The 72,089-nt window shown below is 41.1% G+C and overlaps 2 long non-coding RNA genes across 8 annotated transcripts; both read left to right on the forward strand.

The window, feature by feature from the left end:
- The first annotated feature begins 845 nt into the window (after window positions 1-845).
- On the forward strand, window positions 846-32,050 carry LOC110743564. Of its 6 annotated transcripts, XR_002522844.2 has the most exons (5): window positions 1,625-2,240; window positions 9,901-20,207; window positions 26,323-26,401; window positions 26,948-27,049; window positions 27,900-32,050. It is a non-coding gene; the product is annotated as an uncharacterized LOC110743564 (long non-coding RNA). The 6 variants fall into 6 exon arrangements; XR_002522840.2 differs by adding an exon at window positions 846-1,269 and having other exon boundaries at window positions 2,115-2,240; window positions 26,323-32,050; XR_002522842.2 differs by having other exon boundaries at window positions 26,948-32,050.
- Window positions 32,051-36,406: 4,356 nt separating this feature from the next.
- On the forward strand, window positions 36,407-52,551 carry LOC110743565. 2 transcript variants are annotated; one of them, XR_002522846.2, is made up of 5 exons: window positions 36,407-36,598; window positions 42,493-42,693; window positions 46,742-46,903; window positions 49,178-49,307; window positions 51,322-52,551. It is a non-coding gene; the product is annotated as an uncharacterized LOC110743565 (long non-coding RNA). The 2 variants fall into 2 exon arrangements; XR_002522845.2 differs by lacking the exon at window positions 36,407-36,598 and having other exon boundaries at window positions 41,005-42,693.
- Window positions 52,552-72,089: the final 19,538 nt, after the last annotated feature.

A 72,089-nucleotide genomic window follows, 5' to 3' on the forward strand; every position in this document is an offset into this window, starting at 1 on the left:
TTTTTGTTTTATTATTAATATTATTTTTATTTTATTTTTGAGACAGGATCTGGCTCTGTCACCCAGGCTGGAATACAGTGGCACAATCACAACTCACTCAGCCCCAAATGCCTGACCTCAAGTGTTACTCCCACTTCAGCCTCCTGAGTAGCTGGGACTGCAGGTATGCACCACTGTGCTCAGCTAATCTTCATTTTAATTTCTTTTAGAGACAGGGTCTCACTATGTTGGCTAGTCTGGAGTGCAGTGGTGCAATCATAGCTTACTGCAGCTTCAGCCTCCTGAGTAGCTGGGACTAACGGTATCCACCACTACAATCAGCTATTTTTTTTTAAACTTTTTTTTTTAGAGACAGCGTCCCACTATGTGACCCCGCTTCAACCTCCTGGCCTCAAGTGATCCTCCTGCTTCAGCCTCCTGAGTAGCTGGGATTACAGGCACAGGCCGCTGTGCCTGGCCAGCTTCCAACTTTCAAGGTTTAGAGGGGTCTGTTTTCCCTCCTCTCCTCGTTACAAATGTGGGAACTGATCTTAAAAGCAGAGTCTTTTTTTTTTTTTTTTTTTTGAGATGGAGTCGTGCTCTGTCACCCAGGCTGGAGTGCAGTGGCATGATCTCAGCTCACTGTGACCTCCACCTCCTGGGTTCAAGTGATTCTCCTGCCTCCAGGACTCTCATTCTGTCGCTCAGGCTGGAGTGCAGTGGGAAAATCTCAGCTCACTGCAATCTCCACCTCCCGGGTTCAAGCAATTCTCCTGCCTCAGCCTCCCAAGTAGCTGGGATTATAGGCGCATGCCACCAAGCCTGTCTATTTTTTGTATTTTTAGTTGAGATGGGGTTTCACCATGTTGGCCGGGCTGGTCTCGAACTCCTCACCTAAGTGATCCACCCACCTTGGCCTCCCAAATCGCTGGGATTACAGGCGTGAGCCACCACACCCAGCCACTAAAAGCAGTGTCTTTATAAGTTAGAAGCTCATTTTTAAAATCTCCTATTTTATTCTCAACAGATAGAAAAAGTGAGGTCAATGCATTTTCTATCTTGTGTTTCTCAAAGCGTGATCCTCAGACCACCCACATTAGAACCATTTGGGCTGTTGGTTAAATATAGATTCCTGTGCCTTAGCCCTGAACTACTAAATCACAGCATCTGACGGTGGAACTTCAATAAGTAACTACCTGTTTAATATGGATTGCAGGTGATTCTAGTGGGAACTCATGTTTGAAAACCACTGGACAAGAGAGGAGAGAAAGAACCCCAGCTTTGAGTCAGGTACACTGGAGTAGGGTTCTCAGACTTGAATGTGCACATCAGTCAGTTGAGGATCTTATTAAAATGCAGATTCAGATTCAAGAGGTCTGAGGTGGGGCCTAAGAGTCTGCATTTCTTTTTTTTTGAGGCAGAGTCTCCCTCTGTTGCCCAGGCTGGAGTGCAGTGGCCCGATCTCACCTCACTGCAACCTCTGCCTTCCGGGTTCAAGCAATTGTCCTGCCTGTCATGCCTCAACCTCTTGAGTAGCTGGGATTACAGGCATGCACCAACATGCTCAGCTTTTTTTTCTTTTTTTTTTTTTTTCATATTTTTAGTAGAGACAGGGTTTTGCCACGTTGGCCAGGCTGGCCTCGAACTCCTGACCTCAAGTGATCCACCTGCCTCGGCCTCACAAAATACTGAGATTACAGGTGTGAGCCACTGTGCTCAGCCCAAGAGCCTGCATTTGTAGCAACCTTCCAGGGGATGCCAAACCTGCAGGTCCATACACCATACTTTGAGTAGCAAGATTTTGGAGCCCCACTGATAAGCTGTAGAACCTGGGGGAAAGTATTTAACTTTTCTTATATCCAGTTTGTTTATCTATGAAGAGGAATAAATGTGATGCCTACATCATAGAATTGTTAGTTGGATTAAACCAAATAATGGATGTGAAGCTGCTTGTCCCAGCACCAATCACATGGGAAGCTAAAAAAGGTCCTCTGAATAAATATCACTGTAATAAAAATTCTATTGATTCAGACTCCCATGGGGTAGGATGCTGGGAATGCGCATTTTTAACTGAGATCTGGAGGTGACTCTAATGAACAAGGAAGTCGATAACCCTGCACTCTGTGTCTGTTAAGGACAGGAAAAATCCTCAGCCTGATTCGAGTTCCCTAAATCCCATCAGCATCTGGTTTGAAAATCTTCGATTCAGGAAGCAATGTGGTGATACCTTCAATAAAGCTGCGGCTCCCCAAACAGCACAGGTAATGAGAGCTTTGTGAGGCAGCTTTCATTACTTTCGAGCAAAGGTCCATGGGAAGGTGCCTAGTCCCCTGAGAGTGTCACAGATGAACCCAAATCATCAAATACATGAGCATGAAAACTAAATCCTACTGTGAAGCACACACACTGGGAGATAAACACGAGAGGCACCTGGGACGGAATGCCGAGTCATAGGCTCCAGGCTCTTGACGGACGGAGGTTCCTGTGGGAGAGAAAACCATTTATAAAACAAACCATTTCCCTTTCTATGTACAGCCTCTGGCTATAAACTGACCTGGATTTCGATTCTGAGGCTTTCATTTATTAAGTTTGGGAAATGCAATTCAACAAAGATCTATTGAGCATCTATCGTGCCAGGCATGGCATGCGTTAGGTGCAGGGACACAAGAATACAAGACTGTCCATATTCCCGGTGTGGTGGTGGCAGGTGATAAGTACCTATACTAATGAATGAATGAGACCATTTTAGATTCCGATGAAGGATAGGAAAGGAGTAAGCAAAGATACACAATAGAAAGAGACACAGTAGGACTGTATTTGGAGAGGATGAGAGAAGGCCTCACTGAAGAGGTGATAATTTAGCTAAGGCTCTAGCATGAACATGAATTGGCTCTTCAAAGATGGAATTCCCGAAGAGCATGCCAGGAGGAAGGAACAACATGTGTGAAGACTCTGAAGAGGTAAAGGGCTTGGTTTGTCGGAATAACTGGAAGAAAACTCACATGGCTGGGGATTGTGTGTTGGGGGACAATGGAGGGAATGTGTGGTGGCCTCAAATGAAGTTGAAGGGATGACAGATAATAGCGGGTAACACTTCTTAAGGACTTGTGTGCCAGGCACTGTTCTAAATGCCTTTCTTGTAATACTTCCTCTAATGCTCTAGAGGAAGGACAGGAAAAATCCCCAACCTGGTTCGAGTTGTTGTATCTACAACCCCAATTATATCCATTTTACAGATGATGAAACTGAGGCTCAGAATAGTTAAGCAGGGTCAAAGTCAGGTAAGACCTACTCTACTAGAAGTTACAATGCAATGTCTGTTTCCTGCAAAGGGAGATCAGAAAAGTTAATTTGGGGACCCTTGCCCCAATGCCTTGGTTTTTCTACTTCCCTCTCTTTATGCTTTTGGTGCTTTACCTTCTCATCCCCAATTCTCACTCCCCAGTTCCTACCCCTGTCAGTCATACAGAATATCAGAAAGAAGCTGAAAGAGTGAAAACCATAGAGGTAAGGATTCTTCTCTCCTCATTTGATCTCTATGCACAGCCATTTAAGTTTGGCTAAAACTTTTTATCTTTATTTATAATGACATTTAATAAAGATTGATTCAAGGCAGTGTGGCACAGTGGTTAAAGATAAGAAGTCAGATGGAGCAGGTTTGAAGGTCAGTTCTGCTGTTCTTATGTGTCCTGCAGCCTAAGAAGCTGTCAGGTATAGGATACATTATTAAAGTCATAGGAATGAGTCAGGAGAGAAATACTGCACTAAAAATGTTCTTTTGTTGTGAGGTTATCTTTATTCCAGAAATGTTAAAATGTGAGGGGGACTAAGCATGATGTTTTAAAACTGAGGAACTAGCGTGTGACAGTGGGATGATTCCTCTAAACCTCAGGTGTCTTACCTGTAAAATGGATGCAGTCACACTCACCTCGCTGGGTTATTGTGAGCAGTTCTAGATCTGTGAACACTGGCAGATCAAGTATGTGCTTCAAGCCTTAGCAAGAAAGCGAAGGAAAATGTGAAAAGTTCAGCTTTGATGCGTGAGTTCCGAATTTTGTAATGACACATCAGGAAAGAAGCTATTTTTCAAAACGCTTGTGAATTTTAAATATTTTAATTTAGCATGTATAGTTGTTCTTATGTTGAATATGGTTGAGGGGTACAGTGGAATCTTTTCTGTGCCTTTGTCTTCTAGAAGTCTTATCTGAGCCTTTTTGGGAAGAATAAATGAAATAATGCATGGTGGGTGTTCAACACAGTGCCCAGTATATAGCAAGGGCTGTGCAAATGTAATTTTCATCATTACTACCCCAGATTGGGCCTTGGGTTCTCTGCCGGGGAGACAGGAAGAGCCATAAGTAGGTGACGATCCAATTTATCACCCAAACTGGGGCAGTTTTGAGAATGCAAGAAAATGTTACTATTAATTAAACAACAACGATGGGACTAACTGGGGCTGTCATGGGCAAGCCAGGGTGTGTGGTTTCTATAACCACGAAGTCCATAGATTTACCAGCTAGTGGAGCTTTATTAACAAACCCCACTGACCCTCCCCTCATTTCAAGGGATTCAAAGCCTCTCCAAGGCACGGACAATAATCTTCCCATCTGAGATTTCTCTACTGTAACGTTTCACATAACAAAAGATCTTGCCTTGCCCATTTTATTATAATACAATTTTGTTTTTTCATAAAAATTTCAGCAGCCATGAGGATACTGTTCTCTGTGATGTAACAGTGAAATTCCTCTCCCATTTAGGGAGAAAATACTTACATTCTAAATTATAATGTCACAAGGAGAAAAAAGCCAATTAATTTCAGACTCCACTAACCTGGGATTTATATTAACTTGGACAGAGCCTGGAACTGATACTCTCTTTTGCATTAGCTATTAGTAAAATACATTTTTAAAAAGGCATTTTTTTTTTCTTAATGTGCATTGAAGACGGGGCTAGATACAGTGTTTAGAGGATGTTAAAACTACATTGTAATAATATATTTTGAGTGCTTGCTATGTCTTAAGCTAAGCTTTTTATGTGTATTAATTGATCTAATTCTCTAGACAGCCCTGTAAAGTTGGTACAAAAGCAGAAAGCTGAGGTCTAGAAAGGCTTGCTTCATTTTACACCATTATTAAGAAAACTATGGAGCCAAAAAACAACCTACTATTCTCTACTATATCTCAAGAAAAATAAACTATTTTACTTACAGATAATTGACATCAGAGGTTATCAGACTTACCCAGGGGATGCGGAAGATATAAAACAACATGCAGCTCAAATTTTACCTTTACTATGAAGCCCACAGAACCTTGGACATTTAACTTATGTTCTAATGTCAAATTTTTCATTTTTGCCTTCACCCTTGACTTTGAGCATCTTGTAGTTTTATGCACATTTGCCACACTTGGTATCTCACACATTGCCTGGCACTCATGTCAGTGCTCATTCATTTGCTTATGTTGATTGTGGGCTATGTGGCAGGTGCTATGCTGCACACCAGTGACAAGCAATGAAGAAGACTCACATGGTTCTTGCCCTCACGGAGCTCATCAGCTCACACCCCTAATGTGTCATTGTTCAGTGAATAGTCCTAGGAAGAGCAAACTGAGCCACCAAGTTGGAGGAGCTTTAAGTTCCCTCTAATTTGCCTCATAGTCTCTGTCAGGACAAAGCCTTTAGGTTAGGATAAGAGTGAAAGCAGGGGTCTTGACAAGGCAAGTAAAAATAGTACACTTCTCACCCCCCAGGATGTGTACAAATCATCTGAGGCACTCATGAAAAACACAGATTTCAGAGTCGGGCGCGGTGGCTCACGCCTGTAATCCCAGCACTTTGGGATGCTAAGGCAGGTGGATCATGAGGTCAGGAGTTCAAGACCAGCCTGGCCAACATGGTGAAACCCCGTCTCTACTAAAAATACAAAAATTAACCGGGTGTGTTGGTGGGCGCCTGTAATTCCAGCTACTTGGGAGGTTGAGGTAGGAGAATAGCTTGAATCCGGGAGGGGGAGGTTGTAGTGAGTTAAGATTGCACCATTGCACTCTAGCCTGGGACAGAGCAAGACTCTGTCTCAAACAAACAAACAAACAAACAAAACAACTCCACAGATTTCAGGCTCTACTCTTAGAGAATATGATTTAGTGGGCCTGGGGCACTCCAGAGAGTTGATTTATATATTCAACAAGTATTTCCTGAGATCCTCTTATGTGACAGGCACCATTTGGGACCCTGTGGTTCAGAAGTTTATAAGCTAGATATGTCCTTATTCTCAGGAAATTTACATTCCAGTGGGGAAGTTGAAGAAACAGATGAATAAAGAAGATGATTGCAACTTGGAAAAAGTGTGATGAAGTAGGTGATGTGTTGAAGGATGACCTGAGACTACTTTATGCATGGAGCTGGGAGACTGGGTCAAGGGAGGTCTAAGTGAAGAAAGGACACTTGAGTTGATTCCTGAGCTACAAGAATAGGCAAGTCATGCAAAGAGCTGGGGAAGAGGGTCCCAGGCAAATATTCTGAAAGATTGTCCTGTTCAAAGAATAGAAAGACCAGTTGTCGGGGCTGGGCGTGGTGGCTCACACCTGTAATCTCAACACTTTGGGAGGCCGAGGCGGGTGGATCATGAGGTCAGGAGTTCAAGACTAGCCTGGCTGACATAGTGAAACTCCGTCTCTACTAAAAATACAAAAAAATTAGCTGGGCATGGTGGCAGATGCCTGTAATCCCAGCTACTTGGGAGGCTGAGGCAGGAGAATCGCTTGAACCCAGGAGACTCCATCTCAAAAAAAAAAAAAAAAAAAAAAAAGAGGACCAGCCAGCTTTGGAATAAAGCAAACTGAAAGATGAGGGTAGAAAGGTAGGTGGGGGCTAGATCCTATCTTTCAGGCCATGGAAAACCATGATCTTTGCTCTACACTTTGAGAATGAGAAATATTGACCCAATGGCTCTGCCTCACCCAGAGAAATGGGCTCCCAGGAATTTTACCTTCTCACCTTTCCACCCTTTCCAGCATTAGCTGTCCTCAGAGTAACCGCCATGCAGCCATCTTCCATGCAGTCATCTTTCTCTGTCACTCTCATTACCAGAGGGCTAACAGCAAGTGTTTGGTGAGGAGTTGTGACAGACAGTCAACACAGTCACCTCATAAACAGGTTATGGCTCACTAAGTAAGTGGCATGACACTCTTTTTGAAGACCCAGTGTCCTGAGGAAGAGAGAACAGCTGTTTCCTCTGCTGTCATTAAGGACTTAAGCCTTCTTCATATTGAAGAGCTTCCATAAACAAAGCTAGAGATTACTGGATGTTCCCACAAAAATTGTTTGTGTAACTGAAATGTGTCTGTATAAAGGGGAGCTCTTGGTGTTGGCAAATGGCATAAAAAATGTTCTCTCCTGAGGTCTGGAGGGGGCCAGAGAGCCAGAGCAGGTTCCCAAGCGGCATGGGATTGTCCTTCCTGGATTAACTTAATTCTAGGAGATGAGCCTTGAACTTGTGAAAGTGAGCCTCCACCTCAAACTTCTGATCCACCACTGAGTTTATCCTGCATAGTGTCTTCTCTCTGGGCAGCTCTGGGTCTCTCTTGAATTAGAAATGCGCGCTTGATTTATCTTTCCCAGGTAGCAGCACACTATTCTTCTTGGGTTGTTCTTGCCTTGTAAAACCTGTTTTATATTACCCCCAAATGCAAGATTATGGAGAACCTCTGGAATCTTCCAGAGAATGCAGTTGACACTAGATGGTTCTTCCTAACAAGTCCTTTGTAAACACTGTGTTATATATCTTTTAGGCTCAGGCAAGTCCTCCATCTTTGTCTCTGAGAACAGCCCTGTCCTTTGGCTGCCATGTCTATAAAATGGAATCCTTGCCTTCCAGCTTGCTATGGTGTGAATGTGTCCCCCAAATTTCATGTGTAACGAGTCCTTTGTAAACATTGTGTTATATATCTTTTAGGCTCAGGCAAGTCCTCCCTTATTGTCTCATGTCCTTTGGCTGCCATGTCTATAAAAAGGGATCCTTGCCTTCCAGGTGGCTATGGTGTGAAAGTGTCCCCCAAAAGTCATGTGTTGGAAACTTAATCCCCAGTACAACAGTGCTGGGAGGGGGGATCTGCAAGAAGTGATTCGGTCATGAGGCTCTGCCTTATGAATGGATTAGTGTCGTTATTGTGCCAGTGGGATCCCGATAATAAGTATGAATTTTGCCCATTTTTTCTCTTTCTTTGTCTCTCTTCTCTTTCACCTTCTGCCATGGAATGATGCAGCAAGAAAGTCCTCACTAGATTCGATCCCTTTGACCTTGGACTTCCCAGCCTACAGAACTATAAGAAATTAATCTCTAATCTTTATAAATTACCCAGTCTCAGGTATTCTGTCGTAGCTGCACAAAATAGACAAAGACACTGGCAAAGGCTGATTGGATGAGGTATGAACAAGTGACTCAATATAAGCCAATCAGATTCTGTCCTGAAAGCTTGACAGGGAGATTCAGAGATGCCAGGCCTTTCGCTGCTGGCTGCTAGGAAAAAAAAAAAAAAAAAAAGGACATTGAGCTCTAGATCTGTGCTGTCTGGTTTGGTAGCCACTAGACACTGGCCATCTGAAATGTGACCAATCCAAATTGAAATGTGCTATAAACGTAAACTACACATTGGATTTCAAAGACTTAATATAAAGAAAAAATTCAGAACGCTATCTCATTAAATTTTTTGTATTAAGTTACATGTTAAATTATATTGTAAATATATAGATTAAAATATATTTCTAATATCAATTTTGCTTTATTGGGCTTCTTTTAAATGTGGCTACTAGATACAAAATGTACAATTACATTTGTGACTCACAAATATATTTCCATCGGAATGTGCAACTCTTGATTTTGTCCCGTGTGGCTGCAGAAAGAGAGAAAACCAATCTACAGAGAAAGAAGGCTGTAGCAAATGGTACAAATGAACATGTGTCTCTGGAGAGAATTAGAGGAGAGAGAAAGAAAATAAGGAGAAGGAGTGGGGTAAATGGGGGGACAGAAGAGTTAGAATAAGACAGAAGTTAAGTGACAGAAAGATTCTGCCTGGGTTTCTGATGACATTTCATTTCTTGGTTTCAGTCCATGGAGATGACTGTCAGCACTTCCTATCACTGCGTTTCAAGAGACACCACCATGCTCTTATATAATACATTCTCCTTTTTTTGGTTTAAGTGTATTTGAGCTTACTTGCAACTAAAATACATACTTCTTATACTTCTAAGACACAATGATCGATAGATTGCTGAAATATAAAAAGAAGGTTAAAGAGCCTAGGTATCATGATCCAGTGTAGGGCAGACCCCTTGTGCACAGGCTATCACTTTCTTATCCCATACCTTATTAGACACTACTAATCAATCACAACCCTATGTGTGACCTTAGAATCTTTTTCAATGCTAGATCTTTGGCCAGCCACCACCGATAGATAAGACAAATGGCATATGAGGAAAATCCTATTTGTTGTTCTTGGGAAAAATCATTAAGGTAGATGTCATAGGAGACATAGGTTTTTGGTCTCGCTGAAACATGGACTTGTTTTGCCCCTAGTGAAATCATTTGCCTTCTCTGAACCTCAGTTACCTAGTTCATAAAATGCCAATCATAATCATATCTACCCACAGGGTTGTTACAGATATAGTAATAGAAATGAAAGCCCTTGGGAAACAGAAGCACAGGTGTGAGTTGCTATTCTGACTCAAGCCCTCAGCATTCAGAGCCAAGTTAGGTCACACCTCCTTTGAACTTAGCCTCAAGACTAAGGAGAAGGGCCCTACCTTAAGTACCTAGGCTTTGGAAGCAATTCCCAGTAACTCTAGTAAATGAAATGAGGTTGTTTCTAGAAGCCAGCCAGGCACATCAATTTCATGTCTTCTTGTTTTATTTTATTTTTTGCACAGAGGATGTTGGCACTAAGAGGCAGGACTTGACAAGGAAGATTTTGGGAAATGACTCATTTGGAATTTGTTGGAGGAGTCTGAAACTGGTGAAACTTCAGACTTTGGAACAAAAATATGTGTGTAAGTGTGTGTGTATGTGTGTGTGTGTCCCTAAGTATTCTGCTGTCCCTGCAGCATGTAGAAAGCAGTTCTCAGGGAGCGAGGGCACAATATAACTGGTTCTGGGTGAACATAAGTGATGTTTTTTCTTCGGTGGTTACACTGTTTGTTGAAGGGACAGGACTATGGATTCAGACAAATGAAATGTATCCATAATTACGGCAAGAACATAGAGCAGGTAGGTTTTATTTCAAATAGTCATTTCTGCTTGCCTGATAAGTGTAATCAGACTTATGAAATTATGTAGTCTAATTTAAGTTCTGAAAAAATATGCCCACCACACCCACAATACACTGCTTTCCTTCTTCAAGCCCAAAGGAGACTGTCATTGTGACCATTTCTGAATTATTTATGTGGCCAAAGAAATGTATCTGTCAAATATTGTCCATCTTTCCATGTCCTGGCTTCAACAGCCTCTTATCCAAAGAGAAGTCATAAATTAACTCAGTGAGTAATTCTGATAGTACCTGACAGTTTTGTGGCACTTAAAATTTGCCTCATACTGTCCCAAGCACTTTGCATATATTCATTTAATTTAATCCTCACAACAACTCAAACAGGTAGGGACTATTATTATCCCCATTTTATAGATAAAGAAACTGAGGCAAAGAGAGATTAGGTAATTTGCCCACAATCCCACAGCTGGTAAGCAAAAGAGATCATACTCTTAATGACTCTGTAAAGACCTAGTCCACTAGACAGGGAGAAGTAAATTCCAGAGCTGCTATGAAGGAAGGATCAGTTATTCTCAGATCAGAAATAGGAGTGCAGAATGTCAGATGGAAAAGGAAGTCAGTGACCATGCAACCCTCCTGACTTATTTTAGAAATGAGGAAACTGAGGTTCAGAAAGGTTAAGTGAATTGCCCAAGGTCCTGTAGAGGGTAAGTCACAGAGCCAAGGAGATAACTCAAGTTTCCTGACTCCTGTTCTATTGTCAATCCAATGATTTCCTCACAGCCTGTGGGCCTGAGGACAGCCTTTGGGCTGTCCAAAGGCTGCCTACAAACTTGCATCTTAGGTCTGATAGAATGCTTCCTGTTCCTTTGCTTTGGCTGATCTTTCCTGAAAAGGGTGAACTGAGGTTCCCTCTCAGAGTTCAAATGCCATTTTAGACTTCCCTGTTTTGTCTGGCATTGCCCTCAGTCCACCCTTCACATGCCCATCAGATTGCTTTTCTCACAGCACTATTTGACAACTCACCCCTTCTCTATCTCCTCTAAGATGTACTTCTAGGTACAGAGGGCCACATTCCTGGGCCACAGTGATTGGTGCAGGGTTATGTATATGACTTCAGCTGAGTCAATAACATTTGACCCTGGACCTTAGCAAAGAGTAAGGGGTTGCTAAGTTCATAGGACAGAAGCCTGGCGGGACACCTGAGACCCTGTCTAGGAATAAGCAACACAGTGCCAAGCAAGCAGTACCAACAGAGAGAAAAAAAGGGATTCCCAATGACATGGAACTACCTAGGGGCTTCTCAATTATGTTGCCAATATATTCCATTGTTTTTGCTGAAGCCAAATTGAGTTGAACTTTTAAGAACTTACAACCAAACAACTCTGAGAATATTTCCTGTTTTAAAACAGAGGAATATATTGGTATTTTCTCAAGTTTGTTTCCAGGCTTTCCACCAATTGAATAAATATTGAGCATGCACCATAAGTAGGTATAGGTAACGAAGACCAATAAAGATTAATAGGGAGCAGTCCTTTCTCTTAAGGGCTTAGTGGTCTTGTAGTGAAGCCAAGACTCACATATATTGTCTGTCACACAAAGTAGAACATAAGGAGTGGCCTGAGAAAGATGCAGACTGTACACTGTGAAGATATAAACGAGGAAGAATCCACACTCAGTTGGAGAGCCGAGTGGAACATTTCTTATAGTATACAGGATTTGAGATAGATTTGAAGATTGGGGAGGAACAAGGAGACTTTCAGACAAAGAAGCCAACATAAATTAAAATGTAGAAATGGAAACTTTCTGCAAACAAAAAGGGAATAAATTGATAGTCTAGTTTATTTGGAGTGTATATTTCAAGAAAAAGAGAAGCAGGAAATTAAATTTGCTGTGTCCAGTAAGGCACAATATGGACGTATTAATGTTATATTGATTAAAACCTTCCCATCTAGAATGGGCAGTTGTATGCGCAACACATTAAATATTTTTTGAATGAATGAGTGAATGTTTCCCTTTTCCCCACTATACAGAAGCTCTGTGAAGGCAGGAAGCTTGTTCATCTTGGTTTCTGTTTTATCCCCAGTTCCTAGCACAATGTCTGGCACAGAGTGGATGCTCAATAAATATTTATTGAACAAACAAATGAATATTATAGACATCTGTCAATCTCAGACCAAGGACTTTGTCCCTAACCAAACAGATAAAGGAGAGTCCTCAAAGATTTTCAGGTAAACCCGACCTTTGGAGAGCACCTACTATGTGTCATCCCCTCTGCAGATGTGTGAAGGATCAGGAGTTGCTTTAGGAAGAAAGACTGGGTAGCAGTGAAGAGGAAAGAAGAGAAATTGGAGTGAGAGTCAGCTAATACCACCACTAACCCACACTGAAAGTTTTTGAACCTGCTCTTAAAGCGGCTGTTATGATAATGGAAAGGAAAGAACAACTGTGGAAGTAAAATGTCAGGATTTGGTCCCAGTCAGAAAAGAAGCAGGTAGGAGGATCTGATGGATGGTGTGGCAAATTGTATTGTCCACAGATAACTACAACAGGATCTTCTTTCCCATCACATCATAAAGTCAGGTTCCACTGCTCTTGGTTCTGAGAGGGCTAATCATTTGTGGGTAACCAAGAGTGATATTACATGACTTCTGATGGAAAATCACAGGAAGTAACTTAGCTTCTGTCTTGCTGTCTGGAATAATTTCATCCTTGAACCTTCAGTCACCATGTAAACAGCCTGACAGTCCAGAGGCTACCATGCTGCAAGGAAGCCCAAATTTTCCATTCATGGAGAGGCCACAAAGGGAGGCCCTGTTACCACACTTAGAGATAGAGACAGAGAGAGAGACAGAGAGGGAGAGAGAGAAAGAGAGAGATAGAGAGAGAATGCCTCGAACAGACCCAACATGTGCAGCCCTCTCACTGTTTCAGCACCAGCCTCAGTAATAGACCCCAGGGAGGAACCATCCAGCTGAGCACTTCCTGAATTTCTGACCCACAGAAACCATAAGAGATAATAGATGTATTTAGTTCTGGTCGTGGTGAGTTCAGGTTTACAAATGGTCCTGCAGACATGATATCCAGCTGTCTGTTGGAAATATGGATCTGGCATGTGTACAACAATAGCAACAATTTCCCTAGAGAATGTGCCCAGAAATTGAATTGCTAGGTAATAAGATATGCATAGCCTTATCTTTTTATGATAATGCCAATTTGTTGTCCAGAGCAGCTGTTCCAATTGTCACTCCCAGCAGCCAAATATGAGTGTTCCTGTTGCTCTACTTCCTTGGCAACATTTGATTTGATCAGATTTTTTAACATTTGCTAATCTTGTGGATGCAAAATGGTGTGGTTTTAATTTTTCACAAGTCTAGTCTGTTTAGGCCAGAGGTTGTAAGCCAGCTGTGCCTGGCTGGATGAGGTCTTCTGTTTGGATATCATCCATAAAAGTAGATTTGTGGGGCATTTGAAGAGAGGTGTTTCTGGAAGCTATAGGAATAGATGGAGTTGTCAATTCAGAGAATGTGGCCAGAAGAAAGCAGGCTCAGGGCAAAATGTGGTTGAATGAGGAAGAGAAGTTGGTATAAACGGAAGAGATGTTACATAATTAGATGTTGCCTAATGTAAAAAAAAAAAAAAAGTAGTTTCAATAATTATTACTTGGCTCATATGTTTATTGTGTGCCTCCCCTGGCTAGACCATCAGGTCCATAAGAGAAGGGATCAAATCTGTTTTGCTGCATTAATAAGTGCATTAATCAGGCTTGCTAACCTAATAAACTACCCAATCATCTCAGAGGCTTTCAGCAACAACCGTTTATTTTTTCATCCCTGTAACACTCATACTTCCCAGCAGGTCAGCAGTGGTTCTGTTCTGGGCAGCATTCTGCTCCATGTGCCTTCTCATTCTAGGTCTGGTGGAGAGAACAGCCTTTGTCTGGGACATGCAGTTCTCAAGAAAGAGGGGGAGAAGCAAAACATCTACAGAAACTTGCGATGCCTCTTAAAGCTTCTGCCTTGATGTGGTTGATATCATGCCTATTCTAATTGTACTGGCCAAAGCTTGACACGTGACCAAGCCCAGAGTAATCCCCAGAAAGCACAGCAAGTTACACGGCAATGGGTAAATGTGGGTGGTGAATAACTGCAAGCAATAACTCACCTCTTCATTCAGAGTAACACCAATGCCTAGCACAATCCGTTGCACTTAGATCATAAAAGCACACTATGCAGTATTTTCAGCCCTTTTTTCATGGAAAATTTTGCAGATACCTGTCTCAGTTGTGGATCCTGCAAGATAATTCCTTTGCCATAGTTCCAGGACGCTTTCATTCTGCATGCATCTCCTGAACTCCACCCCTCTTTGCTTGCTAGTTTCATTTAGAGCTCTTAAAGTGGGAGCTGTTTGGTATGAGGTTATGCTCCTTGCTGAGCTCCTGGCAAATCAAAAAGCTGCAAAGATGACAGCAACTATAAAAACCAAGTGCCTGTGTGGTAAGGAACAAGCCATTCTCCACATCTTTTGCTGGGAGCAAGGTCAGGCCGCATTCTTTCAGGGCACAGAGATGGCATTGCCAAACTGACTGTGGATATTAAGGGGTTTCAGATGATGAGAAAAGGGAGTGAGGTCACCTCTGAAAATGCTGGTTTGGTGTAATTTGGAAATATTCATGCAAGCCATGTTTGTTAGCTTTTTTATTTGTAATCCAAACTAATGAAAAACTGAAGGGAAACGAGATGTTCCATGAGATTTAGCCAAACACTAAATAGGTCTTGTGGACTCTGACTGCAAAATTAGTTATAGATGGCTTGTGGCAAAAACCATTATTGAAATTAAAATACTGCTTGCCTGTTCCTAAAAAGTGTTGGTGCCAATTGTGAAGCCTCTGGTGGGCTATTGCAGGAGCCCCTGATGCTGTCCCATTTATAATTATCTAAGAGATGAAAATTTTAAAAAGTTTAATTCTAGCATATGAGCTGTGTTTAGTTGGGGTTTCTGGCCAAGGCACCAAGGATCAAACAGCAAGGACAGAAAACTTTTAAGTTAGATTCTGAAATATTTGTGTATCTATGCAGTATATGTGTATGTGTGAGTATATATACACACACATACACCCATATATAGATATATGGAAATGGGATAGAGAGGAAACTATTTGTGAATTGGAAACCACAAGAAAAGTAATCATTGAATGGTAATTACTTTCTTCCATGAAGCTAAGTAGCTCAGATGAATTTGTCTAGCTTTGATATATGAAAATATTTTGGGTAATGAACTCTGATCCTCTGAGTGTCTGGACTTAACCTCCGGTCCTTCAGCGTGGGCAGAAGGGGAACGTTTGAGCTTAATATTCTCTTCCTTCTAACTGATTGGTAGTTTAGTAGAATGTCATGTTAATACATGATAGAGCCTGTGGGTTAAATCCAGTTCATTTTGTTTTGACATTTAAATTTCATACACCATTCTGGCTTGCTTGCCAACCATCTTGAAAATTGGGTGGAAAGATGAACTCAGACTTTTCCCTCATTGCAAACGAGCTTTCCAGTGTGAATGCACCATGCTCCAGCCACACTGAGCTCCTCTCCATCCCTCTGAGCAGGTTAAGCTGTTTGCATGCTCGGGGTCCTTGCAGGGCTTTCTCTCTACCTGGTATGTTATTTTCTTCTTTCCTGGCTAACTTCACAGACCTCAACTTAATTGTCCCTTCTACAGAGAGGACTTTTGTAACCCTTTATATTCCTCCCTATTCCATCTAAGCTATGTTCCTCCTCCATGGTGTTTTTGTAGCATCCTGTTCTTTTCACCATTTATGTATCTCTATTTGTTTATTTGATTGTTTAACATTGTCTCTTCTACCACACTGTAAGGACAGGGGCAATATCTGGTTTGTCACAGCATCCTCAGCATCTAGCAGAATATCTGGCGTATGGATGGTCTGTAAGTAGTTGCTGAATGAATAAAGGTTACACTAACAATGGGTTAGTAATATCTAGGATTATTTCACATTAGAGATGAGATATTAGAGACCTTAGAGGAAAGATCTTACTTAGAAGGGTATACCTGACCCTTCAAGACACCAGATCCATGTTAATTGATAGCACTTTAGTTATTTTTATTCTGTTCTATGATTATGCCAAAGCTTATTTATTCTTTTAATAGGCATTTGATTTGTTTCCAGTTTCTTGCCATAATAAACAATGCAGCTATGAACATTCTTGTATGTTCTTTATATGTTATATGTTTCTTTGTGCACATTTGCAACAATTTCCCTAGAGAATATGCCAAAAATGGACTTGCTAGGTAATGAGATATGCATGTCCTTATCTTTACAAGATAATGCCAATTTGCGTTCCAGAGCAGCTGTTCCAATCATCATTCCTAGGAGCTGAATATGAGCATTCCTGTTGCTCCACTTCCTTGGCAACATCTGATTTGATCAGATTTGTTAATGTTTGCTAATCATCTGGCTGCAAAATGGTGGCTTTAATTTTTCACAGGTCTAATGTGTTTAGGCCAGAGGTTGTAAGCCAGCTGTTCATGACTGGATTAGATCTGCAGTCTGGATGCCATCCACAGACCTAAAAAGTGTTTTTAGAGCCTAAAAATTGAATTAGTTACCAACATTTTAAAACTGGAAGATTTAATTTAAGAATCTGGATCTCCTTATTTTCTTGGGGAATAAAAATCACTACATAGGACTGGTATTCACACAGGACAACAACGGACAGTAGTTGAGTAACAGCTGCCTCTGCTTGTCAGACAGGAAATGTGCTTTGGAATTGGCCACAGTAAACCTGCACCTTTTGGTTATCTTAGTTTCTTGGCCCCTGAAGAGTTTTAAATTGTCTGCCCTGCTTTGAGTCTTCATGAAACAGAGAAAGGCTTCAAAAGTGGAGTGGTGGTAGGTGGGCACCTCCCCTACTCATGTTTGACCCAGGAATAGTCCTGCCCAACAGACCACTGGACACACGGCTTCCAGATAAAGACTAGAACAGCTGCTGGGCTCAGGGCTTCCTCCCTAAAACCTGTCCGTACCCTTTCTCAGATGTGATCTCCCTTCCTCTGAACTTCTTTAGCCCCTTTGTCTGTACTCCTTCTGTGCCCTTTTTTCTTTTCACTGTTATGATTATCTTGTACTCGTCCCCTTTCCTGTATTTTGCTGAAAACTCTCTGAAGTTTGGGACCATATGTTTATGTACTTGGCTTTTTGTTGTTCATGTAACTTTTTATTTGTGGTCCTTCACAGTACTTTAAAGTGGAGACTTGCACATGGAAGTTTCACATTCAACAAACATTTACTAAGTGCTCATATGCCATGACTTTTATATGTCATTAATAAGTTCAACAAATATTAATATTAATACGTTCAACAGAACCCTGAGAGAAAGGACCACATTTGTTCATTTATTCAAACCATAAACACATACTGAGTGCTTGCTTCAGGCCAGGCACCATGCTAGTTGCTGGGAAGCAAAATCAGACAAGATCCCTTGCCTCATTGTACTTACAGACTACACATGTTCAGTTGCCTAGGATTTAAAAAGTTGGCCTAGCCTGGGAGTTGGGCTTGGGAGGGTGGGGTAAGACTTGAGATTGAAGGGTGAGTAGAAGCTAATTAGATGAAGGAGGAAGGTGGAAAAGAATATTTGTTCCATGCCCATGCAGAAGAGTCCGCATATGTGAATGCCTTACGGTGGGAGAGAGAAGGCCCAGCTCACTGTCTAGGAAGAAGGGTCAATGCGGCTGAACCTTACAGTGTTAGGCACTGGGTAGTGGGAGATGAGGCTGGAGATGTAGATAAGGGCCAGATTCCAATAGAAATAAGTACAATGAAGTGTATGGGTGCTAAAATAGAGGTCAGTACATTGAGCCACTCAGTTATTGATTGGATCAATGCACAGGTAAGTGATTGTATGGATAACATTCTAGAAGCTTAACATCTAATAGAGAAGATGGGTAGGATAATAGACACATTATTATTGTTGTTGTGTAATCAGGAAGGGGCAGAATGGGTGTTGAACATTTCAGAAACCTGCAAACTCTACACTTTCTAGCACTAGCTACAGTAAGAAGAATCCTGTGAGCTTGGAGATTTAATAAAGAAGGAAGGCTCTTCCCCCTCAAGCCAAACTGGAAAAGGAATGGATTTTCCCCAGGCTTCCACAGTCCCAGAAAATAGGAGGATTGTTGCCTGTGGAGGATTAGCTGAAATAGGTCCATAATGAGCCAGTCCTGAGTCATTCACAGCACTTGGCACTTAACTGTGAGGAGCAAGACTTATTTTCTAAGCTCCTACCTCGCTGGTATACCTCAAAGCTTCCCAGGCCAACAATCCTAATAAGTATGTTTTTTCTTCCTCACCCTCTGCTGCACTGAGGCTAACTGAAAGCTTCCTGCCCCTGTGTTGATATTTTAGGCCATGCCAGTTGCAGGGCTTTCTCAGACATACAATTGAAACCTAAGGCATCTTTGGTGAAAGCTCCCCTTCTACCCAATGTCACTCTTAAGAGTGGAGGAACTTGTGCCTCACAGGGTTTATTATCATTGATCTCTGAAAATCATAGCTAAGAAATGTGAGACCCTGCTGCCCTTTGGGTGGGTGTTTTGTTTGTTTTAGTGTTGTTGCCAATTGATCAGGTATTAAAAAGAGGAGTCTCTGTCACTCAATGCTGCCTGTCTCCTCTGTCACTTTGCTTGCTTTGTACTTTTGCCTGCAATGTCCTCCCTCCTTTCAAGGGTCATGTCTTCCAGGAAGCCTTCTCCAGTAATGCTAGACCACAGCACTCCATCTCCTTCCTGACCTGCTCATAACTCTTACCAATTGCTCTGTACATTTTGGTATTTTATTATATTGTTTTTTGTGCACTTTTTTTCAGATGCATATCTCTCAGTTCTTTATCAAGATTACAACTTAGTAATAGGCCAATAAATATTTGTTGAACGTATTAATGACATATAAAAGTCAAGGACAAGGACTAAGTTATATCACTCTTTGCTTGTTCCTATATGCTGAGTCCATTGATGGGATCATATGAAATATTCGGTAAATATTTTTGAAGCAAATTATTAATGAATCAACTGAAGCTAGACTATAAAGTGTTGTATCACAGTGATTAAGAGCATAGAGTACGGAATCAGGCAATTCCAAGCTACCAGCTGAAGACATAGACAAGTTCAGTAATTTCTTCGTGTGTCAGTCCTCACATGGAGATTGCAGTGGTTTCCACTTAAAAAGGTGTTGTTGAGATTAAATAAGATAACGCCTATGCACAAAGCTAAATGACAGCTAAGATTATTTGCAAATGAAACTGAACAACTTTACTTGTGAAGGTTGAGGGTTTAAACAGAGCTTTGAGAGTGCAAAAGGAAGCAAAGAAGTGAAAAGTTTTGTGGGATCCTAGAATCAACCTCAAAACACAAAGTTTCAGAAACTATTCCCTGGTGGGTGACAGGTAAGAGATGGTGTAGGAGAGACAGGATGTCACAGGTTAGTACTTCCCAAATTCACATCTATCCTACAAGCCAATGCAGTTATTCCTTTTTCATTCCTTTTCCATCCTCTTAAAGACAACTTTGATGGACTTTTTGTTTGATGGAATCTTAGACTGCTGGTTTCTATCCTTGTTCAGCCCCTCTTGAACCCTTGCTAATTTCTTTTTTTGTGGATGAGAGCGTTTGCTTCCATCTCTGATCCTTTGATAGATCATTGCATTTCAACCAGAATTTAATTATAGCTCTGCTGTTTATTTTATGGCTACCTTTTATTTCATTTAATTAGTAATACTATTTTTTATCTATTAATGTTTAGTTTTATAATATTTCTTTTTACATTTATTTTTAGTAAAAAAAAAAAAAAGAAAGATCAAGTAAATGGGAGTCTAGAAGATTCATGGATCAGTAAAATATCATGAAGGTGAAACACAAATGACCGATTAGAAAATCTGTGTGTTGATGGTTAGAAGTGACCAGGTTTGTACATACCAGTTCTGCCCTTAAGTAGATATGCAATCTTGGAAATTCATTTCCCCTGCCTAAGCCTCCCATTTTCTGATCTATAAAGCAAATGAATTGGACAAGAGAGAATTACCATGGTTCTGTCTAGCTTACATGTTCAGACAATTGGCTGGGGAAGGTGTCAGAAAATTCTCCTTGATGGTGGTGGTGGTGGAGGGCTGACTTGGTGTGGAAGGACCTGCTTTGCAGAAAGGTGGGCAGTGTTGAGGCTAAACAGAGGCATCATGCCAGAGACATGTAGAGTGTATTTATTCTCTGAATATATTTATTCATGTTCACAAGCCCCAGGATGCCATCCTCATTTTAGGACCGAAAATGTTCATTTCAGAGACCCAAATTTGGAATTGGCAAGTAAATTGACAACAACATGTGGTCAATTTAGATACTTCCTTATTTCCCCCTGATTTCCTTTCTTTATAACCTTGGAAAAATAACGTTTTCACCCCTTTTAAAGAAAATGCCTTAGGTGGGTCCAACTCTCTATTTCCTGTCTATTATGCCAAGAACTATCATTTACCAAGCTTTTAGCATGTACCAAGCCCTCTGCAAAGCACTTTAAGCATATTATATTGCTTAATCTTGCAACAATTTGGAGAGGAAGATATTGCTATTATCCCTGTTTTACAATAAGGAAACTAGGGCTCAGACAGCTTGAGTGATTTGCTCAAGGTCAAATAACTTCTAAGAGGTAGAAATGGGATTCAAGTACATGTCTGTTGGATTCCAAAGCCTATCCTCTGAAACCCTTAAGTCATGCATTGCTAGCATTTTTCAAATCAGTTTTTTCAAATGCTAAAGCAAAAATCAAAGTGTCAAAGATCAAAAACTGAGTTTCTTTTTTTAACTTAAATGCATTCAAGAAATGTTAACAGAATGGAATACTATCGGGTTATTAAAATAACAAGAACCTAGGCCATGCTGGTGCACAAGAATGTTTATGTGAAATATCATTTGTGAAAACCAGTGTGAAGGGGAAGGTACGTACTAATTGCAATTCTGCGATAGCATTTTCTTTTCTTTTTTTTTTTTTTTTTTTTTTTTGTGCTTTTTAATAGAGACGGGGTTTCACCATGTTAGCCAGGATGGTCTCGATCTCCTGACCTTGTGATCCGCCCGTCTCGGCCTCCCAAAGTGCTGGGATTACAGGCTTGAGCCACCGCGCCCGGCCTGCGATAGCATTTTCAATATACATTGGCGAAGGCTGCACAGAACCTGAAGGATACAGATTGTTCAGAGTTTAATGTGTTTTAGACTTTTTTCCTGCAAGTTATTTAATTCCTAAATGTACAAAGGAGGAGTAAGGAAGTTGTTTTTCATTTTGTTTTGTTTTGAGTAAACCTGAAATAATTTTTAAAGGATTCCAGCTGTGGCTGGACCTCTGGACTGACACATCATGGACCCACCTAAAGTATTTAGTGAGCAAGTGACTCCTTTTTGAGACCAGACTGAATTACAAATCTCTCCTGAACTTCCCAGTCCCTTATTGTTTTGAGTCAACTCTATTGAATCAGAATTTTGGGAGAAGATTCCTCTTCCCAGAAGCTCATAAACATTTTGGGTAACCAACCTCAAGAAAAAATGCACGCGTGCACATACATATGGTACTTTGGCAGCAATTACAGTGGACGCGTGGGTCCCTGGGCAGGTGAAGCAGCCTACTAAGGAATCTCCTTCTGAAGACCCAGATTGGATAGTTGGAATGAAGTCAGAGTGAACCTGAAAGGGTCTGGTCTCACGGCAAGAAGGCAGAGCTGTTTATTCTGGCGGCCTCTGCTGGTGAGGCCTTGAGGGTTTTACAAAGGTCTTCTGTGACTGTTTCATCTTCAGAACCACTTTCTGGCTGGACAGAGCAAATGATGCTGTAATTTTTAGAACGTAGACTCTGGAGGCAGTGGCTGGGATTCAGGTCCTAAGTTTGTTATGTATTACACATGTAAAAGTGGGCATGCCACTTAATTTTTTGAAGCCTCTGTCTCTTCTGTGAAGTGGAGATGATAATAATGATGATGATAAAGAGGACTTTGGGTAGCTCACTGGCTGGCTGCAAAAATTCAATGATACGTGTTGGGTAAGCACTTAGCACAGTGCCTGTCACAGAGAAAACTCTGAGTAAATGATAACACATTTGCTTAACATAATATAGCCAGTAGTGATCAGGGTTGAGACTCTATCTCAGATCATTTGTCAACTCCAAGTCTACTTCTCCTTGTTACAAATTATAATGCATTCATTTATTCATTTCCTACCTATCTACTACATATAATTACATAGCTATATATAATTATATATTTTTTCCTTTTTTCTCCTTTCACGTAAATTAAGCATCTTTTCAGAGAAATCAGTGACCTGATCAGGAAGTATTTCTGTCAAGTCTTATTTCATAGCAAGATTAAAAGTTTTTTCTTAAGATATATTTGGAGACTTTTGTCATTTAATCAAGGACTTCACTGTATGCCTACGTGGGATAAAGCTTGCCAACAACTTATGGGAAATTGCTGGTGATTAATCCAACCCCATTTCTGCCATGCTGCCCCTTGCTGTCTCCAAGGGCCTCTATCCCTGATCCTGCCCTTCCCAGTGTCTACAATGTGGATTCCTCCCCACCCTCTTATCTCTCAGAGCTCGGTTCAAATGTTGCTTCCTCCATCTTCCTCCCCGCTTCCCTGATCTCAGTCTTTCTCCAATCTTCACCAAGCTAGCAGTTGCTCTGCTGAAATTCTCACCAAATTGCATTCCTTCCCTTTATTGTGCTTATCTCTGTTTCTAAATAATTGGGGGGATTATTTGATTCATATCTGTTTTCCCCATCAGATTATAATGGACAGGAAAACAGGGCCGGGATATTGCATGTCCACTCTTGTGCCTAACTTTTGGTTGAAGAAACAAGCGATTTTTTTGGGCACTGACTCTGTGCCTGGCCCCTAGAGTAACACATGCTCTCATCCTTACAGTAAATTTTCAGGCGGGCAGCATTTTCTTCATTCTATACTCCAAGGAAGAGGAGGGTCAGAGAGGATAAATAACCTGCCTTGGATTTCAGAGTAGGTAAATGGCAGAGACTCCACTGCCTCTATCATTTCTCTCGAGGCCCAGGGACCCTCAGATGGTGAAAGGCAAGAGTCTGCAAACCCCTGGAGGCCTGGAAGCAGGATTCATGGAGTTCTTTCCCCAGAGAGGAGCAGTCAGCTCCGAGTCAATTAGCAGAGCAATCATCGGCAATCAAGTCCCTGACTAATGAGGTGCCTGAAATTGAGATGTCACTTGTAATCTCTTTTCTTCTAAACTATCTGGATTAAGATTCCAGGGTATTAAGAAATCATTTTTATTTTTCTCAGGGAAATCTAAACACTTCAATGTTACAAAAAATCTTGTTATGGGGAGATAAGTAAAATGGGCTTCGGTATTAACTTCTTAATGATTTTTGAAATATGCAGATCTTGCTGGAGCAGACATGCAAAAATGGATGGTTTCCAGTGTCCCTTTAAAATCTGGGATGCCTTGGAGGCTATAAAAATAAAATTCTAAACACAAATTCATCCTGGCAAAGGCTGGGTAGCCATTCTAGATTGAACCAAAATATCTAATTGGCTCAGGCACAGAGGATCAATGCTGTTCTTCAATTGGTGAACTTCTTATGTGGAGATTAAATGGAATCATAAGATTGTAATTAGTTGTAATTATATAAATAGTGTCTTCTGGTTTTGTCTCTTTGCTGAGACAATTGCTTGGGATGGCTTTGGAAAAAACTTGCTCCTGAGGCCAGGAAGGGCTCTGAAAAGGAAGTTTTCCAGTCAGCTCTCAAATACCCCACTTATGCCCTCAAACAAAAAATGAGTTGCTTTTAGGATGATTTATTTCAAAGGCTTTTTATTTCTTCTCCCTTAAACTGCAGCCGTTTGACCTTGCAGGGGTTTGGGAAGGCAAGGAGGCCAGCTACAGGTGCAAAGCAGCTTCATCGCTGGAGGGACACCATGCCCAAGGTGGGAATGGTAATAATGATGAAATAGACCAGAGAAACATCCATTCACTTGGAAAAGCCAGGAGTAAGAACCTACTGCTCTTGCACTAGGCCCATGTCATGCCCACTTCTGCGCTCTTTTCCAGTTATGGGGTTTTAATTTGAGGGTAAATTACCCTACCAGGACGTCTGGAGCACATCCGCTATGGGAGACTGATTTCACTCTTTCATTTCCCATCCAATTGCTGAGTTTCATTATTCCATTATTTCACCCAAGAGAATTCTTGGGTGAAAATATCCACCGGGTCACTCTTTTTGTAAGCCCATTCTCTAAAGAGATATAAAGTAACATCAGCCCTGCCAGGTCTGCACATGAAAAAATCTAGAAATCCGTTACCCAAAGCAAAAGTATACTCTTTGTCTGATTCGAGGCCCTATTGAGGTTTAGAAACATAGAAGACAGGGTAAGAGTGTATTTGCAGTTTATCTTGGAGCCCTTTGGAAGGAAGCTCTGTCTTGTGGAGTTTCTATTCCTCAGAAGTAATAATAACAAGCAACAATTATATAGCAGTGACTCTGTGCCAGTCACTCAACAGATTTTCATTGCGTGCACACTTGTCAACACCATTGAAGCCACTGGGAAGAAGGCAAGGAAACCATTACTGACCCTATCCCTACCCTCATGATGCTTATACTGCATTGGGGAGCTGGGCTTAAGTGTTTGAAGTTCTGCACACTGGAAAGGGAATTAGATTTTCTGGGTCCTTCTGGGAATTATAGGGAGGAGGGAATGGAAATTACAGGGAGATGGATGGGATTAAGTCACCTATGCAAATTCTCAGACCTCACCCTACATCTACTGAGTCAGAAACTCTGTGGGTAAGACCAAGCAAGGCAAGTTTCACAAACTCTACTCTGATTCTTATGTGCACTGAAGTTTGAGAACCACCTGCATTTGACATAAGGAGAATACTCTACCCAGTGAAGTTTTCCAACAGCAAAATGAGCTGCCGCTGCTGGTGGCATAGCATTCTCCATTGTGTGCAAACAAGACCACTCGAAACAGAAGGAATGAGGGTATGGATTTCAGCGTTTCCCAAGCACATTTAATGATGAAATACTGTTATAATTATGAGTTGTTGACAGGACATCAATAGGAGCTTGACAATTATGCATTAAAGTCTATTGCAAAAAATACTCCCAAATGAAATAATTGCTGCCGGAAATTGTCAAAAGTTGTTCTTATACTTTATAACATACAAACAAAACAAATTAGAGAAATAAGGTCATTTTAATTTATTAATACATTAATGTGAAGATTACTAAAATAAACAGCCTCTTCCATTCCCCCTGCCCCCCATCCCCCGCCCCAGAAATACCTATGACCGTATCAAAGATGGAAAAATCAAATGCTCTGATGTTCCTTCCAATCTGGGACAACATACTTTAGAAAAAATACTGGAGGGGAGCAAACATTGTATTTGAAATCACCTTGCCCTTTTCTGTGACTTCTCCGGCTCTCCATCACTTTCTTTTCCTCTTTTCTGGGCAATACTCCATCCTTGCCTCCAAGCCCCCTAGGACCTAGGTGCCATGTCTTCATCTCTCTCTCCCACCCGAACCTTCCCAATTTCCTTTGTATTTGCTCCCAGGAGGCTCATGTTCAGTGCTGTAGTCTATCCGCCCTTCTCAGCCCAGTGCTCTTCCCTCAGAGTGCAGTGCAGCCATCTGCTCAGGAACCTGTGCTGATAGGATAGCAGTTGCTAATGAGTTACTTGTTCATCTCCTGGGTAACCTGTTTGCTTTTTAACTGGAGGCTTCTAGGGCCAGCGCCTGTGAGGGGAAGAGCTTTAGAATGTCAGCCTGAGAGAGGGGCACCGTGGGGAGGGAATTTCTCAGTCAAGTCCAAACTTGATGTGTCTAGTGTTTTCCAGGTCTCTGGAGTTCCATCTGCGTCCAGAACTGAAATTAAAGGTGAAACATAACCACGAGCTTGGCCTGAATTTGATAGGGGCTGCAGAGGAGAGGATGTTCTTGCCACCCTTCTGTGACTCAGGCAGTCTCAATCAGCTACCTCCTTGGGGTTATAATTCTGTTGGCTTTTTTTCCCAGTTGGTCCAGAAAGGGGAATGACAAGATGAAGACAGGAAGACAGGAACACTTTTCTCGGCTTTTCCCATAATCTCTGCGTGTGAGTGGAGACCTGTTTATGATCATTTGTTACCATCCCCTGTCTCCCCCCGATATTTTGGCCTCATTTACAGTAGGGATTAACATGATCTAGGGCAGCCTTCTGGGTTCCTTTGTGATCATCTAAAAATGAACAAAACCCAAAGGATCCATTTCTTCTTCCCATTAATTTGAAGAAAGGCAGATGGTGCCCAATAACCTGATTTGAATTGCCAATAAAGTGCATCATCTTTTTACTAACTTGCCATTAAATTTTAACGGACAGTGTCCATGGTGCAGAATGAGCTCCGAGAGAGGTTATTCAAAGCCTGTGGGGTGGGAGAGTGAGCAGTCAGTCTGTGTCCACACAACCTCCCTGAGGAGGAGGAGATTTGGAGCAATGAGAGAGGCTGCGGAGGGGTCTGAACTGTTGAGACTCTAGGGAAAAATGTGGCAGAAAGGGGTGAGCTGGCAGGAAAGTGGTAGTTTCCAAGAAGCTTGAGACTCATGTTGTAAATTTGAGGGCACCAACTGTATGTCACCTATTGCTACTTCTCCACTACATTAGGTGTTTGGAGGGCAGTCACTAAAAGCTGGCTGAAGGAGTGATGAAAACTTTTGATGGATGGAAAGCATAATTTTAGTGAAGAGGGAGGAAAATACAACCAAGGTAAGAAAAGGAGATACCTCCCACAAGGTACTGCAGAGTTGAAAGAAAGAGTCCTAGGCTTGGGGACTTGGGTTCTACTCCTGACTCTAATAGTACATCACTGAGAAAAGTCTTATAAGTCTCCAGATGGAGGAAGATAGGTACCAAATTGCTGAAGGGACTTGCCTCCTTCATCTGCAACCGGAAACCAAGACTCCAAAACCTTCTAGTGATACTTCCACAAACGAACATGCTCTCTCTTTGCTTATGTGCTCAGTGAATGGTTTATTGAATTTCCTGACTCAAAATGGTTAATTCTGTTGATTTTTTAAAATGTCAAAATTAAATGACTGGACTGGAAGATCGATAAGATCCTTTTCAACCCTAAAATTCCATGGTGTGTTCTACAATGTTTGTAAAAAGTCAAGTTTTCTTTTGTTTCACTAGTGCAGAGCGTCAGGGTCCTCAAGCCAGCATAATTCAGTTATGGTATGGGAATAAGGATATTCCATCATCTGGGAGGAGAATAAATTGTAGCATGGCCATCTCTGCTCTACGAGTTAGACATGTTGCTCCAATATGCTGGACTTAGGTAGTTTTCCCTGCTTGTTATCCTTTCCTTCTATTCTTTTCAGCTCTCCCCTTTGGAGAACCACCTCCCTGCCATTCTCATTCCATGTAGTGATGGAGTGGCTGACCTTCTCACCCATTAGTCAAGTGGACACTTGACTAATATTCAGCCAACCAGCATATTCTACACCCTCTAGCCACAGTGTTTGGTTCGAGAGTGAGAGCTTAAGAAAGCCTAATGAAAATCAGCCTCAGGATTTTTGCCAGAACAATTGAGAATGAGACTGTCTCTTTCCTTTAGACTCACTAAACTACATGGATATAAGCTTGAAGCTGGAGGTGGCCATCAACTCTTCAGGGCATTCTGGGCCTGAAAATGAAGCTAACATAAAGGGAAACAAAACTGAGGCACAGAGAGAGATGAATTCCTTGAACATGGCGCCTGAAGGTAGATTTGGCCCTGGATGTTTCAGTCCAATGAGCCAGTAAATTCCCTCTTTTACTTAAGTTGATTTTAATTGGGTTTTGTCACTTGCAATGAGAAATGTCCCAACGAACACAGTCACCTTGATACTCAGGGTGATATGTAGGGAGAGGAGAAAAAGACACCTGCAATGTAGTGAGCAAATTCAGTGAGCAATAGCATAAATACAGCTAAAATACAACTGATCAGTTAATGCTTGACCCGTTATAGTCACAGTGATAATGTGGTGGGGAGGGTTTGGTAAAGTAGAATCCTCAAGCAGTTGGCATCAGGGTCATCCAGGGAGGTTGTTTTGTTTTGTTTTGTTTTTTTCTTTCTTAAGAATTTAGATTCCAGGGCTTTACCCAGACCTGCTATTTAGAATCTGTGAATAGAGGCCTGGAATTTGTTTTCCTAAAAGATTCCCAGAGTGTAAAGTTTGAGATTCACTGTCACAGTAATGAGAGCTCAGACTTTGAAATTAGAAGGTTTGGGTTTAAATCTAGTCTGCCATTTACTACTTGTATGACCTTGGGCTAATAACCTTCAATCTCAGCTTTTTCAGCAGTTAATAATGCCTCATAGGGTTGTGAGAATAAATAAGAAAATGTATTCATGTAAAGTATTTACCCTGCTACGTTTTTATATAGGGAAATTTACAAATTATTGTTATTAGTAAAACCTACACCTATAAGAGAAGGGAGCAGACTTATGAAATGCAAAAGGAACATATAAGCATTACGTTTGAATTACGGTGCTCCTTGGAATCTATGACATAGCAGGCATAGTGGTTAAGACTGAAGTCTCTAGAGTAGGAATGTCTGAATCAAACTCTGATTCTGCCACTTACCAGCTATGTGACCTCCTATTGAGCTGTTTGTGCCTTTGTTTTTTCATCTGTAAAATGGGATTAATATTGGTACTTAACTCACAGCTTTTTCGGGGGTAATGATGAAATAAGATAATGAATGAGAAGGGCATAGACGATATTGACTAGTTTTATTACGACCATCTTCTTCTTTTCCAATTACATTAATGCTTTTCCCTTGTGGTTAATCCCCACATAGCCTTATTCCTCTGAGATCCTCTTCCACTGGCCCTTGCTCTTTTTATTAAATAAAAAAATTAGATTCACAGACAGCCTCCCACTCCCAGCCTTGAACTTGAGTTCAATCTCCCTAGAGAGGGCCCCAGGCTGGGGAATGGTGGAGACGCCTGCTTTGTGCTATGGGGCCCTGGTTTTTATGCTGACAGCCTACGTGCTTGGAGAAGTGTCTGAACTTCAAGCTGACATTTGCAATGTGTCAAAGCCCTGAGCATTTCCTTTCTAACTGAGCCCTAGGAAACCTCAGGGCCCAATATATTAAGCAAATGAAGAACTCAGGGCCCAATGTATTGAGCAAATGAAGAAAAAGCAGCCGTCTTTGGGCTGTAAGTTATGCTGATGGATATAGCACTCCAGTCCTGCCTACTGTATCTGTGTAGGTATTGAACATCCAAAGATCTGTTCCATACAACTTTTCAAGTGAAAAAAAAAATATCAGCAAGCGTCATAACAAGAAAATAATTGCAGGAGCAAAATGACAATGTCTGGCAGTGCTGCAAAAGTGCTTGGAAGAATTTGAGGAAATATCTGTACCTGAAATACAAGTAGTGCCTCATCTTCCTCATTTATTAAATTAAAACATAATATTTAATGTTGCTTTTAATCTGGATTATTTAAGATTCTTAGATTCAAGATTCTATGACATTATCCAAAGGCACTTTTCTTAGGAAGTTTCTCTGTTCCCGCTGGTTTCCAACAGTGGGAGGTGGGATGGGTGACATCTGCAGATAAAACCAGGCCGTGCTGTTGAACAGTTGGCAAATCCAAGTGATTCTCTTCTCCCTGGAATGGGTGCAGGGTTGCATATTAATTTACAATTACTCATAAAGTAGACAGCAAAGGCTTCTCTTTTGTCAACACTTAGACATACAAATTAGGTAATATTGAATGGGCAATGAATATTTCATTTCCACCTTGCCTCCTGGTGCCAATCACTGTAAATGAGGCTAGATTCATATCCGAAGTGACTCACACTCCGTTAGGTATCCAAGTCTGGGCCTCTCGGACTCGCTCATTTTGGCCTTAATTTGTCAGCTGAATTTTGTTAGTGACTATGCAAGACAGAAGCAGGAACATGTAGTTTACCTCAACTTTATGCTGGACATGAACTTCAGTTTTTCAAAGTGATCTTTGGTTCTGATAATACGGCAGAGCAAACTTGTACAAAGGATGAATAAAAAATAGAAATAGAATTTTTAAAAATACTCTGGCATAAAAGAAAACAAATCCCCAGGTACAAGAATTGAAGAGAGAAATCAAAGCCAGGACAGTAATGGAGAGTTGGTATTTCAGCAAAATTTTCTGACCCAGATATAAGCCCTAGGAGCTGAAGGTTGGGGATTTAACACCCACTGGGGTACAGGAAATGTGGCCTCAAGCCCTTGCTAGGTAGGGAAAATAGAACTGAGCTTCAGCATAAAGCCATGAGCCTTGAAAAGTTGCATTGTCCGTGGGATGGTGACTACAAAAACTCCACATCTGAGTCCAGGAAAGCAGCAAGTAAGCTTGCCACCCATCTAGAACCCCAGTTAAAGAAAAAGAAAAAGAAAAAGAAAAAGAAAAGAAAAGAAAAGAAAAAGAAGTTGTGTCCAAAAAATCAAAACCCCAGGTCTGAGCCACATATGGGCATGGTGTCTAAATGTATACCAGTGATAAGTTAGCACACGTTGCCTAAGTCTATGAAACCCCTAGGATATAATAGGGGAAATTGTGAAACTGCATTGTTGGGACATTTTTACACATCAGGGCATGAAGGACTCACACCCAGAAATTTATCATCATAAAGAAGATACTAAATGCTTCAAAAGGATAATTAACACCTTAAAGATTCGAAATAATAGACATATCTTTATGAGACTATAAAATAAGAGCATTTAAAATTATTAAAGGTAAAAGAAGGAGTATGATACAAGAAGCAGAAAATTTAAAAGAAATACATAAATGGGACTCATGCATAAGTTGGTTTGCCTGGCACGGAGGCATTTCTCAGGAGACAAGTTTCTTAATATTAAGGGAGACTCTCATTAGGCAAAGCATGTGGTGGTCATGTTACTTCCACTGGGTAACCAAAGAGATTTTAATGAAGAGACTGTTTACAAACATGTGGACAGAGTTTGGGGAAACCAGCAAGGAACAATATAGTGCCCTGGACCTTACCACAGGGAGCCACTACTACCAACTCTGGGAGGGAAAACGGCTGATAGGAGGCAGGACTAACTTACAGCTCCCACTCGGACAGACAGAGCAGTGTGTGGAGACCCACATCATGAACTTTTGCTCCATTACTACCCTCAGGTCTGAAGGGGCAAGGAGAGGGTGCCGTTACTGAAACTCTGAGAAATAAGCCCCATGGAGAAGCCCTTAATGGAAGGAAATGGGAAAGAAGCAAGGAGAATAAACACACGATTTTCACTCTCCACCTACCTTCCCTCTGAACTCCTGTTGGGACACCTCCCATTGGCTAGACTCAGCTAAAAGCTAGAGAGCAAAGAAGTTCTGTGACCTAGTCTACATAGGCCAGCCTCCTGAAACACAGATCAAGAAGGATGCAGAATGGATCTTGAAGGGTAAATGAAAAACAATCAGGACAAAAGCACAATGAAATTGACCATCTGAATACCTGTATATAAAACCTTGCAAGTTAAAGCAGATTGTGCAAAACCAGAATTAGGAGTAAAATAACAGGCTAAAAGTTAGAAGAGCTGAGCCCTGGTGACACCTTTGGTATTTACAATCAGTGTGACTTTGAGAAAGTGTCTTTATATACTCAAGCTTCCTTATTATTAATTAAGAATGAGGCTGGGCACGGTGGCTCACGCCTGTAATCCTAGCACTTTGGGAGGTCGAAGTGGGTGGATCACTTGAGCTCAGGAGTGTGAGACCAGCCTGGGCAACCTGCCAAGACCCTGTCTCTACCAAAAAAAAAAAAAAGAAAAAAAGAAAAAATTATCTAGGCCTGGTGGTACACACCTGTAGCCCCAGCTACTCGGGAGGCTGAAATAGGAGAATCGCGTGCACCTGGGGAGGTCAAGGCTGCAGTGAGCCATGATTGTGCCACTGCACTCCAGCCTGGATGACAGAGTGAGATGCTCTCTAAAAAAAAATAATAAATTAACAGTGAAATTGTTCTAGAATAGAAGTCTCACACTGGAAGCCCTTGGATCAAATCTTAGTGGAGTATATTGCTTATAGAATGTTTTAGACTAAGTCTGAATAATTCAATAACATTGAAAAATTGAGGAAAATTCATAAAATAATGTGGATTTCTAGCTTTCTTTGTGTTTTTGTTTGGCAACAATTGTCTAAAGGCAAGACCCTCACTCCCAGTTCTACACCGACCATCCCTCCTGGCCCACTTCGCTCATTTCTGTTACCTGCCTGCTCCTTGTGGGAACTGGTATTTACCACCTTGAATAGCACTTTCAGCTTTCAGGTTTAACAATCTGTGAAATTTAAGGCATTCACTGTAGGTTGAATGACTATGAACACGGACTTTCTGAGTTTTTTAATCGAGGTGGATTGGGAAGTTGGCAGGTGGCTGTTTTTGCATATCTTCCTTTACATCTTAAACACAGCACATATGCAGTTTTATGAAGCATATGGTTTTCCATGTGCATAACTACACTTTGGTGGTTTCTCCTTTTCCTAAGTTCTCCAAAAGCCCAGTAGAATAAACACAAGCTGCCACTTGGAAAACAATTCTGAAGAAAAGCCCAGCTGGGGAGAAAAAGTGAGGCAATCCAAAAAGCTGCCAAGTGACCACATTTTTGGTGTAAGTTTTTACAGTTCACAGAGACCATGACTCTTCTCCTCTTGGCATGATATATGATGAGCATGGTGTAAAACACCTTATGGTGACATTGCCTTTGCTCTTTGGGCTTTTGGCAGGGAATGGGTAAAAAAGGCCAATTCAACCTCTCTATGGCAGACCTTGATTGGAAACACGTGTGAACGTTTTACCTGGTGATGAGCCCTGGGTTTTACATCAGCCAACAGCCATGGCAGCAGATGACAGAAAAAAAGGGAATCTTTTCCAGGCTTGGAGAAAGATAAATCTGAAAAGGAGTTTTTCCCTGTAGACCAGCTCTTCTTAGGAGATACTCACAGTGAGTTGTCAGGTCAGGGAACTTTGAGGTAAGCATTAATGAGAATTGCACTAATTTTCCATGAGGGACCAAGAAACCGGGATTCTCTAGCCAACATTTTGTCCTAAGAACAACTACTCACCCAGCTCCATGGAGGATTTTCCCCTCACCCCATCCCTCAGGGTTTACCCTGTGCACGGTTTCAGCTACTGCTGGAAAATGACTCAGCCAAAGAATTAAAGTGTTGAAATAGATGCTCCTAACTCCTTTGCTTGAATAAACAAGGATTGTGGGTTGAATATAAATTATTAAAATGTATTAACTTCCTCCTGGACAAGTCTGGTGCTAGTTAATCACCTTTGCCTCGAGGAAAGGTAAATGGGTTGTGTGTGTTGCAGGCTGAACTGGCACCTGATGAAATTGTTGAATAGCAAAGTTTGTCTTGATGATTCCTGTTCCAGAACATCTCCTATTCCCTTTCTGGAGTCCCTTTTGTCGTCCATCATTTCCCATTCCTGTGCCTTCCTGCTGCACACCTGGCACCTCCTATTAGCTCTATATGCCTGTCTCCCCTCCAAGCGCAGCTGTCCCCTGGCCCTCATCAAGGCTCACTTCTCCTCTGTGCCACTATGTCAATGAGATTTCCTGATGGGTAAGGTGACTGTATAATTTAGTATCCAAAATTGGACAAGTTTGAGAGTAAAAGAGAGTTATTAATAATAGTCATAGTCTGTTTGGGCTGCTGTAATAAAATAGTATGGACTGGGTAGCTTATAAGCAACAGACATGTATTTCTTACAGTTCTGGGGCCTGGGAAGTCCAAGATCAAGATGCTGGCAGCTTCAGTGTCTGGTGAGGGCCTGCTTTCTGATTCACAGATGATGCCTTCTCACTGTGTCCTCACATGGTGGAAAGGGCAAACACAACCCCTTGGGCCTCTTTTATAAGGAAACAGTCCCATTCATGAGGGTGGAACCTTGCAAAATACCCCACCTTCTAATACAATCACCTTGGGAGCTAGAATTTCAACCTGTGAATTTTTAGGGGGACATAAACTTCACACCACATCAATCATTATACCTACATGACAACATTTTAGTCCACCCCCGAGAGTATATTTGTATTTCCACAGGGGTCTTCTAATGATATTTTGTCTTGACTCAGAAAGATACTCTTAAGGTTGAAGATTCTGATATTTTGACATAGTAGCAGGTGAGCTCAACAATTTGGGGGCAGGTAAGACTTTTGTAGCAAATCAAAGCAAACCATGTAAGTGTCTAGGGAGTCTCATTTAGAAATAAATAAACGTAACACCTACCTTTGGAAACTTTTAATTTAATTTGGAAAGTCAAAACCAACAGGGATGAAAAGTGTTTGAGACAGGTTTAGAGAAAAAAAGTGCTGAGTGTCACTTTTTAATTAAAACAAATTTTAGACCTCCATCCTCTACATCTTCCAACAACAACAACAACAACATACTAAACTATTTATGGAGATGGGAACTTACCTTCTGTGGGCTGGCAAAAGTAAGTTGATTGACCAAAAAATAGCCAAGAATTATTAATAAATGCTATGAGAGAAACAAATGAAGGGCAAAGACAACCAAGCAGGGCTACTTCAGGTATAGTCAAGAAAAGCCTTTCAGACAAGCTGGCATTAGTCTTAGACCTGAAGTATGGGGATGACCCAGCCATGTGAAGAAGCAGGGGACAGCACCCAGGCCAAGAAGACAACACATGCAAAGGCCATGATTACTGGGGTGAGCTTGAGGTATCTGGAGGATGGTCAGGAAAAGATGGTGTGGAACAAAGTAACTTGGAAAGGCAGGCTGGAACCTTGAAGGTCTCCATGGAGTCTGAATTTTATTCTAAGTATAATGAGGATCACTTGAAGTTTATGAAATTTATGTAAGCTGAAATGTACAGATCTTAAGTGTGCCATTCTACCAGGAGTGATAAGTCCATATACCCTACAACAAGTTCCCTAGTCACAGCATAGAATATTCCCATCAACCCAAGAAGTTCCCTTATGCCTTCTTCCAATAAATTACCACCCCCAGTAGGCAACCAGTCTTCTGATTTCCGTCACCCTATGTATGTTTTGCCTATTCTTAACTTCATATAAATAAACTCATACACTATGCATTGTTCCGTGTCTCGCTTTCCCTCAGCATAGTATTTTAGAGATTCATCCAAGTTGTTCATCCTTCGTATTGCTGAGTAACATTCTATTGCATAAATGTTCATAATTGGTTTATCCATTCTGGTGAAGGGCTTCCCCCAGCCCCCAGGTTTTGGCCATTATAAATAAAGCTGCTATAAACATTTCTATACAAGTCTTTTTGAGGACTTCTCTTAGGTAAATAACTAGGAGTGGAATTGCTGGATCACAGACGAGGTATATTATTATTTCCTTTTATGTTTTGAATTAATCAGCTTTATTGAGGTATAATTTACATACAATAAAATTCACCTATTTTAAGTAAATTATTTGATGAGTTTTGACAAATACATACAGTGTGTAACCATCACCATAATCATAATATGGAAATTTTACATCATGCCCCAAATTTTCTCATGCCTCTTTGCAGTCGATGTCCTTCCCCTACTCATTGTCCTTGGCAGTCATTGATTTGCTCCCTGTCATCATAGTTTTACATTTCCTAGACTTTCATATGTTAATGAAATCATATGTTATATGGTCTTTTATGTCTCACTTCGTTTACTTATGCTTTTGATATTTATCCATGTTGATACATGTATTACTAGTTCATTCCTTTAAATTGCTGAGTGGTATTCCATTGTATGGATATGATACCATTTGTTCATCCATTCATTCATCAGTTGATACACATTTAGGATGTCTTCAGTTTTGGGCTGTTGTGAAAAAAGTTGCTATAAACATTTAAATATGATTTTTAAGAATGAATTTGCTTAGTTATGTGCTAAGTATATGTTAACTTATATGAAAGTGAAAAATATATCCCAATGTAGCTGTTCATTTTACATTTCCACTAGCAATGCTGGAGAGTTCCAGGGGCCTCACAACCTTTTTAAATTTTGACCATTCTAGGTTGGGTATGGTGGCTCATGCCTGTAATCTTAGCACTGTGTGGGAGGCCAATGAGGGAGGATTGCTTAAGCCTAGGAGTTTGAGACTAGCCTGAGCAACATAGTGAGACCCCATCTCTACTAAAAATATAAAATAAAATAAAATACATTTTGACCATTCTAGTCAGTGTGTAGTAGAATGTTATTTGATTTGGCTTTTGACAATTTGATTATGGTTTGTCTAGGTGTCAAGATCTGGCTTTATCTTAATTGGAGTTTGTTGAGCTTCTTGGATATGTAAGTTAATGTTGTTGTTGTTGTTGTTGTTACATCAAATGGAAAATTTGGCCATTATTTCTTCAAATGCTGTTTCTACCCCTTACCTACCTGGCCCCCACTCCCATTTGGCATCTCTTGGTATGCTTGGTGTTACTGCATGGATCTCTGATGTTCTATTGATTTTCCTTCATTCTTTTTTCTTTTTATTCTTCAGACTGAGTCATTTCAATTGACCTATCAGGATGCTAATTAATATTTGCTAATTCTTTCTTTAGCCAGTTCAAATATGTGGTCGAACCCCTCTGGTGGATTTTCACTTCAGCTATTATGCTTTTCTACTCCAGAGCTTGTATTTGGTTCTTTTACATAATTTCGATCTCCTTAGCTATAGTCTCTATTTGGTGAGGTATCAGTCTCATAATTTCCTTTAGTTTTTTGGACATGGTATATTTTAGTTCTTTAAAGACATTTAAAATAACTGATTTAAATTATTTGTCTAGTAAGTCTAATGTCTGTGCTTTTTCAGAGAGTTTCTATTGATTGCTTTTTTTCCCTGTATATGGGTCAAATTTTCTTATTTCTTTACATATTTCATAATCTTTGTTGAAAACTGTATATTTTAAATAACATGATGCAGCAACTCTGGAAATCAGCTTCTTTCCCCTTTCTAGGGTTTGTTGTTGTTGTTGCTGCTGCTTTCTGTGTAGTTATTGTTTGTTTAATGAACTTTACTGACCTAATTCTATAAAATCTGCACTCTTTGTTGAGGGTGGCCACTGAAGTTACTGCTTAATTAGCTTACTGGACAGCTAATGACTGTGCAAATATTGTCTTAAGTGCCTAGAACCAATAAGTCACCCAGTTTTAGCAAAGCAGCTATGTGTGAACACAGGAGCATGCTCTGAACACTTGGCAAGAGAGTTGACAGCTCCACCTCAGCCCTCCATTTCGTCTTTCATGGAGCCTCATGGTCAGCCAGAAGTGACAGCTTACGGCCTTCTCAGGCCTTTCCTGACACTGTCCCATGCACGTGGCATCTTAGATATTCAGGAATATGTCAGAGCTTTTCAGAGCCCCTATGGATATCTCATTCCTCAGATTTTCCCTTTAGGCTCTTTGGTTAATCAACTGTTTGCCCAAGCTTTATCCAGTACCTCAGACAGCCATGATGATAAGCAGTTGCCAGTAACTATCTTTGACAAATGTCCCCAGGGAGGCCCTGGCTGTGCTCTGACTCAGGTCAAATAAATACAGCCTTGCTATTGAAGTCTTCCAGGGAACCACCAGACAGGTCAAATGACAATTTTTTGGAAGTGGGGTTTTAAAGGAGCTCTAACCCTACCTATTCTGCCCCTTCCAGTGGCTGCCAGGTTGCTGGTTTTCACTGTGATAAGGGGCTGTTAATTTTCAAGGCTAAAGTGAAGCTGGAGAATGGGAATGGGAGAAGTTCAACTTACAATGCCACAAAGCTCATTGTTCTTCATGAGGTTCACCTGTTTTTCTTGAATAACTGCTTCCCTGATTCACACAATAATTTGGTTAATTCTTAGAATTCTGAAAGAGTTAATCCTGACCATTATTGCAAGTTTTCTCATTGCTTTTACAGAGGAATTTTCAAAGATGCTTACTTTGCCCTTTTTCTCACTTGGCTTTATTTTGCATTTTCCTAATGACTAATGATACCGGGGAGCTTTTCATATGCTTCGAGTCATTCTCATAGATTGGGGAAATGTCTGCTTAAATCTTTTTACATTAAAAAATTACATTACATTCTTGTTAATGAGTTTTGAAAATTCTTTATTTTGTATACAAACGTATCTCTCTACCTGAGATATGTTTGGCCAATATTTTCTCCCAGTTCGTGGCATGTATTTTCAGTTTTGTAATGGTATATTTTGTAAAGCAATTTATTTTTATTTGGCTCAAGTCTAATTTATCGTTTTTTTTTCTTTTATGGTTAATGCCTGTGTCCTCTCTAAGAAATCCTTCCCTAACCTAAGGTTACAAGGTTTTCTTCTAGAAGTCTTACATTGTTAGTTTTATGATTAGGTTTATAATCCACTTTGAGTTAATTTTCGTATATGGTGTAAGGTTCATTTTTGTAAATGTATATTCACTTGTTCATGAACCATTTATTGAAAAGACTATCCTACTCCTCATTAAATATCTTTAATACCTTTATCAAAAATCAATTTAACATATATAGTGATTCTATTTCTGGATCGTCTATTCTGTCTCATTTTTGTGCATGTCTATCCTTACACCATTATCACACTGTTTGATTACAATAGTAAGTCTTGAAATTATATGGTATAGTCTTCTAATTTTTTTTGATAGGTGCATATTTATAAAAACCTTCCCACAGAATTCCAAAGTAGATGTGCCATTTTATCCTCCAAACAGCAATGTATTAGAGTTCCGGTTGTTTCCAAAGCTCCTGTCAACATTTGGATTGTCTGTCCTTTTTAATTTTAGCCATCCTAATGGGTATGTGATAATATCTCATGAAATGTTAATTTGTCTTTCCTTGATAATTAATGACTTAGAGCACCTTTTCATTTGCTTTCTGTCCTTACATATGTCTTATTTAGTGGTGTGTTTTGTAAAGTTTCTTTAATTGAGGTTTTGGTCTTTTAATTATTGATTTGTAAAATGATTTTATATATTCTGGAATGTATATATATATATAAATATTTTTCCCCTCTCTAAGACTTTTTCTTCCTTTTTTTTTCTAAGACAGAATCTTGCTCTGTTGCTCAGGCTGGAGTGCAGTGGTGCAATCTTGGCTCACTGCAACGCCCAACTTCTGAGTTTAAGTGATTCTCTTGCCTCAGCCTCTCGAGTAGCTGGAATTACAGGCCTGAGTCACTATGCCTGGCTAATTCTTGTATTTTTAGTAGAGACGGGGTTTCACCATGTTGGCCAGGCTGGTCTCAACCTCCTGAGCTCATGATTCTCCAGCCTCGGCCTCCCAAAGTGCTGGGATTACAGGCATGAACCACCATGCACAGCCTCTTCCATTTTCTTAATTGTGTTTTCTGATGAACATTAAGCTTTTAATTTTGATGAAGTCCATTTGATTTTTTTCTTTAACCATTAGTGCTTTTTGTTTTGCCTTTCCCAAGGTTGTGAGTGACTTTCTTGACTTTTTAAAATAGAAACAGCACACTTTTCATTTTTATGTTTGGATTTATGATTCATTTTGAATTATATTTTTGGCCATTATAGTGGTTAATTATTATTATTATTATTTTCTGATGTTTATCCGGTTGTTTCTGAGCCAGCTCCTTTCTCCCTTTGAACTGCCTTGGTGCTTCCTTGAAACATTTTTTTTTCTTTAAAATTTTTATTTTATTTAATCTTCACAACAATTCCACTGGGTTAATATTAGCACCATTACATTTTTTTATTATACTTTAAGAATATACATCCTTGAAGCATTTTAAGCAGAGAAGTACTATGATGCATTTGCTGATGTGAGCAACATGGACTGGAGGTAGTAGGGAGATCAGTTAGGAGGCGACTGCAGCAGTCCAGGAGTGTTGTGATCATGGCTGCAGTCAAGGCAGCAGTAGTGGAGATGGGGAGAAGAGGAAGTCACTATGTTAGTCCAGATTGTTGGAGACTGATTTGTGTTGATCCTGCATGCTTCCCACTTTCACCAATCTCCACAGTTTCAGCACACAGAAAGGGACAACACAACATGATAGTCTAATTCCATGAATGATGAGTCAAGTGTTGGCAGTTTCAGTCTAGGCTCTGCCACTAAATCTTAACTAACCTTATGAAAAGAGCATTTTCTCATAAAAAACTAGGTCATTAATGATGTCATCTTTCATACTAAAATGATGTAATTCTATGCTGTTCTCTGAATGCTCCAGGAAAGGTAGCCAATGAATTCCTGATGTCAATAAACTCTTTTTGATCTTTACCTAATCTGAGCTCTCTATAACACTAGGGACTTTACCAACCATTCCTTTCCCCTTGAAATTCCCATTTTCCTGGGCTTCCATGCCTCTACTCTCCTGATTCCCCAATTTTCTCTCTGGTAAGTTTTTCCCAGTCTCCATTGCTGCTTCCCCTCAATTTGCACAACTTCTAAATGTTGGCCTTACCAGACTCTTACCATGGGCACATTCTAATTCCACATTTCTTCTGGGTCATCTCTTTCATATTCATGACTTCAGGTATCTAGATACTATTTCTTCAGGTATCTAGATGCTATTTTACATATAGAATTTTTTATTTTTATTTTTGAGACAGATTCTTGTTCTGTTGCCCAGAGTGCAGTGGCACAATCTCAGCTCACTGCAGCCTCCGCCACCCAGGTTCAAGTGATTCTCATGCCTCAGTCTCCCAAGTAGGGGGGACTACAGGCACAAGCCACCACACCCAGCTAATTTTTGTATTTTTAGTAGAGACAGGGTTTCACCCTGTTGGACAGGCTGGTCTCAAACTCCTGACCTCAAGTGATCCACCCACCTCGGCCTCCCAAAGTGCTGGGATTACAGGGTGATACTATTTCACACATTTCTATCACCAGATGATGTCTTTCTCTCTTGCGTTCTGAACTTACATAGTTAACGTTTACCTGGTCATCTGTACCCAGCTATGTCCTAAGTCCAAAATTTAACTCATTAACGTATCCCCTAACACAATCTCCCCTCCTTGATTCCCTGTTCTGATGACTTCTATTTCTATCTACCCAACCTCCCAAGTCAGATGCCTGAGAGTCATTGTAAACTCCTTTCTCTCCTTGACTCTCCACAACCAATCCCCAAACACTTCCCTTCTCTTTCCTAGATATTTTTCATGTTCTTATCCAAATTGGAAGGCTTATGAAAAAGGGTCACTATTAGTAATAATGCCAAGATAGCCAGTGTAAACCAGTATGATTCTGGGCAAACAGCAAGGTATGATTAGCCTAATGTTGAGAAACAGAAATAATTCATTCCAGAGTGGTTTCAGAAAGCACATTGCTCTCAAAGAACTGAGAGAATTACAGTCTGCTTAGTCTAGGGTGTGTGATGCGGACTTACACAGTGAGAGATGAAGCTGGAAAGGTCATTGCAATACCAGATTCTACAGGTGTAAAATATTTCTCACCTTGAAATTATCCATGAGTGGTAAACAGTACTGGTTGTTTGCTTAGAATTAATTTTCTTTCCTTCCTAGCAAAAGCCATCTCCCATGTAACCATATACTTCAGGAGAAGCTGACCCTACACCCAGCTCTACTAGTGAGTCTAATTTGTCCAAGGGTCTTCTTTTCCCTTTGCTAGAGATTGGCTCATGGGTCAAATGATCCAACTCCAGCCAATGAAACATTAGGGGAGTCTGCTGGAGGATTTCCAAAAAGAGTTTCCTCATTCCAAACAGAAAACCATAAGAAAGGAATGTCATGCCTGTAATTGCTGTAGCTATTTTAATTCCAAGTATGAGGTTGAAACAATCATGGATGGCCAAGTGAAGAGATGGAAAAAGCAGGATTCAGGATAACTTTGTGAGTTGCTAAGTTACCAACCCCTGCCCTACTTCTGGACTTCTGAAATATGAAATGATACTTGCTTTGTTACTTAAGTCAGGATTTTCTGTTACTTATACCCAATGACACTCTGATATGCCATGAAATTTAAGAATGTGAAGTAATGGCCTTGACTTTCACGGAACTGGAAGGAGTGTGACTGCCATGTCACTTACTGTCACTATCACTTGTTTGACAATTACAGCTGCTATTTATCTTACCTTGTGTTGTTGCTTATTTTTCTATGTGATTATGTTGAATATGCATCTAATCTGGAACTTCAAAGAATCAGTTAGAGATAGATCGTACTTCTTTGTAGGCCCATAATCCATTACATAACCCACACATTTTTGTCAATTATTGACTTCCCCCTTATTCTACCCACATAGATTTTTTTGGAAGATGACCAAAATGCTATCTCTATTTGGAGATAATAATTAGTCTCATCTTCATTGGCTTCCTCTTGAATGCGGAGGGAATTATCGGATGAGTACATTGGAACATGGTCGCCATGTGGCCTGCTGCCCCCATGTGCCACTTGGAGACCAGCCTAGCATGGAAATGACCAGATGTTGGAAGCTGAGCTACTGGTGAGTAAAATAAATAAGTTAGCTGTACCACTTCCCATCTGCATGGACAGCTTCTGCATTGCGAAACTACGGGTGCATGTCATTTCACATGGCAGCAGTTAATCTCTTAACCCCTTCCTAAACTTGGCATTGGAAAGCCCTAGATGGCCAATTAGGCTGTGTGGGTATATGTACACCAGTGCCCATCTGCCACAGGAATTGGAATCAGTGGCTCAACTCAAGTCAGTACCCAGATACACAGATGCTCTGGGATCTGAGGAAGTGACTTGTAGAAAATGAAAAATGACCAGGGAAAGGCAATATGAAGGGAAGTAGAGGAGCTTATTAGGCAGCTCTGGACAAGCAGAGAAAAGTGATGGTTCAACATGTAGGGTGTGCCAGAAATGGGCTTGTTTCACTGGTTATTTGAACACAGAAGCAGGGCTTTCTGTCTCTCTCTCTCTCTCTCTCTTTCTCTCCATTCATTAATTATTTTTCTGAGTAGACTAATAATATACGCTTTTTGTGAAACATTTGAGAAATGGAAGAAAGTATAAGAAAAAAATAAAAATCACCCATACATGTATCTCCTAATATTTCATTATATCTGTACAGGCCCATTTCTTTCTAGTTTTGTGATCATTTATTCGGTCAACATTTCCACAAATATTTAATGCATTTTGTATGTGTCAGGCACCATACCAGGCACTAAGAATATAGTTGTGATCAATAATTGGCATAATTCCTTATAGAACTTCGGGTCTAGCAGAAGTGACATATAAACACACAACTGCATTAAGAATTATTTAATCTCAAATTTGACAAGCTCCGCAAAGAACAAGCACTAAGTCTTTGGGAAGAATGGGGCATCCTAACCTAGCCTGGATGTAGGGAGTGCACCTAAAAGAGAAACTCTGAAGCTGAGACTAGACTAGTGAGAAACTGCTGGCCAGGGGTGAATGTGTTGGTCCTAGAGGGATAGAGTAGGGGCAGGCTGGGAATAGAAAGGAAAATTGCCGATGGAGGGAACAGCTTGCCTGAGGTCCTGATGAGGAGACAATGACTAGATGGGGGTGAAATGGCTTTGTGGAAATTAGAAAGAAAAATAGGAGCCAGATCCTACAAGACAAGTGTTGACAAACAATAGCCCAGGGGCCAAATCTAGCACCCCACCTATTTTTGTGAATAAAGTTTTATTGGAACAGAGCCACACCCACTCATTTATATAATGTCTGTAGTTGTTTTCACACCACACTGGCAGGGATGAATAGTTGTTACAGAGACTGCAGGGTCCATAATGCTTAAAATATTTACTATCTGGCCCTTTCCAGAAAACTTTGCTGACCCCTGCTATGGGGTTTTGTGGCGGGGCGTATGGTGGAATTCTTTTATCACAAGTACAATGGAAAGGCTTTGAGAGGAAAGCAAGGAAGACATCATCAGATTTTTCTTTTAAAAGAACTCTAGCTACAGAAGCATGTAGAGATTAGAACTGGGGACTCTGGGTGGATATTGGGCACCTAAGAGTATCCAGGAGACAGATGTTGATGGTTTGGACTCAGGATGTGCCAAGTGGACACAGGAAAAAAGAAACAGATTTGAGATCTCTTTAGCATTTGTATTGGACAGGACTTGATGGCTGATTGGGAGGGGAAGTAAGGATAGAGAGGTGTTTAGGAACACCCAGGTTTCTGCCTGGTGCACCTGCATGGATGAGGGTGTCATCAACCAAATGGGAAGCCATGGAGGAGAAGCAAGATTGAGAGGGAAAGTCAGGAGCTTTTAGCGCCTGTCTAATGTAATCACAATCGGTAATATGATAAATCCCCTATTAATGGACATGTAGATTGTTCCTATTATTTTTCTTTTCAAAATAATGCTGCGATGCAGCAAAAGGAACAGTCAGCAGAGTAGACAGACAACCCACAGAGTGAGAGAAATATTCACAATCTATACATCTGACAGAGAACTAATATCCAGAATCTACAACGAACTCAAACAAATCAGTAAGAAAAAATAAACAATCCCATCAAAAAGTGGACTAAGCACATGAATAGACAATCCTCAAAAGAAGATATACAAATGGCCAAAAAAATATGAAAAAAATGCTCAAAATCACTGATGATCAGGGAAATGCAAATCAAAACCACAATGCAATACCACCTTACTCCTGCAAGAATAACCATAATAAAAAATCCAATAAAACAGTAGATGTTGGAGTGGAGGCGGTGAACAGGGAACACTTCTACACTGCTGGTGGAAATGTGAACTAGCACAGCCAGTATGGAAAACACTGTGGAGATTCCTTAAAGAACTAAAAGTAGAACTACCGTTTGATCTAGAAATCCCAGTACTGGGTATCTACTCAGAGGAAAAGAAGTCGTTATTCAAAAAAGACACTTGCACAGGCTTGTTTATAGTGGCACAATTCACAATAGCAAAATCGTGGAAGCAACCCACATGCCCATCAGTCAATGAGTGGATAAAGAAACTGTGGGGTGTGTGTGTGTATATATATAAAGAAAAACTAAAAGAAAAACTCTGAAGCTGAGACTAGACTATACACACACACACACACACATATATATATAAACATATATATACATATATACACAATGGAATACTATGCAGCCATAAAAAGAAATGAATTGACAGCATTTGCAGTGACCTGGATGAGATTGGAGACTATTATTCTAAGCGAAGTAACTCAGGAATGGCAAAGCAAACATCGTATGTTCTCACTGATATGTGGGAGCTAAGCTCTGAGGATGCAAAGGCATAAGAATGATACAATGGACTTTGGGGACTTGCGGGAAAGGGTGGGAGGGGAGCAAGAGACAAAAGACTACAAATATGGTGCCGTGTATACTGCTGTGGTGATGGGTGCACCAAGATCTCACAAATCGCCACTAAAGAACTTACTCATGTAACTAAATACCACCTGTACCCCAGTAACTTATGGAAAAATAAAATAAAATAAAAATAATGCTATGATGAATTCATTTGTGCATATATCTCATTGTTTCCTTAGACTGCAATCCTAAAAGCAGAATGGCTGGATAAAAGACAGCTCACATTTTTAATCTCTTTGATCCATATTGCTAAATTGTCCTCCACAATGTTATTTCAATTTATACTCGCACCAGTGTGTGCTGCTACAGCCATTTTTTGTTCAATAGGCACCAAATTGCCCTAGGGTTGGGTGTCAGGATCTGTCCTATGTCTTTAAAACAAAACAAAACAAAAAAACTCTATTGCTTCCAGCTCAAGTTATTAATGCTTGAAAGATATTCCATGTTTGAAGGGATTTTTGTGGTACTGGCCTATAAGTTGACCTTTCTGAGATGAATAAAAAACATTCTTTAAAACTGTGGTTGACATCCAAGGTATAAATTCTGGCACAAGAACTTTTCGAGTTCCATCTCTCCTTGGTGTGATAAAAGGTAACTTACAACCCAAGTCACATTAAGCCCCTAATATATGTGAGCTGGTGTTTCAGGCCACATCTTCTCTGTCTCCAAAGAGGACTTTGTTTTTTGTGGCACACCCATCACCTGCCAACTCCACAACCATACTCCACACTCCACAGTTGCAGCTGCCACCTAGTAGCAGCCAGACTCATAAAGCCTTTTGGCACGAGGCATAGGTTTGCAGCATCAGGTAAGCCTTCTGGGGTGACCATGTAGGGAAAGGGAGGTGTGATGTTGAAGCCAGGCAGCCTTGGATATGAATCCCAGTTCTATCTATTACTTGTTTTCTATCTTGTTAGGTCATGTAACTGCTCTGCCTTCACTTTCTTGTCTGTAAAATCGGAGTTTTTTATAGCTAGCTCAGAAATTGTTGGGAAGAGTAGTGGCAAGGCCCAGCAGATGCTCAAAAGTGAAGCTGGGGAGTGGGAAAGGATCTGTGGAATTTGGGGGCCTTCTGCCCTCTGCACTTCAGCCCCCTTCAAGCACTTCAGACTTTAGGGTCTCAGAGTTAATCACAGCTTAATACACCAAATTAATCACAGTTCTTTTTTAAGAAGGAAGAAATAATGAGTGAGTTTAATTTTCCAATCCTGCTTTAGGCAGTCAGCTCTCAAGTAGAGGAAGATAATCATGGGTAAGGCGTGCTGCAGGGCCTGTCTTCGGCAGATGTCTTTCTCACTAGCTGAATGTTCCACCTGAAACTTCCAGCATGTATCTTGTTGTCTCCAAGATGCCCTTGTTAAAATACAGATATCTTCAAGGTAAGCTGTTAGATGTTAGCACAGACTCTGGAGTTAGATGAACTGGGGATAAATTCCCGCTTCCCCACTTGTTAGCTATGTGACTTTGGAAACGTTACTTCACATCTCTGTGTCTCAGTTCCTTCATCTGTACAATGGAAATAATAATCTTGTTAAGGGAAGAGTAGATGAGATAACGTCTGGGACATTATAAGTGCTCAATTAAAGTTAGCTATTGTTAGTAGCTATTGCTAAACCCTGAGAAGAAGAGTTAGGTGGTGATACGAGTCCACCAAGAATATACTTAAGTTTCTCCTTCATCTGGGTGAGTTTCCATAGGCTTTGCAAAATAGGTGCTATTTCACAGACGAGGACAACTAAATCTCAGAGAAATTAACTGGTTCTGAGTCACATAGCTTCATCAGGATGCCCTGAAGAAACAGGATATAATGCACACCCTCCTTTAGCTGTGCCCCCAATAACCCTCCTGAATAACTTCTGGCTTCCTAAGAGAGGACTAATGGTTGTAGCCCCTGGAATCCACCTACACACTCTCCCTGAGATAGTCTGTAGTGGACAGCTCCCAAATGTTTTCCAGTTTGAGGAAAGACAGCTTGAAGAGCAACTTGCAAAAGCAAGGTCAGATACCAAGCCCAGAGGCCGTACGGATGTCACACCTCAGTTCTTATGGTGATGACTTGGCATTTAGAGATGAAAAAATCATCTCCACGACAACGTAGGTGATTTATTTACAGATGATTAATCCCATTGTATACTACTGCCAAATCCACTTCTGGCTTCACGCCTGGTGACATGGGGAAAATACCACGGCTTCCTTGTCTTGGGTACATTTCCATCTGCTGGGCATTCTCTGGGTTCCTGGGGGAGGTGAGTCAACAGTCTGTCAATACTATGGATTTAGTGTCTTGATGTGGGTTCTAATGAGAGAGTTTTTATAATGTTTCACACACTCCCACTCCTGCCGGCCACAGTGGTAATATCAAACCCAGAGACCAGGAACAGAGGAACTTGCTTTCTTCCAGCTTTAGATCTTCCACCTAATATGATCAGAGAATTCTTATTTCATTTAATATGTCTTTCATGAGTGCCTGTTCTGCACCAGATACTGTCCCAGAATAGAAGAAAGCATACTTCCAGAAAATTTGCTATGATCATGAAGAAACTGAACTCAGACAATAATAATTATAATAATATCTCCTATTTATCAAGCATTTACTGTGTGCCAGTTGCTGTACCAGGAACATCACAGTTTATCCTCCCCAAAGCCCTTGGCTGCAGGTCCTATGGTATCCCTATTTTTCTCTTAATGAAGATAAAACACAGAGAGGTTAAGAAGCTTTCCCAGGATGGCACAGCTGGGAAAGTGGTGGAGTTGATTTTACCCAAATACAGTGAATTCTCCTTATCTGTGAAGGTTATGTTCTATAAAGTGGCTGTGAGCACCGAATTAGCAAATACTAAACAGTTGCTCCTACAGGAAATACAGGGTGAGATTCCTTTGAGCCTCTGATCAATATTTAACCTTGTTTTAATGATGTTTTGTTTAAAGATATCTTATTCAATATACACGTTTGATTCATTAACATCGAACTTATAGCAACAGCACTGTGACCCACGCCCAAATGATACTTCCCTTATGCATACATTTTGTCTGTAAGGCACACAGCAGCCTTCTACTTAGGATCACTTTAGCACTATGCTTTGGGACCATTTGAAACAGCAAAATCACCATCATAAAGCATAAAAATGGGAAAAAATGGGACACTAAATAGACCACAAAAGAGATACTTGTTCTCAGACTGAGAGCTGAAATGAAAAAGCAGAGTATCACTTTGTTGTCCCACCTCAGCTAGGAATGCTTGTGTTGAGTGTTGAGTGACTCAAGTTTTTTGCTGCTGTAAGAATACCTGCAAGTGACCACAAATGTGCCCTGAGTATTGATTTTAAAGTTACAAATAAATTTTAGCATGTAGAGAAATTCCATTCATAAGGAGGATTGGGTATAATCTTATTCCAGAGCATGTTTTTACTGTTCTTCACACTTTATGCTGCTGTGGTCAGCAGCCTCTAAGATGGCCTTCAGGGATCCCCACCTCCTGGTCTTCATGCCCTTGGTAACACCCTTGGGAATGCCAATCCCCTTGAGTATGTGCTAGACCTAGTGACTGACTTCTAATAAATAGAATGTGGTATAAGGTCATAGGATATCACTGTCAAGTTCAATTACAAAAAAAACTATAGCTTCCATCTTGAACGTTCTTTCTCTTTTATTAGTTTTCTGGGAAGTTTGCTGCCATGTTTTGAACTGCTCTATGGAGAATGCAACATGGCTAGGAATATGAGAGAGCCAACAGGACAATGAGGCCCTCAATACAGCAAGAAACCAAATCCTGCCAACAACCATGTGAGTAAATAGATCCTCCCCCAGTCAAGACTTCGAGTGAAATTGCTGCCCTGACCAATACATTAGTTGTAGCCTTGTCAGAAACCTTAGAACCAGAGGCAGTGAACTAAGCCATGCATAGATTCTTGGCCCAAAGAAACTGTAAAATAGTAAGTTTTTGTTTTAAGTCACTAAGTTTTAGGGTAATTTGTTACAAAGCAAAAGATAACTAGCACAACTGCCTTCTCACATGCTACATTTATTAGATTGCATGGCATTATGAGCTAGATTCTTTACATGACCTACTGCATCTGATCCTCACGATGACCTGGTAAATTACTGATATTATTCTCATTTTGTAGATAAGGCAACTGTCCATCAGAAAGGTTGAGTAACTTGACCAAGGTAACACAGCTAAAAGTAAATCAGGTTTTTGACCACAGATTTGATCAACCCCCAAACTCTCAAGCTAGACTTGAATTGCACAATACCATTGAGCCGGGATCAGAATGCATTCCTCTTGATTTCAAGGTCAATTTTTTTTTCCTGTTTCTCACTTAAAAACACAAACCTTCAAGTGAAAGAAAGATTACATGAGATGGAAAGGTTCAGGTGGCCATAATGATATTCAGTCTCTGCCACTACTTCTTCCTAATCCTCATCTGCAGAAGAAGCCCTTTGAGCAGGATTGTGCAAATGTTATCTCTTACAAAGTCACCCCACCTGGAATCTAATTGTATTAATCTTCTCAGGTTGTCATAACAGAATACCAGAGGTTGGGTGGCTTAAACAACAGAAATTTGTTTTCTCACAGTTCTGGAGGCTGAAAGTCTGAGATCAAGGTTCAGCATGTTCAGTTTCTGCTGTGGCCCCTCTTCCTGAGGTGTAGATGGTCACCTTCTCCCTTTGTTCTGCCATGGCTCTCACAGAGAGAGAAGGCTCTCTAGTGCATCCTGTTCTTGTAATTCCATCAGATTAGGACACCACCCTTATAACCTCATTTAACCTTACCTCCCTAAAAGTCCTGTCTCCAAATACCACCACATTAGGGGTTAGGGCTTCGAGATAGGAATTTTGCCGGGGGGCTCGTAGGGGACATAATTCAGTTTGTAATATAAATCAACATTCATTTATTGGCCACTAGGTCCAAAACCAGGTAGAGATTAAGGATGCCACTCCCAGTGTATAAGCCTGAAACTTGATGTGGAAAGGGACCAAGAGATATCCAGTAATCAACTTCTTACCTCTCTAGTCCTTGATTTCTGACAGACACACTGAGACAGATAACCCCTGCAGTGGAGGCCTAAACTTAGGCTATGTGTAGCATTAGTAAATGGCTCAAACAACTCCAAACTCCTCATTTTACAAATGAGGATCTTGAAGCTCAGAAAGACAAAATGACTTGCCCAGGGTTGCAGAGCTGGGTAGTGGCAAGGCCAGGCTTGGGTTTAAGCGTAGTGGCTTTCACCTTCCCCTTGGCCAGGCTAGAAGATGGGTGTCCTGAGAAACCCTCAGAAGGAGAACACTGGACAAATCCTTGAAGTCTCCTGGGCACGTGGGGGTTGTGATGGAGGGGTGTATTGTGAGTGTGGGTGTGTGTATGCAGAGTGTTGCTGGGCAGCACAAGACAGCATAGCTGGCACCTTTGTCTTCCTCATGATTCCGTTTCTTCTCTTGGGCCCCTCTTCCTGTGTAAAATAAAAGTCCCTCTTGGCAGTTCACTAAGAGTACGGATTGACAGACTTTTTTTTTTGTTTTGAAAAGGACCGACTAATAAATATTTTAGGCTCTGTAGGCCAGACGATCTCTCTTGCAACTCAACCCGGCCATTGTAGCTTAAGAGTAGCCATAGACCATATATAATCAAATAGGTGTGGCTGTGTGCTAACAAAACTTTATTTACAAACAGATAGCAGCTGGATTTGTTGTAAGGGATATATTTTGTGGAGCTGCTGAAGCTGGGGTGCTTTCTTCGTCCCTCACAAACATCCTCACGTGAACTTACTCATCCCTTTTCTTACCTTATTTTGCCAAGTTCTCAGATTTTGAAGACCAGGACTCCTCATGAATCTGTCAGCCCCCCTCAGCCCAGCTCTGGGCCTCTCTGTCACCACCACTGCCACCTTGTCATTATCCTATTTGATGCCAGTCACTGGACTAACAGGCTTTATCACATTTAATTCCTTCAACACCACCAAGAGGTAAGTATCACTCCACATCTAACACGACTTGCCTGAGGCTTAAATAACTAAGTAACTTGTCCAAGGTTGTTGTAAATACTAAGTGCAGATTTTGACCTTTTTTTTTTTTTAATTTGTAAATCCCAAGCTCTTAATAAATTCTCTACGAACTCCTAAATGGATGGTTTTAAACTAGCACAGTGAGAAAAATCATCAAAGTGAAAAGAATATAGAGTAACAAGTTGAATTGTTTAATCTCAATTGTAGGCCTAGAGATCTAGAGCAGTGATCACCAGGCCAGGGATCAAATGAAGGTGAGCATCAGAATCTCCTGGGGAGATTGTGAATATGCACATTCCTGGACCCCGCTCTCAGAGATTCTAATTTCTTAAACACAGGAAGAGACCTAGGAATCTGTACTTAAGACAGCATCCCGGATTCTAGGACCAGTGAGAGACACACAACTTCTGAGGTCCTACTGAAAAAATGCTGTCATCAGACTCGATGTAGCTAAGATGCTTTGGGGCATCTACTTCTGCATCTCCAGTCTTCTGGATGACTCAGCAGCAGGGCAGCTCTTGCTGTGATTCAGCACTAATGACCTAACGTTATGCTCCTTAGAAAGCATAACTGCTCTACTCTAAGTACAGCCCCAGGAGAATGAGAGCTCTGGTTTTCTTTTCTCTTCTCTTCTCCTCTTTTCTTTCTCAATTATTGGCATGTCTATGCATACCAAATGAGTGAATTTTGTCAAAAACTTTTAATATCTTTAATGTGGGCCTTTGAAGCCCCCCCAGGACTTTGGGGAAGAGAGAAAGGGCTCATTTCAATTTGAACCTTCAGTAATCTCACTAATACAAATAAGCAAGGGATGACTACTTAGCACAAACATGGTTGCTATTTATGAGAATGTGGAGGTTAATGCAGATTTTGCATACACTATTTTTTTTTTCTGCTTGGTGATTTAGGCACTCATATCTCTACCCCACCAGCAGCATCTTAGAGGCAGTGAGAACCCTATTTTAGAAGGAGAGTCTGTCCTTTCAAGTTGACAACGTGCTTGCTTTTCGGTTCAAGCGTATTCTCCTGCCTCAGTCTCCCAAGTAGCTGGGACTACAGGTGTGTGCCACTACACCCAACTAATTGTTGTATTTTTAGTAGAGACGAAGTTTCACCATATTGGCCAGGATGGTCTTGATCTCCTGACCTTGTGATCCGCCAACTCAGCCTCTATTCCAAAGATGCTGTGAATGCTACAGGTGTGAGCCACCACACCTGGTCTATTTCTTAATCTGTTAGGAAAACAGAAAACAGCTCAGGAAAAGAAAGAAAACAGAAGTCAAGACATCCCATCTGTGATACAGAATAACCCATGACTTAGAATATTTCATGTAATGACTTCAAACCACAATAAGACTTCAGTACTTCAGAGCACAGCTGTTGGAGTGGCTTCACCATTCACTGGCTCTGTGTCTTTGGGAATCTTCCATAACCCCTGTAAGTCTCAGCCTCCTTGTCTGTAAAATGAAATTAATAATAGTCCTTCCATCATTAGGCTATTGCAAAGATAAAATGAAACAGTATATGTAAAAGTACTTGCATACCTGGCACGTAGTAGGAGCTCAATAACTGTTAGTTTTCCATTCATCAGGTTTTCATTCAAAAAACATTTATGAAGTGCCTGTTAACATGTCAAGCACCATTTTTAGGTACTTATGAAAAAGCAGTGCACAAACAGACAGGAATCCCTACCTTTATGTCTTAACGGGGTCAAACAAGTAAAACACAGCTGATATGAAGTGGTGTTGAGTGCTTTGGAAAAAATGAAGCTGGGCAACAGTTCTGGGTAATGGCAAAGTGGGCAGGGGTCATTTTCCTGCTGCCCCTGAGCTGAATGAGGATTGCCATCTGGGACATAAGGAGTGGTGTGGGAATGTTGAGTGTCATGTAATGATAGAAGAAAACTGGGAAAAGAGGCATAAAGAAATTAGCACTGACCTAATGATGTCAAGGCAAAGAATATTTAGGGGTGAGATGGGAATAGAGGTTTTTCCTGAAACACACAGAATTCTGGTGCCTTCACTTTTTCTCTGCTATTAATTAATGGAAGCTTGGGAAGAAGTGGCTTTATAGATCATGATTATTATCTTTACTATACAAGGCTCCCCAGCTCGCGATCAATTGATGAGATAAAGGGGGCATCTGGAACTCCTGAATTTTTAAGTAAAATTATGTACATATGGGTAAGTATGTGCAAGGAGAAAGTTCATACATTTTATCCCATTCTCAAAGGGACCCAAGACCAAAACAGAGTTAGTTCTGCTTCTCCTTGGTTCATAAGAAGGTGACTACACTGAACAGTGTCAGTTGACACTTCTTGTCCTTGCAAGAGTATGAATGGTGCTCCCTTTCATCCTCCAAGCTGTGGAGATAATTTTAGGGTCTCCTGAGCTGTAAGGCTCCTACCTTACTTCTTTGTTTGATGCATCCCTACATCTCTCAGATGGCCTTCAGCCCTGGGTTGAGAAGAAGGGTCTAGAACACTTTTCAAACAGAATATTGGAACCGCAGGTTGTACAGCTCACTATCTGCCTAGGCTGATGTCCTTGGGTGTTCCTTGACCACAGAGGAGAGGACAGGAGTGGCTCCCCTTTAGGAATCAGGGGTAAGTTTCCAGAGGATTCCTTCCAACATGCTCTTTCCCATAAGTTCACTTTCACACGCTCCCTCATTTCCCAAACTGAAACTGTGACAGTGTGCCAACTTGGCTGTAGGCAGGACAAAGCGAAAAACAAAGCACCCAGACAACCAACAAGATAGATGATGAGAGCCGGGGGCCTCTAACACTGGAGACTTAGGTGGGGAAAATCCTGGATCTTTTTCTACTGGACTAAGCTTGAGGTATGTGTCTGCGTGTCCAAGGGGTTTATTGAAAATGGTGACTGGAAGATCCTTGCCTTCTAGGCACTTAAAATGTCTTAATTTTACTTCCTTATCAGCAAAACGACAGAGGTAAATGGAAAGTAAATGTTAAGCTGCATAAAGAGCCAACAGAATTAAACATAGATAAGTGACCTAATTCTAGCATCCCCACGCCTGACTTTCTGCTTCATTTCTTTTTGGTCTCCTTATGAGGCTACCACTTTCCCTGCACAAGAAAGACTTTGGTTAAAGACTTTGGACTCCTTTGGGTCTTCTGACCTTGGAGCAGCCAAGGAATTCCTTTTTCTCTCTCTTTTATGAACACAGCTCTATTTCCTCTAAGGAAGAAAAAAAGCAAGGAACTGGGAATTGGAGTGTCCGTTGAGAAACATACCCTCTTGGTCATTTTTGGAAGGCACATTGTTTAAGTTTGGAAGTCTAAGGCCATCAGTGGATCATGTTACGTTTGTTTCATGGCTTTGGTATTATAAGTGGAAACCCACTAGTGGTGGGCTTTCCAAATGATTCAAATTTATTATACAATTATTGGACATAACAAGAGATTATCCAATATGAAGCTATCTAATCTGATTAAACCAAACATTTTCTTAAGATATACCTCAACATAGGCACATACACATTCCTTTGGGATAGAAGAGACCACAGCACCCCAATCCTTATACAGGGTATTGTGATGGCTCATGTGGGTGTGGCTTGAAGTTCTGGATGCTCTCTCACTCAGAAGCCACCTAGAACAGTGCTGAGGATGGGATATTGGATGAGGTCCAGAGTTCCCAGTCCGAGACTGCACCTTCAAGCGTCAGGACAGTGGAAGCAAGTGTCATGAAGCTGTGGAAACTCAGGGCTCGTATACTTGGTAAACCCTGCTGGATATGACCAGTGTGCATGCTGGCGCTTCTATTCCCACCCATCAGGCTGTAGACTTCAAGTTTACACAAATCAGGCAATCCTAATATGTTGATCCTGATACTATGCAGTGGCCCTCACTGGGACATCGGCAGCTCTATTGGATTGATACGATAAAGTATTATGGGACTCAGAGTCATAACTGAACATATACACCATACTGTGCAGAGGTCATGGGTCAAATTGAGTCAAAAAATATTTTTTCGCTACTTTTTATATTTTTTGTCCTCACAGTGGGTTTGTTTGCTTGTTTTTGACACTCAGACATTTTAAAACAATGAGATTTCATATGACAATGCAGTTTCTGGTTTTGTGTGTATGTGTGTGTTTTTTTAATCAGAAGATATAGGTTTCCTAGGCCCTCATTATCACACACCAAACAGGAGCAGACATTTGCTTTCCATTTGGCTCCCGTTTCTTCTTGGCACAGTCTTCTGTCCCTGCAGGCATGTCACTCTGCTGCCTTGATTTGGAAGCCTAGATTCTCCTTCAGTCTCAGGTCCAGACTGGTGATGTCCAAGACTCCATTTAAGGAAGGACCTTCCCAATGACCTTCTCTACTGTTTCCAGATGGTAGATCTGCATCTGTGGCTGCTACCTGCAGGACCTGGCACACCACAGAGAGACTGTGATGACAGCCCACGACTCCCTTAAGATGAAGGCATGAGTGTTAGAGCACCCCATGAGTAAAGGGGAAGTGTCTTAGTCCATTGATGCTGTTATAACAAAATACTTTAGACTGGGTAATTTATAAACAACAGAAATTTATTGCTTACAGTTCTGGAGGCTGGGAAGTCCAAGATTAAGACACCAGCACATTCAATGCTTGGGGAGGGTCTGTTCCTCATTGGTGGCACCTTCCATGTGTCCTCACATGATGGAAGGACAAAGCAGCTCTCTGGGGCTTTTCAATAAGGGCACTAATCCCATTCACAAGGACAGAACCCTTGTGACCTAATTACCTCCCAAAGGCCCTGCCTTCTAATATTATCACCTTGGTGATTAGTTTTCACTCTATGAATTTTAGGTGGACACAGCATTCAGAACATGGAAGGAGGGGTAGCCTCGGCTTTTCTTTTCTGTTTTTTTTTTTGGAATGGAGTCTTGCTCTGTCACCCAGGCTGGAGTGCAATGGTGCAATCTTGGCTCACTACAACCTCCGCCTCCCAGGTTCAAGCAATCCTCCAGCCTCAGCCTCTCGAGTAGCTGAGATTACAGGCACCCGCCACCATACCTATCTAATTTTTATAATTTTAGTAGAGACAGGATTTCGCCATGTTGGCCAGGCTGGTCGTGAACTCCTGACCTCAGGTGATCCACCTGCTTCAGCCGGCCTCCCAAAGTGCTGGGATTACAGGTGTGAGCCACTGTGCCTGGCCGCCTCAGCTTTTCTATCTCAAAAGCTTATTGGTAATTTTCTCCCCTAACTTCCTCACTCATAGATGTGAAAACACAAGCCCAGAAAAGTTCCATGGTTGTTCTAAAGTCCCACACCGAGCCAGCAGTAGATCCAGGATGAAGGTTTAGGTCTTCTGATCCTTGGCCCAGATGATTTCCCTGCTCTTTTTCCCTTGCCAGTGTGTTATTCTGGGATGAAGCCATTACTCTGTCTGCCCTCCCAACAGAAGCTTCTTCATTTGTGTTCACTTTCTTTCTCCCTGCTGGTCAGTGGTCTTGAATTTCACAAGTACTGCAAGTGTGAATTGCCTTGGGTTATCTGTTGGTTGGAGTCTATGGCAGTCAATATTTTCTCAGGATGGTGTCTCTCAGCAAGACTTAAGCCAATAAATGGCAAGCAGGCAATCAACAAGGACTTATTAATTCCCCTGATCTTTGTTCAGCACCACAGGCTTTCTGAAGAACTATTACATTTAATTCCTTCTGTAGCAAGTAACAGACCACCTTGTCAAAGTTGCTTAAGCAAAGAAAGAATTTATTGGCCCCAGAATAAAATATCAACTCATGGGAAAGGCAGGGCCACAGCTGGGCCTTGGGAAAACTAAAAGTAGAACTCCAGCAAGAGCAGTATTCTCTGTTTAGATCTCACATCTGCTTTTTACTGTATGTTGGGCTCGTTCTCCATATGATAGAAAAATGTCCGCCAATATTTCCTGACTGTATCCTCTCAACTTTGACCATTGGAAAGAAAATGACTTCCTCATTCTGGATCCTCCAAGCCTATGGAAATTCTCTGATTGGTCTGACCTAATTCAGGTGCCTATCCCTGGACCAATCAACTATGGTGTGGATGGAAGTGGAGGAGATACTCAGGTCAATCAGCTGTGACCTGAGGTGGCCCATGTTGTACTAAGAGGACAGCTTCCACCATAACTATGTGGAAGTGGCATGGGTTGAAGGTGCAGAAGACTGTCTCAGAAAAAAAACAAAAAAGGATGGGAGTCTTAGGAAGACTAAACCTTGCATCCAGTACATCTGCATATAGGATTTTATAATTGAATAGGGAGTTAAGAATTACATATAGAAACAGCAGTGATAAAAGACTGTTGTGTTACTGATTGTGAGATAAAGCAGGGGCTCCTTACAGGGACCTGCTGGATTTCCCCACCCGCTTCAAAGCATGAAAATAAAGAAAGATGAGAGTCCCTTCAAGGGAAATTCTAGGCACCTAGCTTGCCCTGAAACCAGCAATGAAGGAAATGAGTGAATAATCCACTAAGCAAGAAGGTAATAGTAATGTAAACAATAGTCATTCAAGTAAGTTAGAGTCACAGGATGTTTGGTTTCCTATAGAAACAAAAGCTAACATCTTAACATATATTCTTGAGTTGTTTTTCAGAAATCTGGACCCTCCCACCAGATGTAAAATGTTGACTGCTTTCATGTAGATCTCAGAAAATTGGGAGCTGAGGACTTAACTTCAACTGCCATTCTTTGCTCTTTTTTTCTTTTTTTCCCTAAGGAGCCTGTCAGGCCTCTGAGCCTAAGCCAAGCCATCGCATCCCCTGTGACTTGCACGTATACACCCAGATGGCCTGAAGTAACTGAAGAATCACAAAAGAAGTGAAAAGGCCCTGCCCCGCCTTAACCGATGACTTTCCACCACAAAAGAAGTGAAAATGGCCAGTCCTTGCCTTAAGCGATGACATTACCTTGTGAAATTCCTTTTCCTGGCTCATCCCAGCTCAAAAAGCTCCCCCACTGAGTACCTTGTAACTCCCACTGCTGCCTGCAAGAGAACAACCCCCCTTTGACTGTAATTTTCCTTTACCTACCCAAATCCTATAAAACGGCCCCACCCTTATCTCCCTTTGCTCTCTTTTCGGACTCAGCCTGCCTGCCCCCAGGTGATTAAAAAGCTTTATTGCTCACACAAAGCCTGTTTGGTGGTCTCTTCACAGGGACGGGCATGACAGAGCCTGGAGAGAGTCACACCCATAGGCCAAATCTTAACATTCCTTTCTGCTGACCCCAAGTTTTTAGACAAAGGCTTGCTTCCTTAACCAATTGCAAATCAAAGAATCTACCTATGACCTGTAAGCTCTCGCTTCAAGATGAAACCACTACTGCAAAGTTATAACTGAGACAGTGAAAGAGATCTGACTTAACCAACTCCATCTCCCTTCTAACTTGCAAGCTGTCCTTTTTCATTCCTGGGCATAGGCTGAACTAACTTCGGGAGGAATTTGGTTTATAGTTTATAGTTTATAGCAAAGACAATAACAGCCCTTTCCCAAAACAAATCCCCCTCTTGCTTGGGAGCTAGACTGCCTTTGTAAGACTAGCAAATTAGCCAAAAGATTAGAAATTATGGTTTAGCAGTCATGCAGCTGGAGGCTACCAGATTCTGACCCCTCCCAAATTTCTCCTGGGAATAATAACACTATTATAAAGCCTAAGATCAGTGTTTGAGATATTTTGCAGATTCTTCACTCAATGGATCAGCTGGTACCACCCAGATTGATAAACTGGTTCATCTTATCTTCTGGCCCCCACCCAGGAACTCACTCAGTGCAGCTTCGACTACCTATGATTTCATCTCCAACCCAACCGGTCAGCACTCCTGACTTTCTGGCTGCCCCTTGCCCACCAAATTATTCTTAAAAACTCTCATCCCTAAATGTTCAGGATACTGATTTGAGTAATCATAAAACTCCAGCGTCCTGCACAGCCAGCTTTGCATGAATTACTCTTTCTCTATTGCAGTTCCCCTGTCTTGATAAATTGGCTCTGTCGAGGCAGTGGGTAAGGGAACCCATTGGGTGGTTACAAAAATACTCCCCTTTTTGGGCCAAACAAATGTATAACCACTGTGTATCGAGCTATAATTTTCCCTGTAACTTCTACTTGTTTGAAATATGCCCCTACCTTTAAAAACCATTCCTTGTAAGTCAATGGAGAGTTTGTGTCCTAATCATCAGCTGCCTAATTCTTCCTGCTTGAAGCCCTGCAATAAATGCCTCACTTTCTCTTGCAGCAAATCCTGGTGTCATTGTTTGGCTTTTTTGTGCACTAGGCAAGTAGACCCAAGTTCCATTCAGTACTAGCTTTTAGAAATAAGTGTGCAAAATGGGCTGGTATTATCAAGAATGACACCATCTAGTGCTGGCTTTTTCAAATTGAAATAGTGGGATAGAAGAAACTTTAAATAAACATAATTCTTTCTCCAGGAGTTTCAATTTTACACAAAATTGGGGTGAGTTCATTAAAAGCAACACAAAACACAGAAATATAGGGGATAGTACAAAATTTGTATGATGCTTAAAATAAAGGTACAATTTTAAAACTAAAAATTCAAGCTTTTTGGCCAGGCACAGTGGCTCATGCCTTTAATCCCAGCACTTTGGGAGGCTGAGGTGAGCAGATCACCTTAGGTCAGGAGCTTGAGACCAGCCTGGCCAACATGGCAAAACCCTGTCTCTACTGAAAATACAAAAATTAGCCATGCCTGGTGTCATGCTCCTGTAGTCCCAGCTACTCAGGCGGGTGAGGCAGGAGGATTTCTTGAACCCAGGAGGTGGAGGTTGCAGTGAGTTGAGATCACACCACATCACTCCAGCCTGAGTGGCAGAGTGAGGCTGTTTCAACCAACAACAAAAAAAGAAAAATTTAAGCTTTTTGACCTGGGACTCCAGTCTTCTTCTCAATACACTCTACTGCCCTAGTAAAACTAGTGAGGAAGTTTTAAAAGTTTGGAGGGTAACTTGAAGTTCTTGACTATTGCTTATCAAAAGCTATGTGGTCTTTGAATACTTAGCTCCTGTGGGCTAAAAGAATTTGAGGTTAGTGGGGAGGGATGATACAGACTGTGGAAGGGGATTCCTGAACTCCCTCTGGCAATAACATTCTGTGTAGGTTTTGTTTTGTTTACTTTGGAAAGCAGGATTTAAGCAATAGAGCCACCGACTAGATGAGGTTTAATTACTTTATAGTGCTTTTACCTCAGTTCTGGGATCTAAAGATTGTCCTTGTGATTAGCATATTACCTTCAGTACTTTCTAGGAAAATGCTGCTTAAGTAATGCAAATGAGTAGAGCTATTTTGCTAATTAGGGGTAGTAGACTGAAGGACACCAGGCCTCAAATAGGACAATAGAATAAAGAGAGAATGGAAGTAGTTGGAATGAGGTCAGTGAAGTTGGGAGGCCTTTGGTTAGCTGTTGGGTAGCTGCCTGAGGGGCAGTTGAGCCTAAAAAGTAGGTTTGGAAATATGAAGGTGATCTTCTCCCTGGGATAGCTGGCAGTACTGACTTTGCTGGGGAGGCCTCACAATCATGGTAGAAGGCAAGGAGGAGCAAGTCACATCTTAAGTGGATGGTGTCTTAATTTAATTTAATTTAATTTGGGAGAGCTAAATAGTTAAACATGAGGCCAAAGTACATAAGAAAGCGGCAGCCTTTTATTGCAAATATGCACACACTCTCGGGCGAGGTTCTCCGGTCCTCAGGTATGGGGCCAGGGAAGTCGCACTGGCGCTCTCGGGTGAGGTTCTCCAGTCCACAAGTAGGAGGGGCCGAAGAAGTCACGCCGGCTCCTGCGGCGGCAGACTTTTATGCATTGTTACTGGAAGGGGGAGAGCAGTGGGCGGGATAAGGGCATGATAGGGGCGTCTCCGTAGGCGTGGCTGGGTAAGTTTTGATCTCTTAGGATTGACGTCACCTGGCGCATGCTCGGTTGTCCTGCACTTTCCTGGGCGCGGGAAAGTTGGTGATGAAGGACCCGGAAGCAATCGGGACTGTGCCATCTTGTTCACCTTCCTCCATTTTGTCCCTTCTCCTTCACCCAAACAGATGGCAGCGAGAAAAGAGAGAGCTTGTGCAGGGAAACTCCTGTTTTTAAAACCATCAGATCTCATGAGACCCATTCACTATCATGAGAACAGCATGGAAAAGACCCACCCCCATGATTCAATCATCTCCCACTGGGCCCCTCCCACAACACATGGGAATTATGGGAGCTACAAGATGAGATTTGAGTGGGGACACAGAGCCAAACCACATCAAATATTAAAGATGTTAGCTCTCTTCCCATATTAAACACCAGACAACACACCACTGAGTTGATGTCAACCCCTCAGTAGTGGAATTCTATCTATCTCCTGCCATTTACAGTCAAGCTTCTTGAAGTATCCATACTCGGTTTTCACTTCCTTACCTCCTATTCAGGGATCAACTCAGCAATTCTTTGCCTACTTACATTATTCTGTGGAAACTCCTCTCCCTGAGGTTACTAAAGATATATTTGTCCCCAGGTCCAGTGGATATGTCTTCACCCTTGATCTTACTTAGCCTCTGAGTAGCATTTAACTCCTGAGCTGATACCTTCTAGAAATTCTCTTCTGGTCTCCATGGCACCCCATTCTTCTGGTATTTTGTCCTCCTCAGTCTGTCTCTTTGTGCACCCTTTTTCTTTTACTCATCTCTGTTCTTGCTCCTGTGTCAGGGAGGAAAAACTTTTTCTTATACTCTCTTAGATTCAGTGGCTAGGGCCAGTGAATCAAATTAATAAGGGAGGGATTAACAGAAGGAAAGGTACAATGTTTATTTAATATTTACATGTTCAGGAGTTCACAGAAAAGAAGTGAAACTCAAAAATCAGTTACATTCAGGGGCTTATGTGCCATTTTAACAAAACAAAGGAGGTTTGGGTTTCAAGGGATGACAAATATAGAAAAGTGACTAAGAAATATATGGGGAAACTAATGGAAAAGAAGGGTTGTTTTAGTAAGGTCTAGTTATACACATTTGTTTTGGTGTTGACTCTTCATCTCCAGTGATAAGTATGCCCTTGTCATCCTGGCCTGAGGAGGCACCTTCTCCAAGGGGAAATGTGTGCCCTGTTTTTAGGCCGATAAGGGGAGGGCAGAAAACTTTCCTGCATCTGTTGATTCTCAGTTGCCTTCAGCATAAAATAATCTTTGTGCAAAAGTGGCCTATTTGGGGGGGGGGGGTACATTCTGATTCCTTTCACCTGCATCATCAGTTTTTCTCAATATTGAACCATTCCAATCAGCACACAACTCAACTGCCATTTCTCTCATCTTTAAAGAAATCCTCTCTTGGGTCGAGCACGATGGCTCACGCCTGTAATCCCAGCACTTTGGGAGGCCAAGAGGGGTGGATCACGAGGTCAGGAGATCGAGACCATCCTGGCTAACATGGTGAAACCCCATCTCTACTAAAAAAATATATTTAAAAATTAGCCAGGTGTGGTGGCAGGCACCTGTAGTCACAGCTACTTGGGAGGCTAATGCAGGAGAATGGCGTAAACTGGGAGGCAGAGCTTGCAGTGAGCCGAGATTGCACCAGTGCACTCCAGCCTGGTTGACAGAGCAGGATTCCATCTTAAAAAAAAGTAAAAGAAAGGAAGAAAAGAAAGAAATCTTCTCTTCACCCCTCTCCCCACTTTGGCTTCCCACCATTTCTCTCTTCCCTTTACAGAAAACTGCTGGCAAGAATTATCTACAATGCCCAGGTCCTCTTCTCAATTCTCTCTTGAGCTCTCTCTAGTCATGCCTTTGCTACTGATACTCCACCAAAACAACACATATCAGACTACAACTTGGATCTGCTAAAGGCTTCTCAAACTTAATTTATCCAAAACTGAACCCTCCTGGCCCACACTTATTCCATCCACCATCTTTTCCAGTTCAGGAATAACAATCCCATTCTTCATTTGTTCAGGCCATCACGTTGAAATCCTTATTCTTTCTTTCACACCCCACATTTAGACTCCTCACATTCTGTTGGCTTTGCTATGAACTGAACATTATGTCTCCTTGATCTCACCTAAATGTCTGTGGAAGCCCTAATCCTCAATGTGAAGGTGGGGCCTATGGGAGGTAATCAGGTTTAGATGAAGTTGCAAGGGTGGAGCCCCCGTGACAGGATTGATGCCCTTATAAGTGGAGAAGGAGATTAGAGTGTGTGCTCTCTCTCTCTCTCTCTCTGCTTTGTGAGGATATAGCAAGAAGGCATCCACCTGTAAACTAAGAAGTGGGTCCTCACAAGGAGTCAAATTTGTCAGCTTCTTAATGTTATACTTCTCAGCCTCTAGAACTGTGAAAAATAACTTTTGGTTGTTTAAGTCACCCAGCATGTGGTATTTTTGTTATTGCAGCCTCAGCTAACTAAGACAGCCTTCATCTTCAACTGTTTCTAGACTCGTGTTTCTCCTCACCACTTCCATGATTGCCACCCTAGTACAAGCCACTGACATCTCTCACCTATATTAATACTGTAGCCTCTCTACCTCTGCTCTTGAATTGTTCGGTATCATCTTATCACAGCCAAATGTTGCTGTTAAAATGTAAGTTGAACCAAGTCAGTCCTCAGCTCAGTGCCTTCTAATGGCTCCCATCCCACTCCAAGTAAGGGCCAACTTTCTTTCAGTAATCAGAGTCCTAGGGGATCTGCACTGCTGCCCTCCCCTCCCCCTGTCTCTTAAACCCTTGTTCATTCCTCTCCAGCCACATTGGACTCCTTGCTTTTAGGCATGCTCCTGCTTCAGGGCCCTTGCACTTACTGTTTCCCTTTGCCAGAATGCTTTTCTTCAAAATATCCACAAATCATGCTTCCTTCTCTCCTTCAAGTCTTTGCTCAGCTGTCATCTTCTTGATGGGAACTTCCTTGACCTTGAAATCTAGAATTTCAACTCTCCTTCTCCAAACTTATTATCCACATTCTTGTCTTTTTGTCTTCTTTGAACTCATTAGTGTCTGATGTACTACCTATATTTTATTAGTTATTTGTCTTGATTATTCTCTGTTCTTCCCACTGGAATATAAACTCTAAGAGGGCAGGGATATTTTTGTCTCTTGTTTACTAGTGGATTTCCAGATCTGTTGCATAATAAGCCCTCAATAAATATTTGTGGAATGAGTGTAGTTATTTTAATATCTTGTTTACAGTTTTTGCTGATGTTTTTCTTTTAATTGATTCACTTGATGTATTAGCTAATTTTGCATTGCCATAAAGGAATATCTGAGACTGAATAATTTATAAAGAAAACAGGTTTATTTGGCACACAGTTCTGCAGGCTGTACAAGCATAGCACCAACATCTGCTGATCTCCTGGTAAGGCCTCAAGAAGCTTTTACTCATGGTGGAAGGTGAAATGGGAGCAGGCATGTCAAGTGGCAAGAGAAGGAGCAAGAGAGGAGGAGGTACCAGGCTCTTTAAAGAACCAGCCTGTGCATGAACTAATAGAGTAATAACTCACTCATTACTGCAAGGAGGGCATGAAGCCATTCATGAGGAATCTGCCCCCATGACCCAAACACTTCCCACCTTCAACAATGGAGGTTACATTTCGAAATGAGATTTGGAGGGGACAGATATCCATATTACATTATTCTGCCCCTGGATCCAAAATCTCATGTTCTTCCCACATTACAAAATATAATAATCTTTTCCTGACAGTCCCCCCAAATCTTAACTCATTCCAACATTAACTCATTCCAACATTAACTCAATCAAGTCAGAAGTCCAAAGTTTCATCTGAGACTTAAGGCAAGTTTCTTTCACCTATGTGTCTAAGATCAAAGACAAAGTTATTTACTTTCCAGATACAATGGTGGTACAGGCATTGAATAAAACATTCCCATTCCAAAAGAGAGAAATTGGTTAAAGGAAAGGGGCAACAAGCTCCACAGAAGTCTAAAACCCAGAAGGGCAGACATTACACCTTAAAGCTTCAAAATAATCTTTGACTTTATGTCCCACATCTAGGGCACACTGGTGTGAGGGGTGGGCTCCCCAGGCCTTGGGCAGCTCTGCCTCCATTGCTTTAGTGGGTGCAGTCCATGTGGCTGCTTTCACAGGTTGGAGTTGAGTGCCTGTGGCTTTTGCAAGCTGAGGGTGCACGTTGCCAGTGGTTCTACCATTCTCTGATCTGGACGGCAGCAGCCATGTTCCCACAGCTCCACTGGGCAGTGCCCCAGTGAGCCTCTGTGTGGAGGCTCCAATCCTACTTTCCCCTTGGCACTGCCCTAGTGGAGTATCTCTATAGGGGCTCTGCTTCTGCAGCCGACTTCTGCTTGGGTACCCAAGCTTTCCCATTCATCCTTTGAAATCTAGGTGGAAGCCATCAAGCCTCCTTTGCTCTTGCATTCTGTGTACCTACAGGCTTAACACCATGTGGAAGCCTCCAAGGATTATGACTTGTGCCCTCTGGACCAGTGGCCTGAGCTATGCCTAGAGCCATTTGAACTCTGGCCAGAGCCAGAGTGGCCAGGATGTTGGGATCACTGTCCTGAGGCTGCACAGGGATCAGGATCTTGGGCCTAGCCCCACAAACCATTATTTTCTCTAAGGCCTCTGGGTCTGTAATGGGAAGGGCTGCTTCAAAGATTTCTGAAATGGCTTCAAGGTCTTTCCCCGTTGTCTTGAATATTAGCACCTGGCTCCTTTTTTGTCATCCGAATCTCTCTAGTCTGTGGTTGCTCCACAGCCCACTTGCATTCCTCTCCTGAAAATGCTTTCTCCTTCTCTACCACATGGCCAGGTAGTGAATTTCCTAAGTGGTTATCCTCTGCTTCCCTTTTAATTATAAGTTCTAACTTTAAGTCATTTCTTTGCTCCTACATCTGATCCTAGGTAGTTAGAAGCAGCCTGCCACCTCTTGAATGCTTTTTGTTTAGAAATTTATTCTGTCAGATACCTAAGGTCATCAGTCTTAAGTTCAATCTTTCATAAATTCCTAGGATTCTTTGGTAAAGGATAGTAATGGTAACATTTGCTCAAGTTCCCTATAAGTTTCTCATTTCCATCTGAGATCTCATCAGCCTGGCCTTTATTGTCCATATTTCCATCAGCATTTTGGTCACAACTGCTTAACTAGTTTCTATGAAACTGCAAACTTTCCCTCATCTTCCTTTCTTCTTCTGAGACCTCCAAACTCTTCCAACCTCTGCCCATTACCCAGTTCTAAACCTGCCTCCACATTTTCAGGTATTTTTATAGTAATGCTCTACTCTTTGATACCAATTTTCTGTGTTAGTCTATTTTGTATTGCTATAAAAGAATATCTGAGACTGAATGATTTACAAAGATAATAGATTTATTTGGCTCACAGTTCTTCAGGCTGTACAAGCATAATATTAGCATCTGCTTGGCTTTTGATATGGCCTCAGGAAGCTTTTATTTACGACAGAAAGTGAAAGTGGAACAGGTGTGTCACATGTCATGAGATGAAGCAAGAAAGAGAGGAGGAGATGCTAGTTTCTTAAAACAACCATCACTCTCATGAACTAGTAGAATGAGGACAAACTCATTACTTCAAAGAGGGCATGAAGCCATTCATGAGGGATCCACCACCATGACCCAAACCCTTCCTATTAGGCCCACCTCCAATAATGGGGATCACATTTCAACATGAAATTTGAATGGGAAAAATATCCAAACCATATCACTTTATAGGCTCAAATTAATTTCCTTATAAGGAAGTTTTATGTCACTGTTATTAATGGAAAAAGCAGTACAATTTGCCATATATGAAAAATACAGCTCAAAACATTTAAAATAAATACATAGCCATGAAATAAAAGTATACTTCTATATAATCTAAACTCAATTTAGCACCAATGGTATTGAAATGACATTTTGGGAAACATTTCCGTAGATGCCCATTTCTTGGGATTCTGCCCTACATCATCTTTTCATATGCTTTCCAAGGGTGAACTCATCAACAGCCAATGATCTCAATTTCTGCCTTGTTCCAACAACAATTCTCTGATAACAACTGGGTGTCTTGCAATTTAATTCAATTCTGACACTAACTACCCAGAGTTAGTGCAGACCCCATAAGTAAAGAACAACATCCTTCACAAGATTGCCCCCACTTCAGACACTAAACATCAGTATCAGTCAGTCACTGACTGACCAGCTACAAATTCAGGGGTTTCTATGACTCCCTCAGGTTCAGTAATTTGCTAGAACAGCTCATAAACTCTCTGAAAGTGCTATTCGCATCATTACAGTTTTATTGTAAAGGATACAATCCAGGAACAGCTAAACAGGAGAGGCATATAAGACAAGGTCTTGGGAGGGGTAACGACCCTGAGCTTCTCTGCCCTCTTCTCTAGGAATCCAGGCATATTTATCTCTCAGCACATCAGTTGTTCACCAACCAGGAAGCTCCTTTGAGCCTTGGTTTCCAGAGCTTTTACTGGGGCTTCATTATGGTTGATTGATCAGATCACTGATGACTGATCAAATAATGATTGATTAAATCACTGGCCATGTTGTCGAGCTCAGTCTCCAGCCCCACTTCTCTCACTGGACATTATTGGGCTGGCAGCCTAAAGTTCTACCACTCTAATCATGGGATTGGTCTTTCTGGTGACCAGCCCCCATCCTAAAGCTATTTAGGAACCCAGCATGAGTCATCCCATGAGCATAACAAAGACATTGTTATTACTCAAGGTTTCAAAATCTTTGCACCAAGAACTGGGATAAAGACCAGATATGTTCTTTATTATATCACATATATATATGGATGAATCACAAATTTATATTTCAGCTCCTACCTCTCATCTGAAATTGAGACTTTCAAATACAACTGCCACCTGGGTGTCTTTTTCAGGATGTACCACTTGCATCTCCAAGCCATCAGTATTCATAAATAAATCCCCATACCCACCCCATCACCCTAACCAAAACATACACTCTCTTTCTCCTATATTTCTTCTTAGTAAATGTCATCATAACACCATTCTCCCAGCTACCTAAATCTGAACCTGGGTTTTGCCCTTGTTTTTTCTTAATCACATTGAGTTTCCTCCTTTTTGAAAGTTTCTCTTGCTTCCCCTTCTCTTTCTAGTTATTGTTTTGATCTTAGCGTAAAAGTCATGCTGTGCAGGAAGCCTTTGCTCGTCTCCCAGGATGGGTCAGGTGCTCCTGCACTTCCATAATCATGGATGTGATAATTTCCTGTTTGTCTCTCTTGCCCAGTAGCTTGGTGAGGGCAGTAGTTGAGTCTATCTTATTCACTTTCATACCCTTGTACCTGGCACATAGTTGACACTCAATAAATAATTACCCAGCAAATGGATAACATGATACAAAGTTGGAACATTTCAAAATAAGACTTTTCTTGTAGATAACTACTTTCTATACCAGTAATTTATCAACATTCCAATAGAGGATGACTTGGCATAATCTTATTTTGAGAATTAAATAATTTGTGTTTGTTCATAATAACTGACATATAAGTGTATTTATTCATGCATTTGTTCTTTGAATATTTATTGAATATCTACTAATGTGAGAAGCAGTGCCCTGGTCCTTGGGGCTGGAAATGGGTGTAAACCTAGTCACAGTCTACTGAAGAATTATATATTTATACAAGCACAATTGCAATAAAATATCATGGGTCCTGTAAAAAATGGATGAGCAACATATTGTAGGAAATATTCAGTGTGATTACATTGAATTATTGCTCTCAGCTCTTTATTCCTTTCTACAAAGGATTATACACTCACAACCTCTGCCATATACTTTCTAGTGCCTGTCACAATAGTAACCAGAGTGTACATACCTGCCCCTACTTACCTGGGCTTGGCTATGTGACTTTTGTTGTCCAATGAATACAGGCAGAAGTAAAATGAAAATGCACCAATTCTGAGCAGATACTTTAAGAGACAAGTTTCTGTCAAACTTTTTACCTTTGAGTGAGGCTTATGTTCCCAGTAACCATTACTCTTTCAGCCTGAGTCCTGGAATAAGGACATATGGAGCAGGCATAAACCCAAACCACAGATTGGAGTCTAGCTTAGCCCAGCTGAGCAAAGCCAATTCACAGGCAGCCTATATCCCTATCAACATTAAATTGAAATTTTTTTTGTTAGTTATTGAGGTTTGGGAGGAGGGCTGTTGCTACATAGAATTATTACAGCAGAAATCTGGTAATACACTCAGTATCCATCAATCTACCAGTGGAGTATGAGACACGAGACATAAGTAAAAGGCTACATGGCTGTGCTCTTTCCTAGGACACAATGCTCCCAGTTCTCTGATGGTTGTAGACATTTAGTTAAAAAAAAAAAAAAAAAAAAAAAAAAAAAGCCAATACAATGAGCTCAGTGGTTTGTTCCATATGATGTGAAACTTAAAACTTCAGATGTGGCAAGAAATAAACATGGGGCTCCCTAAAAAATCTGACATAGCTGAGCACAGAGGCTCACGCCTGTAATCCTAACACTTTGGGTGGCCAATATGGGAGGATCATATGAGGCCAGGAATTCAAGATGAGCCTAGACAACATAGTGAGACCCTATCTCCACCAAAAATAAAAATAAAAAAAATAACCAGCTAGAACTAGTGGCTTGCACCTGTAGTCCCAGCTACTCCAGAGGCTGAGGTGGGAGGAACACTTGAGCCCAGGAGTTCAAAGCTGCAGTGAGCTATGATGGTGTCACTGTACTCCAGCCTGGGTGACAGGGCAAGACTTTGTCTAAAAACATGTATATATATCCTGGCCTATTTATAGCTGAAAAAGCTACCTTAGATTTATTGGCATTTCTCCAACAGCTTATTTTCAGAGTGCAAGCTAGATGTAGTGGCAATGACCAATTAGGGCATACAGTTTTAACTGTACAGAACATTAAACTTCTGATACAACCACTGTATAATTGTCATCTCTTAAATAAGAAAAGTTGATTTTCCAAAGCAAAGAAACACACTGCTACTTGTAAGGGTGGTTGGTTTCTCAGTGTGAGTTTGCTTTTGTCAACCATTTGTAGTTGTGAACTGGTGTATAATTTATTTTCATTTTGCATTAATAATGAGAAGTAAAAGTAATCAAACAGTATAAAAGAAACTCTCTAACTCCTAAACTCTTTTTCTCCACTTCAACAATATTTTATTTGTTTTAAATGAGAAGTGGTCAGGCACAGTGATTAGGAAAAAATCACTGTGAATTAGACTTCTTTGAATTAGACTTTGAACCTAGGCACCATCAAGAATAGTGTAAAAATGATCTGAGCACTCAGCCTCAGTCTTTTCATTTGTGAAATGAGGATCATATGGTGCTTATCTTTAGGGCTATGAGGAGTCAATGAAACAATCTTGTGAGGCCTCAGCACCGTGTCTAACAGATAATAAGCAGTCAATAAATGACAGAAATTATTACAGGACAAATTTTGTCCAACTTTTCTTAGGAAAGCAGCTGTTTATTATAGAAAAACAGCCTGAGTCGTGGCATTTGCTTTGACCTTTACTATGGAAAAAAACAAAAAAACAAAGCCTCAGGACCCAAATCATGATTAATTTATATGCTATGTTTATGAACAGCTAAGCTTTTTCTACTTTGGTTCTCTGAGAGGAATAAGGGTCAAAGACACAGAAAATTTGAACTCACCACAAAACAAATACTTCCTAAACTGTAATTTGGCTGAGGTACAATAGACTGGACTCTCTGGTAATGAACTGTGGGCAAGTTTCCAGGCAAACATGTTGTGCACTTGGATTCTTCCATGCATACTATGCTGGAGTGACAGCAACTATGCTGTGGAGTGGCCATGGTCAAATGTTCCCCCAGTGTATTTGCCAGGAAGATAAGAACATTCCAGCAGCCTGTGTGTTGCCCAAATAGCAGGTCACCTCATTCTCAGATCTTCTTATTTCCTGATTGCAGAGAATACCAGTGTGGACAGCCTTGAGTTTACAGAATATATGGTGGCCGAGCAAAGTTAACTATCTTTGGAAACTGCGAATTGATATTGGTAATAATGGTTTTGATATACAAGAAATAATTTGTTGTAAGACATATTTGGCTGTTTATCTTGAAAGATCCTGCAAAGTGTGTGTGTGTGTGTGCGCGCACACACACACGCATGGGTGCATGGGCAGGTAATCTGTTTAAATTGAACAAGCAATTGTAACTTCAAATTATATGAATCAGCCATTTGAAGTATGTCTCAAATGCCTCCCCTGGAGAAATAGAAGACTTTTTCCCACTTCCAGGCATTCTGTTTCCTAGTCCTTTTACTTTCACTCAGACATTTCAGAAATCACTGGACTCAGAGGTGAAGCTAGGGGAATTTACAATTTTATTTTTTGTAATACAGAGCTTGAAACTTGCTCCCATTCAAAAAATACATACACAGTCTTAAGTTCACTTAGAAAGAAGCCATTAATTTAAGTATAATCCTATAGCAAAGATCAATATGACTCACATGAAGAATTAAGGATGGGCCACATAGTAAAAATCCACTTTATTTTTTAGAAAGAAAATATAAGATATTTTGCTTCTCTGAGGAAAATAAAAAGGATAGGGACTATATACCATTATTCAATACATAAAATAAATTTTAAAAA

Source organism: Papio anubis, chromosome 5 (genome assembly GCF_008728515.1).
Source record: "Papio anubis isolate 15944 chromosome 5, Panubis1.0, whole genome shotgun sequence".
Classification (NCBI taxonomy): domain Eukaryota; kingdom Metazoa; phylum Chordata; class Mammalia; order Primates; family Cercopithecidae; genus Papio; species Papio anubis.